Source organism: Dipteris shenzhenensis, chromosome 8 (genome assembly GCF_047967505.1).
Source record: "Dipteris shenzhenensis isolate YYH24624 ecotype China chromosome 8, Dip_SZ_1.0, whole genome shotgun sequence".
In the NCBI taxonomy this organism is placed as follows: domain Eukaryota; kingdom Viridiplantae; phylum Streptophyta; class Polypodiopsida; order Gleicheniales; family Dipteridaceae; genus Dipteris; species Dipteris shenzhenensis.
The window spans coordinates 1,771,377-1,832,324 of NC_141603.1; the positions used below are offsets into that span (position 1 = coordinate 1,771,377).

A 60,948-nucleotide genomic window follows, 5' to 3' on the forward strand; every position below is an offset into this window, starting at 1 on the left:
TGGCCGATGACTTGACCCCCAAGCAAGAACATGCCTTGCTACGTGAGTTTTAAGACTATTTTTTCTGGAAATATATGGACATGAAGGGCGTGCCACCAAAAGTTGTGCAACATACCATCGAGCATACCATCCCTATGATGGATGATATTCGGCCGGTGTGACAACAACCCTATTCAAAAAAACCCAAAGTATGCAATGATCATCCAAGAAGAGATACAAAAGCAGATCAATGTAGGGTTCATTTATGAGATTGAGCATAAAGACTCGGGTATCCCCCATTGTCATAGTTGAAAAAGAATGGTAAAGTTAGAGTATTGAATGCCATGGCTCACAAAGACCAATACCCACTGTGCTTTATGTAGCACGTCTTGGAGACAGTCATAGGCAAAGAGGCTAATGTCTTCTTAAATGGGTTCTCAGGATACAACCAAGTGTCTATAGCACCATAGAGTCAGGATAAAATTTCATTTACCATGGAATAGGGAGTCTCTGCATCCATGGTAATGCTCTTTGGACTCAGTAACACTCCTACAACATTCCAAAGTTTAGTGATCATGGCCTTCAAAGAATACTTGAGGGATTTTCTAGAGGTTTTTCTAGATGAACTAGAATTACTCCCACCCACTAATGTAAAAGGTGTACAAAGGTTCACTAGCCACACGAGCTATTATTGTAGGTTTATCTACAACTATATCGAGATTTCTTGCCCATTGTACAAACTATTGATTGTATTTCATTGGTCAGCAGAATGTGAACTATCCTATGAGACCCTTAAGCTAGTCTTGGCATCAGTGAGCACCTAATTGGGACTTAATCTTCCATGTCCATATTGATGCTTCAAAATTTGTGATAGGGTGCATGTTGGCACATCCCAATGAGTTCAACTTGGACTATCCAATATACTTTGCAAGATGCCAACTAAACAATGCCAAGATGAATTATACTATAACTGAACGTGAAAGACTTGCCATGGTGTATGTAGTCAAAAAGTTTAGGCATTATTTGTTAGAAAACAAGTTTGTCTTCTTCATGGATCACCCGGCTCTCCTTTATCTAGTTAACAGACCATGCATGACTAGACGCGTTTGTGCCACACAATGAGGTGCATGGTTGAGGCCAGTTGTAATGACTAAGAGGACAAACTCACCGTAGCATTGTGGGCATATCAAACGGCATACAAGGTCACAAAAACTGCACACCCTTTAGTTTAGCATTTGGGGTAGAGGCAGTTATGCCGATGGAGTTTATTGTTCCAAGCCTCAAAGTCATAATTAGGGATCGAATATCAGATGAGGCTATCCTAGAAAGGTCAATCAAGCTGGAAAAGCTTGATGAAATGAGATTGAGGGCGGCCTATGGCATAAAATTGAGAAGCTACACCACAAGAACTGGTTCGACCACAACCTCTAAAATAAGGATCCAAAGGAAGGTGACCTTGCATTCTTATATAGCATAAGAAACACCAAGCAGAAGCTAGAATATAGAGGAATACAACCGTATCAGGTTGTAGAAATCATACCCCAAGGGTCATGCAAAATTGCAACCCTTGATGGTATCGAAATGGATGGTTACATTAATGGTAGCAAGCTTAAGCATTACTACAGTCCATTAACGCTTCAAATGGTACAAGCCATCCATCGAGAAAAAGAACTCAGAAAAGAAGTTGCTCGAATGAAGCAACAAGCAATAGAAGAGGCTAGGGTGCATCAAGTCAAAGCAAAAAATTTAGGGCTTGTAACTATTGCAAAGAATCCATGGAAGGGTTAAACCCCATGGAAGATCTTACCATTGCCCCAACAAGGGTGCATATTTTTAGTTGTGCAGGGAAACCATATGCTCAACCGAAGCCTTCATCAATCCTAGTGCCAAACATAACTTGATTTCATATGAGATGTGCACCCAACTCCTAACATTCAAGGTAACTCTTGACCCTATGCATGTCATGGTACGTGCAGTAAATGGAAAAATCTCGCCCACTATAGGCTATATCAAAATTCCTTTATCATTTAATAACCATCGTGTGGCTAGTAGATTCTATGTTATGCTAGTAGGTGCTATGGATGAATAGGTTATCCTTGGAAGGACATGGCATTGGGTAGTTCACTCCTACTGCCAAATTAATTGGTGGGAAAGTACAACAACTCTAATCAATGATGATCGCACCTCAATCATCACAATCGACAATGGGACCTCTAGTCTGGTATTCCCTGTAGTACAAAAGGCCAACAAATAGCCCCAACAGAAGATTTCTCATCATTACCAACCCAAAAGTAACTGTAGCTATAGCGACACAAGGCAATGGAAGTACTGTAGCAGTTGCACTGAGCCCTATAACGCCTCTACACACAAAGGCAAGAACTCCTTGGCCTCAACTTTGAAGGCCATGCAAGGCCAAAGTAAGTATACAGCTTTGTCTCCCCATCCCCATCTTATATCTACGAAGGTTCAAGCTACGTATCCGCAAAAAGCCAATTCTTGAAGACACAAGCCGACAAAAGGGCAATGAAAGCACCACTATAGGTGGATCCCCAAGAAATTACTGGAGGCTCAAGGATTCTACTTGGGCCACAACCTCGTATGGGTGCCTAAGGCTCGCAAATCTCCTATTGATGCCAAGCTCTCAACATCATGTATGGCTAGGGACACAGTAGTACCACAAGATCCTACCTCTAAAATTGAGGTATACACACAAGAACCTATTGTTAAAACCTTGCAAAAAAATACGGCTAAGATACTACCACAAGAAACTCCCTTGTATCCTCACATGATTATGCTATAAGAATTAGTTACATGAGCAGCCATAGGAAACAGACCCACAAGAACCTGTTCTTAAAAAGGAGACAGACCGACAAGAACCTGCCGTCATTTTTGCACAACAGACATCAGAGGAAAGAACCGATCCCTGGACAATCCCCTTGCAAGAACCACAAGGACTCAATGGATTCCTCAAGTTTATGCTAAGCTTCAAGTGGTCCTACTGTCAATTGAGAAAGGTACTCAACTGAAGCAATTTGATACCAATGAACTCACAACACCATTTATGCATGCTTCAAAGACAACTCTCAACGGAAGCAAGAACGAAAGAGGGAGAGAGAGAAACAGAGAGCCACATAAGTTTTGGTGGGTGCAAAACCACCCTAATCTTGTTTTTCATTAATTTATATATGTGTTTGAGTATTGTACATAACTGGGGTAAAGGCACAGTGACCTTTAACCCCCACAACCTCCCACTTAAAGGACAATGTGTCTTTAAGGGAGAACAACCAGTGAGCATACTATCCAATGCCCATCAATACACGACAATACTCAAACCGCTGACTAGGTAGACTCTTCGTCAGTATATCTGCAGGGTTATCATCTGTATGAAACTTGACAAGCTCTATGCGCTTGTCCTCAAGTACCTCCCTGATGAAATGGTACCTGACCTTAACGTGTTTGGTCTTTACATGAAAGACCAGATTCCGTGCTAGCTGAATAGCACTCATGGAATCACTATGCAATGTCAGTACACCTATATGAATCCCCAAATCTCCCACTAGGCGATCAAGCCATATAGCCTCCTTGCAACCCTCTGTGGCTACAACATACTCAGCCTCTATGGTAGACAAAGCAACGCACTTCTGTGCGCGAGACATCCACGACACTGCACCACCTGCAAAGGTGAACACATAACCAGAAGTGGATCTCCTACTATCCACATGCCTTGCATAGTCTGAATCTGTGTACTCAAGTACACGCATGTCTCCTCTACCAAAGCAGATGCACATCTCCTTCGTACCCTTCATGTACCTCATGATGCACTTAACTACCTCCCAATGCCTCTTTCCTGGATCAGCCATATACCGGCTAACAACTCCCACTGCAAATGCAATGTCTGGTCTAGTAGCTATCATAGCATACATAAGACTCCCAACTGCTGATGCATAAAGAACCTTGGCCATCATGGCCCTTTCCTCATCTGATTTGGGACTATCTGTATAACTCAGTTTCACATATAGAGGCAATGGAGTACTCACTACCTTCCCCCCCTCCATATTGAAATGCTGCAATACTTTTGTAACATACTCTTTTTGTGAAAGCCAAAGGAGTTTCCTACTCCGATCACGCGTGATGCACATACCAAGAATATGACCTCCAAGTCCCAAATCCTTCATATCAAAGGCCTCATGCAACTTGGCCTTTAATGCATCTAGCTCATAAGTATTCTTCCTAGCCAATAGCATATCATCCACATATAGTGCCAGGATTATCAGACTATTATCCTTAGCCCTTTTAGTGTAGAGCCAGTGATCAATTTCACTCCTTCTAAAACTCTAGGACCGAATGAAAGCATCAAACTTCTGATACCATTCTCTAGGTGCTTGCTTAAGACCATAGAGACTCTTCTTCAACTTGCAAACTAAATGCTCTTTTCCCTTTTCTTCAAAGCCTTCTGGCTGCACCATGTAAATTTCCTTATGCAAATCCCCATGCAAGAAAGCTGTCTTGACATCCATCTGCATAAGCTCCATATCCTCTGCTGCCACTAGTCCAAGCATGCATCTAAGTGTGGTCATCTTCACAACCGGAGAGAATATCTCATAAAGTCCACACCCTTCTCTTGCTTGAACCCTTTAGCGACCAAATGGGCCTTGTACCTAAGCACATCATCACCTGTGACCTTCATCTTGTAGACCCATTTACATGGCAATGCTTTCTTTCCATGTGGCAAAGAAACCAAGTCCCAAGTCTTATTCTTCATAAGTGAACTCATCTCTGATTGCATAGCATACTCCCACTTGTGTTGATCCTCGCGCATCATAGCCTCTCTATAGCAAGAAGGCTCCCTGCAATCAGTAAGCATCACATAGTCTACCCCTGGAACAAACCTATCAGGTGGTCTAGACACTCTAGATGATCTTCTTAAGGGCATTTCAGCTTGTTGTCCCACCTGCATATCAGCCACATTTGGCTCATCATTTCCACCAATAGATGATCCATCATCTACCCTTGATTGTATACCTATGGGAGTACTTGGTGGTATAATTTCTTGCACATTTGGTGCATGGACAGCTTGCTGCCTATGAACATATGTAGATGGATTCACATCCTGGAAAGTGATTCTCATCATTTCCACATCCCTCATGGGTGCCTTATGCATCCTCTTTTCATTGAAGACTACATCATGGCTGTGCATGATCTTCTTTGCTTATGGATCCGAGAGACGATAGCCCATCTCTCCACTTTCACCATAACCCAGAAAGATGCATTTCCTAGACTTAGGATCTAGCTTCTTTCGAAGCTCTTTTGGCACATGTGCATATGCCTCACACCTAAATATATGCAAATGAGAGTAAGAGGGCTTCTTGCCACTCCATGCCTCTTCAGGAATACCACCATCCAAACTCTTACTAAGTGATCTATTGATCACATGTACTGCAATCTTCATTGCCTCAGCCCAAAAACCACCAGAAAGACTTGCATTGAAAAGCATGCATTGCAACCTTTATTGAATGGTACGGTTCATCTTTTTTGCAACTGGATTTTGCTTTGGAGTACGAGGGGATGTGAGCTCCCTCTTAATCCCATGTGTATCACAGAAATGCTGAAGGTCATGAGAGAGATACTCTCCACCATTGTCAATCCGTAGGCATTTAAGCATTCTACCTGACTGATTCTCAACCAAGGCCAGCCATTTCTGAAATACCTGGAACACATTACTCTTTCGAGATATAGCATACGTCCACACTTTCCTAGTTGCATCATCAATGAATGTCACATAGTATTCAGCCTCGCCTAATGACCATGTAGGCATGGGACCACATACGTCTGAATGCACCAAATCATTCTTTTCAAACTCTTTCTTTCCCCTTCTTTTATGGGTTGATTTAGTTTGCTTCCCATAGAGACAGTGCTCACAAAATTCAAAATCAGAGAAACTCAAATGCGGTACATAACCCAAATGGCATAAGAGTTTCATTCCATTCTGGCTCATGTGCCCCAACCTGCAATGCCACAAAGAAGTGCTTGGCTGCTCGGTTATTGCAGCAACATGATCAAATACCCCTGATACATGTAAGGGATACAAAGTCCCACACTTGGCACCCCTGGCCAAAAGCATAGAGCCCTTCTGAATTTTCCAACTCTGAAAGCAAAAAGTGGTGTGAAAACCAGCATCATCTAGCTGACCCACTGAAATAAGACTCTTGGTCAACTTAGGCACGTGTCTTACATGTTTCAAAATAAATGTAGACCCATTTGCAAAAGAAAACTTTATGTCACCTACTCCCACTACGTCACATGCATAGTCATTTCCAAGATGCACACAACCTGTCTTTCCACTGTCATAAGTGGAGAACCATTCCCTATGGGGAGTAACATGGAATGAAGCACCAGAATCCAAAATCCAATCCTAGGAATATGCATCATCTGAAGTGGTAAGCAACTCTGCAGATAAACTAGACATGAAGAGAACATCATTGTCACTATCATGTGTGACTGCATTGATCTCCTCGATCTTCACTTTTCCTTTGTCCTCCCTTGGACTCTCTTCCTTTTGATTTGCACCCCAATTTGCATTCTTTTTCTTATCCTTTTGCTCTCTTTTCAGCTTGTAGCAATCCTTTTTCATATGGCCCTACTTGCCACAGTGGTAACACTCAATGTTTCATGCCTTGGATTTGCTACGAGACTTCCCTCTTTCTTGGGACTTCCCCTTGAATTGTGATCTGCCCCTTTGCACATTTAAGGCTGCATCCTACTTGCTGCTATCCATAGACTTCCGTCTAATCTCTTCAGCCAACAAGCTACCCATAACATCATCAAATTTTAGTACTCCACAAGGTGTAGATTTACTGACAGTTGTACGAAAGGTATTCCATGAGGATGGCAATGAACATAAGAGAAATATTGCCTTAGTCTCTACATCAAAATTCATCTTCTGAGCCTGGCTGAAAATAATATTGAATTCATTCAAGTGAGAAGCAATGGAGACCCCTTCCTTCATCTGCAGCTCAAACAACCTCTTCATGAGGTAAACTTTATTAGAGGTAGTTTCCTTTTCATAAGTGGCACACAGTTTCTTCCACAAATCTTACGTAGTCTACTCATTTACTACTGTGAAATAAACTGACTCTGCAAGATGAAGTCTAATAGTAGATTTTGCTAATGCATCCAACTCATTCTAATCATCCTCAAACATATTTGCAGGCTTAGCTTCAATCCCTGCCAAGAGTTTAATCTGCTTCTTTTGAATAAGCACATCCCTTATTTGTTCTTTCCATAAAGAAAAGTTTGTCCCATCAAACTTTTTAATGCTAAAAAGCTCCTTTTCAGACATGGAAGAGGATGCCATGATGCAAATGAAGCAAAAATCCCAAATGCTAGTGCCTACAAGAGAGAATCACACCAAATACTAGGTGCACCCAAATGAGTATGCCACAATAGAGTGAAATATTACCAAAACTCATGTCTCAAAGCATCTAACTCATGTGCATATACTATGCATCCATATGAGCAAATATGGCCCACAAGAAAATGCCAACTGCAATGGCAATCCAAAATGCCAATAAGTGCCAAATGACTCAAGCATAAACACCGTCCACTGGTATATGCATTAATAATATCTCATCCAAGAGAGCATAGCACTATTAGTGCATCACCTACAATGTGTTAAAGCTGTCCCTCAGCATAAAATAACATCTATGTGCAAAGCGTCCATAAAAATGGCATCCCACAAGGCAATCTGGGCCTATCAGTGCATCCTATAAGGATCGTAATGCATCCAAATGGCCTATAAATCATTCACAGCAACCCAATGCACACCACGAATGAGTGCACACTGCTCAAACTGCAACCAGAGTGATCTGCATAAGATATGCTCAAGAAATCATAGTCCTACAGTAATGACTGCTACTGAAAATAGAACCTGAGATGCCTCAAAACATGGGCGCCATTGCATAATCGGACTCAGCAAGAAAATCTGCAAATATCTCTCTTCTATCGAAACTCCAAAATCCCAACCGATGAGTGAGAAATGGGAGTCAACACTTATCCACTACCATGTGGCATAAATCTAAGGTTTCAAAACCTTAGAATGAAAAATGCATAACAGAGAGACGAAATCGAATACACAGAGATCTATAACTCTGAAAATCCTCCATCGAATCGTGTAAGAACTGACAGGTAGGGGTTTTTGGGCGTCCGGAACACAATGGGATAGACGGTTTTGGAAACCGTAGTCTCAATCACTGGGTCCAACACACGGATTGAAAAACGTTTTTGGAAACATAGCTGTTTATAGAATCCACTGGAGTGCGAATGATGAGCAACATAGAAGTTTTAGGACCTCTTGAGTCCACCGAAACTGACAGACCTGCAAATGGTTACTCCAAACTTGAGTTCCAACACCCAGGCAGAAAAATGCAGAAACTGACACAGTGAGTCAGAAATCCAATGAAATGATCCCAAATTCAAGAATGAAGGTGTTTCCAAGCTTGTGAAGTGAAGTGGACACGAAAAGTAAGCAATAGTTGCCTCTACAAGTCAATACGGAGTCTCTGTCATTGAACGGAATAGGGAAAAGCTCAAAAAACGACTTTTTCTTTGAAAACACTTAACAGGCTCTCAAAACCACTCCGTGAAACAAAAGTGACTTTTCCAAAGGTTCCTCCAAGGTCTCTACACACTCGGATGCAAGTAAAGTCACCCACAAAGCTTCCCACAGAGCTTCTCCTTCCTCCCATAGAGCTGCTGAGCTTCAAGCATTCACGCACGCTCAGCTAGATCACCCGGGCTCTGATACCAATTGAGAGTGCTCTCAACGAAAGCAAGAACGGAAGAGGGAGAGAGAGAAACAGAGAGCTACACAAGTTTTGGTGGGTGCAGAACCACCCTAATCTTCTTTTTCATTCATTTATATATGTGTTTGAGTATTGTACATAACAGGGGTAAAGCCACAGTGACCTTTAACCCCCACACTTTATTGGTGCTCTGAGCAAGTATGCAGCCTACGGAGATGCTAGGTACTCCGAGTCTTAAAGTCTCGAGTCAATAGTCCATACATTTGGTCTAGGTGAGAATAGGGACTCTCAGGAGTGGGCATCGTAGGTGAAAATAGGGTGTGATCAAGCCCACTTTATCCTTAGGTGAAAGAGAGTCCTCGCCATTGATTGGAAATCCCTCTACTTAACAAAGGTCCAATCCAGTCCAACTAGGTGATCGCGTCTGCTTGCACCCATCTCACCAACTCACAAGCACACAACCAAGGTCACATCATAATACTTCCAATTTTCACCCCACTGCATCATCCAGATCACTTCACATGCACTCACATTCATCTAGGTGAAGTCCAAGAGAGTCAATCAGTCAGTCAAATTTCCAAATAGGGCCTTTCATGCCTGTCATCCATCACCTTTCCAATGAACCTATTCCAGAATTGTATGATGATGCGGCAAGGGAAATCAATCTACTATCTGCCCCCTCTGCTAGATCTATGCCAAGACAGCCATCACCCAAACGAAGGCCAAAGGAGTCGGTCTAGCAAGCACAAGAAGAAGCAACTAGCAGGAGTAAGGGGCAGCAAAGAGACTCAAGACAAGGCTAAGGCTCAATAGCTCAGGGATGAAGAAGCAGCCAAGAAGTAGCAAAATGATCTCCTTTAGTAGTAAGAGGAACTTGCAAGGCTTCGCATAGAATAAACTCAACAGAAGGTAGCAGACAGTGCTGAACAGCTCCACAGAGAAAACAAGCTGAAAAGGCCCATTGGAGCAGGGGAGGAGATAATTGATATGACCCAAGAGCCACAAGATCCCAATCCTCCACCATAGCCATGACAACCAGTACAAATCTTAGGACAGTAGCCTCTCTAGCCCCCGTTCTACCCTAATGTACATCAGCAAGCCATGAAGTTTTGTACCTCCAATGCCTACGCTTTTACCCTCGGGTATAAGAAATCATTGCTAGTAGACAATTAAGTCGGGAAAAATGAGTTGGCCTTTATGGAATCAATAACGGCTTTGACACGGAACGTCTTGCAAAGAAGACATGAATATTCAATACGCAAAATCTTGCAGCTGTCCAGGCCAATACTAAGTTCCAGCACACAGGCAACACTACAAGAAGAGAAAACCAAATGTCTAGTCGTGAAGGCCAGTGGAATACAAGTCGTTGAAATTGGCAAGAAGTTGGGGTAGGAGCTACAATAGATGTAGGATACCTTGGCCACCACAGATTGCTCCTACAATGATACCCTCCAGACGCGGGCTACGAGGCATTATAGTAGTAAGCTACCATGGATTGTGGACAATGCACTTGTCTCTAGGAGGAGAAATAGGTTAGAAGTGGGTGTGTAGCAATAAGCCCAACTAATCAAATGGTTCCATGCAACGGTTTACCAACACCAGCAGTAGAATGTTACTCTACAAACAGATCTGCATGCAGCATGAGCATCGACTCCTCCCCAATCAGAACCAGGTAATCATGAAAAACTACTCGAGGTGTCATCCCATCCTCCACACTCTATTTTACTTCATGGATGGTGGATGGTTCCTTCCACTACTTTTTGTACACCACTTCCGCCGTGTTCTCCCACACAACATCCTTTTTGATAATGCACTCACCTTACACAAATTCAAAGAATTTTTCCACCACACCACTGCAAAAGCCCATCCTATAATTGCCATGGCCTATTTTCACAAAGATATCATCTTAGATGATGATATGGATATCCCAACACTCTTCTACCACCCTATTGTATACAATTTTAAGGCGTGGGCAAGAGTATTGCAAGATTCCTTAGTCTTCACAATGGATACTCCTATGCTTGAGCCCATCAAGCCAACTGCCTTAGAAGACCACCCTTGCAATCCTGATATCCTATGCTGAAGTTTAGAATGGATGCAAAGATTTGTTGGGGTGATGTCGAATACATTTTCCACTGCCTTTTTTAGGCTAGTAGCAAATGGTAACCTCCTATGATGCATCATAGTTTTGATTCAAATCGACATTAGCCAATTTGATGATTCTACAATGGTGTACCCCATCAATGTACAGCCAAAGGATATGTATGCATCTTGGAATCCATTTAGCTCCACCCCCCAACCATCCCTGCCATCACAGCCTGACATCGCACTTGGCATAGACCCCAGCTCCACAATCATAGGCACACACACAAGCACCGGCCCCACTCCACAACCATCCACTTCACAACACTACACCACGGATACGCAGTAGTAGCCAATCGAACAAGGAGGAGCCAAAGACACTCAATGGTACAAGATACTAAATCCCATGTTCTTCACCGATATAGAGGGGCCATATGAGGAGGAAGGCCAACAAGAGATGGATGGGCTCCACCATGAGGAAGAAGACTAGTAACTGCAAGAGAAAACTCCCGACCATGACCTATGGTACAATGCAATTGCTTCCTTTTGCACGGTCAAGGAAGTTGTTGATGCCAAAAAGTGGAGGGCAAGCTTCAAAGCTTCCACCTCACTCACAAAGATATCATTGAAGTATGGGCACTCATGGAGTTGATCTAGCTCAGCTTTCAGAAGTGGTGATGGGAGAATAAGTGACAAACAAGGGGCGGTTACACTAGGCCTAATTATACTCAAGTCCCTTGCACTGGACACAAATGCCAGCCTCCAACCACAATGGAGGATCCCCTTTTTGAAGCATACAACTTTTTTGAGGATGTAATGATGTGTGGGTTTGGAACGGTGTATCGATCCCACCTATATTCCTCTACGCTGCAGATGGAGCTAGCCAGATTTTGAGCAGATGCAGCAGATCCAAAAATTGTCTACAACTTCCCACAATTCAATTTTCCAAAAGTTGTCTCATCCTTGGCTCAAGCAGCTCAGTTGGAATAATTTAATAATACCTTTGCATGGGTCCCTGATCCTGCAGTCATCACCACAATGCACTTCTTCAGGTTGATGATCATACAACATAAATTTAGATTGTTTTTTGACCCATTTGCAAGCTCCCTTGTCTAACTCTACATTGCAACCAATCAGTAACTACTTGACTCCTTGTGGATGCCTTCCAAGCACAATGCCTTCTATTCTTTTATCTTTCTATGAATGACTTTCACAAGTTTTGATGCCTTTTCCTTTTCAGACTTTAGAGTCCTACCTAGTAAACATCCAAAAAACCATCAACATCTCATGCAATGGATTGCTATGAGTAACACCACCACCATGCTATGAATTCTTAAAGTATGCTACCTTGGCTCCATCTCAAGTCCATAGTGTGACTTCTCCATGCCTTATGTATTCCAAATGGATAGAGAGTCCCAATTCTATGCAAACCATGATCCATGCACATAGAGAATGTGCTACAGACATGAGGAACATCATTTTAGTAGCAAAAAATGTAATAAAGCAAGTACGAAAGATTGTGATGGTGATACTATTACCATGTAATGCATAATATGAAACTTCCCCCATGCTTTCACCATTAACTGCATCATAATACAGTCTTTCAAATCCATCCGAAATCTTTCATAATACATCTCATCAAATTGACCCTAGCAAAGCAATTTTTTCAATGCATTGACATTTGGCCACACTTTTTCTCTCTCAGTCTCATTGCTTGAGAATGTAAAGCCTTATTGGTCGTGCACTCACACAAGGCTTTGCAATATTCCCAATCCAAGGTACTTTGAGATGATGATCTTTTTCTTTCTTAAGATAGTGATTGGATAAGAATCTACTTGCCTTTGCTCCACCCATGGACACTTTAGCAAGAAGATTTTGTGTTTCCTTGGACATTTTCTTGTCCACCTAAAGTTCTCCTAAAGTTTCAAATGTCCTCCATGGAAACCCATCTTTGAAAGAAAGTCCTTCGCTTCAGCAATCCAATGAATAGATACTTCTTATGGAATTAGATTCCAAGCATAAACAAGATGCAAATATAACATCTTATCAAGTATGCACAATTCTACATGAAAAGTACACATGTGTACTCTCTCTAGTGGGACATGCAATATAGGATCCCACTTTGGATCCTTCTTCTCATGATTGGGGGCTAGCATTTGGTTATAAGAGAGAATGCCATTCTCCCATTATAATCCCCCCTTTTGCTTCTACTAAGAGAATGTCACATAATATAGGCATGTGAATGTTGCATTTGCCCCTGATAATTGATGGGATTCCTATTCACTATAAAACCCACTTCAATGCCTCATGAAACTTCTTGGAGTCTCAAATGTTGCAAGCCATCATATGTCTTTCTCAAAATTGAATTGAGAAATGTTGCTCAACTTCCTCATCCCCTTCAACAAGGCTAAATCTTTGTTCATAATGCATATGTTCACCCTCTCTCTAGCTTGTGCTCTTTTACCAATTGAGCCCATCCATTTTGATAACAAAAACGAGCTTACCATTGCACTCTATACAATGAATGAGAAAAATAGTTAGGATATATAGGATATAGCAAATGAAATTATGTAAAATGCAAAAATTGCTAGGATATATAGCAAATGAAACTAAGATAATGAAAAATGTAAAATGTAAAAATAGTTAGGATACATAGGATATAGCAAATGAAACTGTAAAAATAGTTAGGATACATAGGATATAGCAAATGAAACTAAGTAAAATGTAATGTCGTGATGGAGTTCCTCTTACTATCTTCTCTCATTCCATAGAATTTGACCATTACTCATTGCATTTTCTCAACATCCAAGTCAATACTGTTGAAATCATTCATCTTAAATTATTGCCCAGCAGATTTATTTTGACTCTTCCAAGTCATTATGCCCCTTACACAATGGTGCCCTCCAAGCATTTCTCTTGCATGTCAATTTGTTTCTTGTTGTGCAAGATTCATAGACCAAGGTGTAGATTGTGGCACTGTATATTTATTATACTTTCCAAGACCACCAAATTTGGAAATTTTAAAAATAGATGTGTAAGCTTCACAACTTATACTAGCACTGTCACAAGTTCCAAGCATATCCTTTGCATCCACGATGCCTTGAAGTCCTTCATCACCTCTTTAGTAACTTTTCACGTAGGAGTTTGTGTCTTGGGTCTTTTAGTATCCCAATGACATCACTTGACTTCAATAAAAAGGTTAGAGTGCATGAATAGTCAATATCATCTCTATCCATTCTTCCCATCCCATCTTCCATGAAGTTCTTGAGAAAGAGCACACGTAAAACTTAGCACAAACAATGTAGCATCAAAGTAAGAATTTTCATTAAAACATTGGAGCCAATCTCGTAGCCACCAATCTTATGGGTGCCAATCTCCCATGTATGGTAATTTTGTTTTCCTTCCATTGAACGTGGCAGTAATATTTTCAAAGTTTTCTTTTGCTTCAGCTAGCTTGCAAAGATGATTCTTGCAAATCCTACCACTCCAAGTCTAATGAATTGTCTTTGTCCTGAAGATCCTTATTCTACCTTTGAAGCTCTTGTATAGAGTTGTGCATTGCAACAATGGTACTATTTCCCAAATGTTCTAATTGTTCTACTTGGGCTCTATGCACCTCACTTGCTTGCATAGCCATTGTTTGAGCATGGTTCAATCGATGATCCTAATTCATGGGGAGTTAAAATGCACATATTGAATGATCAAGCTCTAAATGATATTACATAATTATGAAATCCACCAACTTTAGAAGGGTGCAATTTGCCAAAGGGATATCTCACACCTTGATTGGTTATTAGACTATTGACACTATCGTTATTAAAAGTAACATCTAAAATTGATTGAGCTCAATGCTTGTGAATTGTTGGAGTCACAAGTGTTCCCTTTGAATAGATTTAAAGGGTTGCACATAGTATAAAAGTAGAATTGATACAATTTCTTCCTGAGAGCTTGAGATTTTTTGGAGCTGGGTTGTATGTCCCCCTCACATTGAAAATTCAAGATTTTAATTTGCATTAGTTATGCCCCCTTTGATGTCACACAATTAATGCAAGGAAAATAGTCATTAATCTAAGATAAGCTATGGCCCCCAAGAAATTGAAGTATGCCCCCCCCCCCCCCCCCCCTTCCTAAAATTCTCATTTGTGGGCATATCCTAAATTTTTTTTCATGAGGGAGGATGAACATAGACTGTCAGGCTATTCATGGATGTCGTGTAATGCAATCTAAGCATTGTGGAGATGATGTACTCCTCCCTCCTCTCACTAGCTCTCTTGGAGGTAACCTCTCCCCTCTCTACCCTCTCCCTTCTCTAGCCTTTCCTCCTCTTCAACACTCGTTGGTCACTCCCACCTCTCCTTCCCCACAAAAAACTCTTTTCCTCTCAACTACAGATCGTGTGTGACTTCCCCTTCCCTACAACTACAGATTTTTTTTTTTTTAACTAGCCTAGATGACCACTCTTCTTATATCTAGAACTTCAAATGAAGCCTCTTGGTTGATTTTTTTATCCTCTCATAGGACGTTTGGGTGAAGTTTTGCATAGGATTCATAGGGATGTAGCCATCTAGTCCTTTGATCCCCTATTTGATTCTAGGATCCAAAGCTATAGAGTGCCCTCCATCTCTCCATTCCTTGAGTCCTGCTCTATCTCCTTCCCCTGCCATCCCTCACGATCTCTCCCTACCTCATAGCTATGCTAGTCTCACAAAGTGTACAGAAGGCTTGGGAAGAGGTTTTTGGAGTATGGGCTAGTGATGGGCTTAACAAGAGCCATCTCCACTGAGACTAGTCATGTTGGTTGAGAATCATGATCAAATGTAGCCTTAAGTCTCCTCTATGAACTTGAAAGGAGTTTGCTCTATCTTTCTCTCTTGTTAGCAACAAACATAGCTCTCTTCCTAAGTTTTTAATAGCTAAATTGTTGTAATTTGTTTCGATTTATGTAATAATCTCATGCTTGATGATACATGAGGCTCAGATGCTCATGTTTAGGGCTACGAACCAGCGATGGGATTGTTCAATACACGATTGAGGATCCTGCATAGGGTGCCATCTTCCATGTAAGCGTCGATGTGCAAGGTGAGGGGAGAAGGGCTTGGGGTAGGGGAGAGGGTGATGTGAGGGAGAGGGGGGGATGGGCGAGGGGAGGGAGCACTAGTGTTACGGTAGCTTTAGTTAGTTTACGCATGTTAAATTTAGTTACATTAGTTTTAGCTACTTAGTTGGGGGGCACATAGTAAGCTTAGCTTAATGAAGATTATTACGTTCTAATTAATGTTAATGTTGAAGTTGTAGATCAAATTTTCTTTTTAGCATGCGATTTTTTATCCCATTTTTAAAAATTGATGGATTTGGAATCATGATAATCTAGCACTTAAAGTTATAGATTTTAGAACAAGTGTAGCGAACATGTGATTATAAAATAGTTTGTGGGTGGGGGTTTAAAGAAATTTTAAGCTTGGTGAAAATCTTTCCACAAAAGTGGGACTTTTAATACAAGTTAGTTGGTTATGTGGCACTAGTCTTGCAATGTAGACATGGTTGTAAGTTGTCGCAAGCTTCTACATTTGTAGCTTAGGTAGCCAAATCAGTATTAGAAAATGTAAAAAAGTGCAACCCACTAATTTCTTGGTCAGCATTGGATTTGACCAACCCAAGAAATGGTTGACTTTCTACCAGTTTCATCTGGCTAACTTGTGAAGGGCTATAGCCTTAATGAGCATTGATGTTTGCATACCTCAAATCAACTATCCACTTTGGTCAAGTGATTTGGCCAACTTGCAGTGGGCAAGTATCTATATATAGGGGCCAGCATCAATTTTTTATTGTAGTTCACAGTAGTTCAACCTTCATAGTAGAAGTTTAGTCTTCATTAGCAACCCTTTAGACTCCCTTCCAAGTAGCTTATAATCCCAAGCAAATAAGGTCTTCAAAGTTTAGCCCTTCCCAATCCATGAGCTGTTGTCTATAGTCTCACTTCATTGAGCATCAGCCCCAACCTATATTTGCCTTTGCATTGAGGATCAATCCTAGCTAGATTTGTTGTGCACCTAGTGATTTGACATAACAGTTAACATACATGATGGAGATTTGAGACCAGAAGTCAGAATGTCTCATCACATGGGTCATGTAGCTTTAATTGGAACAAGACACCCTATGGAATACCTGTGCCTCTAAAGAGTGCAAGGATGCAAATCTTAGAGAATAAAGAGATTACATTGATAGGGTGGACAAGGATATTGCCTCAATAGGGGGTGCAAAGGAAAAATATGCTTTGTCATAGAGAAAACTAGAGAAGCCAAGAATTGTGATTATGTTAGCCAAGTCAAAGCAAGAGAGAGGTACCTCCACATTCTCTTTTGAAAGGTATGACACAAGGAACAATCCATTAGTTGGCTCAAATATTTTGAGAGCTTCCAAGCATTCATCAGGTGAGTTGGTCACATGGTGGCATAGTTGGCACATGAACCATGACTCTAATCCAACAGTGCATTGAGATATGTATGGAGGATGTTCTTAGCAACATCCTTGATAGATCATTGCCACATTAGTATGTGACTAATTGAAGGCTCAATTCTTTGCAATTTTCTAGGACCATTCAGGAAATTTGTCCCTAGTAGTCATTGTATTGTAGTAGGATTTTGAAAACAAAGTCAACAAGCTCCTCCACCACTTGAAGTCTATAACACACCTACATATTTTTACTACCACATTTTATATTTTCTAGCTGATGTTTCAATGGATGTTTTTACCACATTTTTTATTTTTTAGCTACTACTGATGTTTATTTATTCCTTGTGCACATACTTTTATTGATCACACATGTAAATGCTTTATGTGAGTTGTTTCTTACAAGATTTACACTTTCGATCTAACATCTTCTATAGATCCAATGCATTGGTATTCATCAGCTCAAACATGACTTTATCCATGGTTCTTACACCATAAGACCTTAGCATCTTAACATGGTAGCGGCAACAAAAGGATTATAAGCCATAGCTCACACTTTCTATGTGTACATCTAGTCACATTATGGTGACAAGATGATGGGAGCTAGTGCATGGAATGGATTCCACTACATGGAGTTATTTCATAACCCATAGGTTGTCCAAGTCCTTAAGATTTGACTATTATTTACAGTATCACCCTCCATCTATCAGCATCTAGTTGTTGGTAATGCTGAGTCCTACGAGGACAAGATGAGATTACATAGGTTTGAACATATGAGTAGGATGCAGTCTCTAGAATCAATACTCTTTGAGAGTGATCATCTATACCTTGGTCACTCACATTAAAAGTACACCATGAGCCATAAATGTTGGTTTCAATTTTGGTAGATTTTGATAAGTCTAGCTCAAGCTATGGCCTCAGCACGCCTAGGATATAATTAAATGTTAGAGACCTAATTGTGCATTAATTATGTGCATGGGTAGAGGGGTCATGGGCCAAATTTTGAAAAAAATATCTATTTAATTAAACTATTAAAGTATTAAATTTATACCATTTGAAGTGCCAGTTGCTTTTCCAACCTCTCTTGCATGCTTGCTATTGAGATTTTTTCTGCTCTCTCATTTTGAAGTTTTTGAATGGTAGGAGGATGAAGCATGCGCACCTCATTTTTAGCTTGCTCTATTGGCTAATTTTTGGGGATTTGAGAAGGATTCTAGGGTTATTACTAAGTTTTGGCTACATAGACTTAATCCTTTGTTATTTTCTATTTATTGAATCATTGTAATTCCATCTTGGATATATTAATATGTGGCTTTTAGTTTTATTTTCTTCTAGGTTTTTAGAGGTTCCAAGCTAAGTTCTCGAATACTTTTGTAGTAAGATTCAACATTATTGGAGTACAAAGATGCAACAAGTGCTTGAGCTCGAGCAACGGATGATCCATGTTTGCACCCATGCATCCTTGCTTGTTTTGTGTTCCATTCTCTTAATTATTTTCAATTTTAAGACTATATATGACGAAGCTTCATCAATGATACAAGATTTTGCAAGTTTCATGGTTATTGATGGTTCATATAGGATGATGATGACTTGCAGTAGTTTTTTTTTTCATCGACCTAGTTGATATTCATCAATGTAGCTATTTGATCAAAGATGTTACAAGACTGATAGTAATAGATGTAGGTTCAATTATTGAAGATGATTGAAGTTTTTGAAATAGATAGACATACATTTTCATGGTTTTGCCTTGTCTGGGTAACCAACAATTTTCTAGCCTTGTCCAATGTGGCTTTTGTTTCACTTTTATATGGCTTTGTTTCACAATTTTATAGCCTTGCCCTATCTTCCATTATGGATATTTTTTGCCTTGCAATCAGATGCTTCCTACGGTCTATTCAACTATTCTCTACAATGTTGTCTTTATCTATGTTCAAGCATTTTAACTAAAGTTATTCTAACTCTGTACACTCCTTAGCTTAAGGTGATATTGTTGGGATTAATCTATAATATATTAAGGAGACTAAATATTAGGACCATTGAAAGCATGAGGGCCCTTGGATTTAACGTAACCAATGTGAGCCGTAAGATTGAAATCAATTAAGGAATTTCTTGATCAACTAACTACCCATACACACCCACCCCTTCCTCTACCTTGGCATCACCATAGCTTCCCTGTGGCTCTTACCTTTCATATCCCTTCCTCCCCTATGAAGAAGAAAATCCACCCATCCCCTTGCCACCGTGATTGCCCTCGCTCCATCTTGCTTGTGCCTCTATACACTCCACATCATCGTCAGTGACATCGGATTACTTCAATGCGTTGGATGCATTTGATTTTTGCGTCGAGTAATGTTTTCATTTCTGGTAAGACAGAGATGTGTACCCTACGTGGTTTTGTGATAATTCTCCTTACTTTCATGTAGCGAGCACCAAGTTTTACTAGTGGTGCTAGCCTCATGCCCAAGCTTCAAGGAAAGGCTTGCCTCAATATTTTGCTCCTAGCACGTAAAGAATGAGTGAGTCGTTTATGAGGGGGATAAATATAGGATGATTTTATAGGATTCACGAGACTAGAGAGAAGACTTTCTACTTTTGAGATAGCATGAATCAAGGAGTACCGCATGATGGCTAGTGCATATGTTAAGGAATTTCTCCGCCTCTTTGATCAGCTTGTAAATTTCCTTAATGCACTACATTGCAGTCCGGAGCTCCTGAAGGGTCTGCGAAACACTGTCGGAGTTAAAGAGTGCAGGACCTGATCTATGAGGCTTTCCACTCAACAACCCCTTGGAAAGGGTGTTGTAGTATAAGGTAAACCATCGTCTGGTGGGACATGAGGAGGAGAGTTTTTTTACGGGAGGACAATCGGGTGTGCCAAAGAATCTCTCCAACTTGGAAGAGAAACAAGAGGAGAGGGCTTGACACTATCGGATGTTGAGTAGCACTATTTTTGGCATTTTTTTGGTTGAAGGGGGACTAGTGGAGGGTGTCATTAAATAATCTAAAGACAAAAATCCATAGCTTGGATTGCTCCTTCATCAACATGCAAGCAAGTTTACAACACCAACAAGATTTCCAGTCTTAAAGCAAAGCTTTTTCTACTAAATTCTTATTTTCATCGTTCAGTGCAGCAGCTTGAGCTTTGGCAGGAAATTTTTGGGTAATTGCTAATGTGTTGGAGATGGTACTACTAGGCCTAGGCTGATCCCATGTCATGTCACTCTACGACTGATTGGGTCTCGAGACCAGCATTGTGATTTGAGAGCATCCCCAATACTACCGCAACTCCTACAACAATGAAGGAATATATTCAAGACAGCCTTGACTTTGACCACTGTTTCCTTGTAGTAGTGGTAGGCTACATCAATCCATTTGGAAGTAATGATCCAAAAATTCAATGACTCCTCCAATGACTCGACAACTAGGTCTATTAATCACTGATAGTCAATTGAACAGGAGGAAAGATCGATTTGAGTGAAACCTTGTGTCATTTTGACAAAATATTTATGCATGATAGCCTGTCATTGCACTAGATGAACACAGGAACTTTTACAATGTATACACTCGAAATGGTGTCTTGCACAAGAAAGTGATTGTAGTCAATGGCTTGCCACGTTTTGCACACTAGTCTTCATTATGGACAATGGTTTTGTGAAGGGGGGGACACATGGTTGCCTTTGGGAGTTTCAAAGAATCCAAGCGACATGGTTGTTGCATGGATCCATCATGGGCATGTGGTGCATGGCACCATATGTGCTCACCCAATCAACTTTGAGTGATTTTGGTGTCTTTGGACATATGGTAGTCTTGGAGTCTCTGTAGATGTTGGCATTGCTATGAGCAGCAAGAGTTAGTGCTTCCCTATGAGAGTCATCTTCTATTTCATCCTAGTCATCTGACTTGTTGCCATGCCTTCTTCATTGGCTGTTAACATTGAGTAAACTATTATCTTGGTCCTCAATTGAGTCGTGTTTCCTATTTCTTGTATTAAGAATCCATGCAAGAAGCAAAAACTCAATAGAGGTGAGCTACAGTTTGAGGTTAAGAAAGAAGTCCTTTGTCCAATTTGTTGTGTCACTTTTCACTAATGTTTATTGGATGTATTAGGAGAGAGGGAGAGATTCCATTTTGGTTATTTTCCAACAAATAAGAGAGAAATTTATGATAGCCAACTAAGAGATGAAACTTAACCCAAGGAAAGGAGTAAGAGAAGGAGAAGACCAAGGGAAATCCTTCCGAAAAGAAAAGACAATGCAAACTAGAAGGGTTCATGGGAGTTGGCCATATGTTGTAGAAAGCAAGGGAGGAGGAGGAAGTAAATTTTGATAAAGATGAAGAACCTACGGATTATGATTGAGAGGAGGAAAGGTACTTAAGAAAGTAAAGTTTATTGGCCATTGGCAAGAACTATAGATTGATGACATCTAAGGATTCAAATACTTCAAGGGAATTTGATTACCGGCCCATGCGATCAAGACAGGTGGACCAAATCAAAATTAGGAGAGAAACATGTTTATACAATTAAGTATAATGGAAAGTAGAATGGATAGAATCAAATTAGGAGAAAAACATGTTTATACGATGAAGTACAATGGGGATCATAAGCTAGAAACTCTACTTGGATGGTTGCAGAGTCTGGACATGTACTTCACATGAGAGGAATCCACCAAAAGGGAGAAACTAAAATTTTCCACTCTCCTACATGAAGGTTTAGTATCCTTATGGCATCAAGCACTCACATCATAAGGTATCATTTTAAAAACTTGCAAAATGGATTTGAAACTCAGATTGAAGAGCACTTTTTATCTCTTAATCCAAAGAGATGTGTTCATGGAATGGGGTGATTTCAAACAAAGGATGGGAGAGTCATTGAGGGAGTATAAAGACAGGTTTTGGAATGATCTGTTGAAAGTACAAAATTATGCCTTGTATACAACTTAGCATGAACAATCCTAAAAATTTCTATTGTGGATTGTCAAAGATCATTCGACTAGAAATCACTTGTTTTGATGTCACATATTAGAATTTCTTTGGCAACAATTAGCTTCATCACTCAGTATAGTACTTGATATAGATCTTCCAAGGAGTGCTACCAAAGCTTTTAGAGTTTCATGAAGTTCTTCACTTGTTCTGATTTGGAGCAAGCCGATAGTTCATTTGTGGGGGTGCTTAGATCTTTTGGATTTTTTGGTTGATGTGGATGTCATTTTGGGACAACCATGGCATTAGAAGATGTAGCCAACTTATGGTCACTTTGACATCATGGACAAGATATCACTACTACAACCAGAGTCACAGAAAGTCTTATTCCTACGGTGAGCCATGTTCAGGTACCAAAGGTTTTTAAGAATGCTATTTGTTCTTACTTGATTTACATAAGGGAATCAGATAAGGAAGGGAATGAAGATGGCTTTACTACAAAGAGGGAAATTTTCCTAGAGGAATATGATGATTACTTTCTAAGGGATTTGTCTTAGACTTTACGACCTAACAGACTCGAGACTTATCCATAGATCTTTCGCTATCTTTCTTGGGTTTGATGCTCATGGGTCTAATGCGCTAGTTTTTGTGAAATCTCAAAAAATTATCATCTACATGATCCACTATGTGTGTTGGAGATCAGATTCAGAGTACGAATGCATGAAGTAATAGCCTCGGGCAAGATTGATAGCATATAGCAAGACTCATGACTAAATAAGCTAAATTGAATGGGTACACCAGTGCTTTGAATAAGGGGATCACAAGAATAAGTGAGCTTTTCCATGGCTACAATTAATAGAGCCCATAAAAGAACTGGTTGGCAAATGATCGATTGGCAAGAATAGCATAGTAGGCAACGCAAGGTATTACAAAGATTGCATATCTGCAAACTCAAGTGATAAATGTAAGCATACAATGGCATTCTAATGCATGTTGTCGACCTTCTACCTTCCCTCGGTGATCACAAGGTTAGTGTATTGCAGTGTGGACATCAAACAAGTTGAGGAAGAAGACACGAAGGGGTGCACTTGATATACTTTGACTAAGTCAGGTAAGCATCAATACTATACCTCGTTACTACATAAGCAAGACTATGGGTATAGTATAATACTACAAAGATGCTTATAGAAATGGCGAGTAGGAGCTATATGGGAGAGGCTATATACATAGCTTTTAGTGGTAATGAAACTATACATTTTAAAACATTATAAGGAGGGCCCCATACAAGTACACACCTATGAAAAACTTTATTTCACTCTTGGTAGAAAATTATTGCTTTGATTTACCAAGATCTCTTTTTTGCTCGATGGTATGAGTCATCCCTCAAATGGGATTGATACATTGAATGGAAGGCATAAACTTGTGGGATGCTAATCAACATGGCCCATCATGAACATATCAATTATAACTTTCACACATTGTGAGATCTTGTGCGGTGATTACACAAGGAGTGAGCACAATTAATTAGTAGAAGACATGGAGCATCTAGAAGCATATGAATCTAATACAAAGACCCCTCATGAAGCACCCCTAGCTAAAGTGCTATAGTGAGATTGTAGTTTGTTTTTGTTGCTGTGACATTGATAACACGTGGAGTTTGGCAATGAAGCCTGTAGTCCCACAATTTAAGGTTTTTGTTCTCACAATTCCTTGTTGTGGATGGATACAGGTGAGTGGAACTCCTTCAACTTCATTATGAATTACAATTGTCTCATCATTTTTTTCAATCTTCATGAAGGGTAAATCTTAATCAGTAATGTATTCTCTGTCCTTGATTTGTTCCATTAATACATGGCCACATCACATAAAAATATTGTTCAAAAGTTGTATAGGTTTTGTCAAAAGTAAGTCTTGCAACACACACACACACACATGCATGCATACGCATGTGCACACACACAACCCCATGCATGAATGCACGCAGGCACGCACAATGTGCCACACATATAGTGACTTTGGTAACTTGTAAACATGGCAATTTTGAACTAAAAAACAATATAGTGTTATTGTAACAAGCAATGAAGAGGAAGGGATTTGTTGAGATCTTATGCCAGGTGAAGAGCACTTTTCAATCAAGAAGGGGACTTGGGGTGCATGGGGCTTTTGGGAGATACTTGGGCTATTTGAAAGATATTTACAAAATTTTCACTTTTTTTGGGGGGGGGACTTACGATGCACCATTGATTGTGAAGAATGCTTTTCATGATTTACTCTAAATGGGGGGCCATTCTTGCTCCACCAATGAGGAGGAGCCTTAGTTTCTGACAAACTTTGAATGTTCTATTGTATTTCTTAATCATGAGATTAGAGCCTTGATTAATTTTTAAGAGCATTCTTCTTCAATATCACTCACCCTCTATTTGGCTTCCTAATAGTATCTCTCCATTCTTCTAGGATTATAAGCTTTACTACATCTATGAAGAAACTACCAAGGCTATTCCACCTAATGTCTGTCACCGAATTCCTCACTTAGTTTGTTAATCTATAGCTCCAATGTATATATTCTAAAGGTCCTTAATCCCAAAAAATTATTCTATATAGAGTCCATTGATCGGCCTCTAATTTTCAATGAAGAAATTTGATTGATTTCTTGGGTGCAAAGGTGGAGATCTCATAGTTAGAACGATAGAGATTGGCCTTTAATGTTTAATGTAGAAACTAAATCAATTTATCATGTGAAAAGATGGAGATCTCACAAGGGTAAAGGTTTAACTTCAAAATTTTGTGCAAAGGGGAGATTTTGAACTGAAGCATCCTGAGGATATCCTTTACCTACTCATAGCATCTTCCAACTAGGCTATGTGAAGCGAGACATGAGGATGCTGCATAAGAGTTATTGTAAAAGGGCTTTCAATTCTTTACCCCTCGTTTACCACCCACCCTCCTTCCCTTTTCCACTTATTAATAAATGTTTGAAATCTTTTCAATTAGGGAGACCTATCAAGGCTACTCATAGACCGATATATAAGTAATTCATGCTTTTGTTTTCCTTATATACATTGCCTATTTGAAATATGCCATTTATTACAACTACATCATGACTTCCTTAGAAAATTCAGCTTCAAAGATGTCCATTCATCCTTTTTGCGAGTCTATTTCTCACAATTTTGCAAGGGATGTTATTTGCACATAAATATGAGAAGTATATGAACCGCTTGTTTGAGAAAAGGATTCTGACACTTACAATGTTACAATAGTACATTGTCATATATTTCTTAGTTATATTAGAAGGATGATGGTTGATCGATTCGACTGGATGGCATGAGACTTCATACATCAAGTCATTGCCATTTACTATAAGCTCATAAACTCATTGCAATATAGTATTAAACAAATCTTTCTTAGAATATGCATCAACATTACTACACTGGTTCACTACCATTATCATACAAAAGTAGCCTTGACATTAAAAAGGTCCTAATGTCAGTGTTGCTACCATAACTTGTGTGCATTACAACACTAAAAAAATAGCATGAATATGAAAAGAATGACCATTATTTCATTTGCATTACTAAATGCCATCACGACTTCCAAATTATGGATGGATATTATAAATCGGCACTACCATAGGTGCAAATGCATTACATCACTAGCATAACATTGTCACATGTGAACTCTATTGCATTTATTTTACTCATTGTATTAGCATTCACATGATAATACTATATCGTTATTACACTTTAATTACTCATGGAATAATTTATGTATGTTACAACACTAATACTTTTCCTTCTTTTTACTATGAGCTTTCTACAAAGTAGTAATTGGTTAAGGTAAGGATAAGAATTGATACATACTCAGAATACGATCTTGTGGAATAGTCTATTAGTGAAATTTTTGCAGATAGTAGTTACTATCTTAAAAAACACACATCCTTTTTAAATAAATTAGATGCCTTGTGCCACGTTGTATCCTTTTAAAGATTGGAAAAAAATCTTTGAGGTGTAGTGTAAACTTCAAACATGTATAGATTACTAAATGACTTTACCATAACAAGATATTATAAATTGCCAATACCATAAGTGTGAATGTATTACTAGCACATCATTTGCATGAAAACTGTATGCATAACATTATGGCATTTAGTGCACATAATTCAAATGGGAACTTTATAACATTATTTCATTTATTTTACTCATTGTATTAGCGTTCACATGACAATATTAGATCATTATTTCATTTTTATTACTCATGGAATAATTTATTTGCATTATAATACTAATAATTTTTCGTGCTTGTACTATAAGCTTTCTATAAAATAGCACTACCATTTGGTTAAGGTAACGATAAGAATCGTTAAGGACGCAGAAAAAGAAAGTGATGGTTGTTTTAGTTGTGAAATTTCTGAAAATTTAAATGTGTAAAATAATGTAGATGCCTCGTGCCATGTTGTATCCTTTTAAACATTAGTGTATCTTAATGAATGCATAAGTGAGGAGTTCGTCTTCAAGTTCTTGAAGCGGGTTGAATTTGCACGTTGGAAAGAAGTATGTGCCCTTCCCTTAGATTGCCAAGGATACTTGGTTTGCCTTCTCGATGATATACCACGAAGGGCGATGCGTCAGCATACAAATGATGGTTTCACTCAGCTCTACTTTGCAGTTTGGTGTGTTAATCATCGTTTACATGACGCAAGATTTGCATAGGTTCCCTCCAGTGCTATCAATTCTTCATGGGTCCCTTGCTGCACTACTCTCCCACCTTGTAGCACAACAATCAGGTCTGCAGCCCTTACTGTTGACAAACGATGAGCTACAACCACCGTAGTGCATTTTCCTTGCATCATTCTATCTAGAGCCTGCTGAACGATCCTCTCGGAGACTGTGTCAAGGGCACTGGTCGCCTCATCCAACAACAGCACTCTTGGATGCTTTATGAACGCTCGAGCTATGGCAATCCTCTGCTTTTGTCCCCCAGACAGTTGTGCCCCTTTCTCTCCAACTTGTGTGTCATAACCCTGGGGCAGACCAGAGATAAATTCATGAGCCGAGGCTGCTTTTGCAGCATCTACTACTTCAGTTTCCGATGCATCATCTTTTCCGTACAGAATATTCTCTCTAATTGAAGTTGCGAACAAAACAGGTTCTTGTTGGACTAGACCAATTTGTCTCCGTAACCAATGCAATTGGATACATCGGAGGTCAATGCCATCTAGTAAGACACGACCACTCGTAGGATCATAAAATCTCTCGATGAGAGAAATGATGGTACTTTTTCCTGAACCACTTGGCCCTACTAAGGCTACAGTTCTGTTAGCGTTTATTTTCAAGCTTACATCTGACAAAACCATTGCAGTTGGTCGAGAGGAATAAGAAAAGGTGACATTTTCCAATTCGATGCTTCCAGTTAGTCGCTCAAGTTTTCTTCCGATTGGATCTTCAGGGTCAATTTTAGTCTTATAATTTATAATCTTGAAAAGGTTTGATGCAGCAATAAGGCCTCTGGATATATCAGGAAAAACTTCCAGAGCTTCAGCCAGAAAATATCCTGTCCATGCCAGAACTTGGAAGACCTTCAAAGGTTTTATATAGGGTATATGATATCGTTCCACAAGGACTGAAATATACCAGACACCAAATATATTGGCTGTAAACAATGCGAATTGTGAAAGGCCAAAGCTAGCACCAGCCTTTTGTGCATTGATGATAGTTTCTTTCAAAGGCTCATCCATTCCCTTTTTGAACTCCTTCAAGACATGCCCTTCAGCACAAAATGCGGCCACAGTGCGGATATTTGATATACCTTCACCAGCTATGCTGCTTGCTTTGTGATGGAGCTTGCTAAGGTCTCCTACAAATCCACCTTTGCAAAACTTTTTCTGGACAATCATTCAAGAACAATCAGGATTTCCATAAGACTAGTAGGCTAAATAATTTATAGCGATGCTATTACTTCACATGAATCTAATTTTTTTTTACAAAAGTTGATAAAATGAAAATTAATTAAAGAGCCTTAATAAGTGATTGAGCTTATCTAGATCTCCTACCAATTTACCTTTTAGAAAACTTTTTCTAGACAACCATTCAAGAGGAATCAAGATTTCCTATAACTAGTAGCCGAGTAAAAGATTTTCATTTTATTCATGCCATTGCTCGAAAGGTCGGTTGCAAGTTATTATCTTTTAAGGTTTTGTGAGAGTTTTCAGATCCCTATAAAAAAGAGCGTAGCTATAAATTGAAGAATCATGGATGACTATTAAGGCCCATTTAATGTAAGGCTTAGCGATAAAGCCTGTTTGCATGGGTTGGAACGATTGTGTGTGTGTGTGTCTGTGTGTGTGTGTGTGTGTGTGTGTGTGTGTGAGAGAGAGAGAGAGAGATTGTGTGTGTGTGTGTGTGTGTGTGTGTGTGAGAGAGAGAGAGAGAGAGCTTTTATAGTTCATGGATACGAAACATGGTCCCTCTACTAATCACATGAGAGAGAGAGAGAGAGAGAGAGAGCTTTTATAGTTCATGGATACGAAACATGGTCCCTCTACTAATCACATTCTGAAAGGAGCCTACAGGGAAACAGGCTATCCCGGAATCGAACCTGTGTCTTTGATGTGAAAACAGAGGAACAAGTTGGTCAATTGAAGAATAACTAGTATTATGACGATGTATCTCTGATTTAACATTCCCTGATGATATAGTTTACATAGCCACTGTTCTCTGGGTATGTGTGTAATGATCTTTCTTGATTCATGAGTAGAGAAGAGGCTATTTGGAGAGGGGTGAAAAGTGCTCCCAATGAAGCTAGGCTTCTTCCCTAATGCGGCCATATCTAGGTTTTATCCATGTCTAGATGAACTTATTCAGCATTTGCTTAGGTAGCCTCAAGCACCCTGATTGAGTGAATCTATGTTGGAGGGGAGGCATGGTGTTAATCTGAATCCTAGGACATCAAATCATGTTTTGACTTGTGCATATAACAGCTAGAACTTCCCTCTTGGCATTCGTGGGGTGACGAGTAAAGTGCTACTTAGAGAAGCTGAGCTATATGAAGCCACCAAATCCCAACACTCCTAACAGAGACATCAAGGTCTCAACTACTTCCTCCAATAGCGGAGGTTGATGAAACCGGCCTCTAATCACTCAGAGGGCAGTGGAACTAAACCTTTATTTACAGCTCACAAAGCATATATCACAACCATTAACCATTGCATGATCACCATTTGGCATTTACCCATTTGTTCATAAACAAAACCACTGAAAAAGGGATGGAGGCTAGAATGTCCCTGCTTAACAAACATAGACAAGTGCACCCGATTGGCCCCAAACACTGTGGCGCCCCTTTCGGTATTTCTTTATATTTCATAGTGAAATGATTACAAGTTGCATCTGGGAGACCTTCCCTGCAACTGAGCACGCAGCCCCAATTCACTAAGCCTTCGGAAGGCTTTCAAGCATAGAACACCATCACATAAGTGCACTTAACCCATAGGCTCAATCCAAAGGCATTCTCTTTTCCAAGTGCAATTCCATTAGCTGTCCAAATGCAATCACACTACACCCCAGCTGCACTCTCTCTGAGTGGTTTCCAGATGGCATTCACAAAGCTTTTCAAAGCTCCAAAATAAAATCAGCAAAGTACCCAACCAAAGAATGACTCATGTAGCATTGCCTGGGCACCTGTGAACCAAGAAAGAGACGGCACATGAGGCCAACCAATAGCTTATGGAAAAAAGAAATTGCAACAGCAAAATCACAACTCGCCAAGCTCTGAAAACTCGAACCAAGTCCTCAATCGCCAAGAAGACATAGTAGCCAATGCCCAATTGCATTCTCAGCCAAAGAGGAGTGCAAAGGCATGAAGAAAGAGCATTTACAAGAGCCGACCAGCAAGAATTCCACTGAAAAATGCGAAAAGAAGCACTTCTGTCACGAAGAAGTGGGAGTTCTTGGGCTCAAAAGAAGCGTGCTTCAGAGAGGAATGCATTGAGAAGTTCTGAAGAAGTTTCATCGCCAGAAAGTCCTCCAAAACTGAGAAAAACCAGTCAACCAGCGCGTGGGACTACTCAAAATTCAACAGAAAGCTGTAGCTTTGCAAGAGGAGAGGCCCAAGAGGCTGTAGAAGCAAAAAGGTCCAAAAAAATCCACTTTTGCAAATTCGACCAGCAAAAGAAGTGCTCAACTCTGCCCGTTCTACCAAACGCACGGAGGGAAAATCATATCACTGCGAAGGGAAGGCAGAGGGGAAGCCATCGGGCCAAATGGAAGTCGAGGAATCCAAACGGGTGAGGAGTTATGAAGAAAAATGGAATTCATCTGAAGGAGGCTGAAAAACCAATCCAAAATCTCAACAAAGGGAGAAGATGAGAGAGAAAACCACACATCTGAAGTTTAGAAGGCCCAGGAAGGTCCAGGTGTTATGTACACTTTCTAACAACTCCCAGCTGTTCTCTGATTCACTAGCTAATCCAAAATCACCGGCGCTGGCATCCCAAAAATCCACCCAGCCTATCTCATGGATCACATGTACAAAAGATACGTAACTTTATTTCCTTCATGCTTATCCACAAGCCCTCAGTTCCCTAGATGGTTCCCTCCTGCCACATGTCATCATTTTAGACCTTTAGCTTGGTACACCATTTACCCCTCTCTTAGGGCACAATTAAAACATTTGCCCCTTGGCATTTTTACACATTTAGGTGCAACTAGGCCTTAGCACTCAGAACCACCTAGTCAATGCCAATACACCCTCACCTAGGACCTTGGCAGTTACTTCCCTTGACCATTTTATTTACGCACATAAAATATTACAAAAGTCGGTCATCTAAGAGAAAATGCCCACCGATCTTTCCAAGGTCATGTTATCTCGGCTAGAGCATAACATTCCTTCCCTCTTTAAGCATTAGCGTCCTCGATGATGAAATCTGGGAACACTCTCCGTAACTGGTATACGGATTCCTAGGTAGCTTCCGATAGAGGTAGACCATGCCATGCAACCAACACCGTGGGTATCTTCCGATTGCGCACTTGCATTGTTCCTCGGTCCAGGATTCTTGTTGGTTTGCATCTTGCATTATCCTCTATCTCCTGAAACAAAACAACACCTTCGATTAGTGAGTCACCAGTATGCAAAATTTTCTTTAAACGAGAAACATGAAACACTGGGTGCACCTTACACCCCGGTGGTAATTCTAATTTATAGGCTACCTTGCCTATTCTTTTTAGAATTAACCATGGCCCACAATATCGAGGTGATAACTTAGCACACTCTCCTGCAGTCAAAGACTTAGTACGAAGAAACTCTGAGAAAAACTTTTTCTCCTTCCTTAAATTCTCTAACGGATTGGTTTTTATCCACATACGCCTTAGCTCTATCCATAGCTTGGCGGATGTTAGCTCTCGCAAGTGCTAGCATCTCCCGCATCTGAACCACAAAGTTCACGGCATTAGACACTTTCTGAGGTACTCCAACTATAGTTGGATTCGCTGGTCTATAACCATAGTTCAGCTCAAACGGACTGAACCCTGTAGAGGAATGTTTTCTATCATTGTAGGCAAACTCCAACAATGGCAACCACTTGTCCCATGTATGTTGCCTCAATGACACATATGCTCTAAGCATATCCTCTAAAATTTGGTTGATTCTTTCCATCTGACCATCCGTTTCTGGATGATCCCCACTACTCATTCCCAACTCAGTCCTTAGTGTCTCAAATACCGCAATCCAAAAATGACTGGTAAATTTGACATCTCTGTCTGACACTATGGATTTGGGTAATCCATGCAGACGAAATATATGTCTAATAAACAAATCCGCCACTTGCGGGGCACTAACAGATTCTCTAGTTGGAATGAAGTAAGCCATCTTGGTGAGACGATCAACCACCACAAGGATAGAATCATATCCACCTTGTGTCGTAGGCAGCCCTACAATAAAGTCCATGGAAATGCTCTCCCACTTACTTAGTGGTATCCCCAAGGGCTGTAAAAGTCCGGGTGGCTTCACCCGTTCGGCCTTACTTACCTGACATGAAAAACAATGTGTCACATATTCATGAATATGCTTTTTCATCTTTGGCCAAAAGAAATCTCGCTTCACGAGATCATATGTCTTCTCAACTCCTGGATGTCCCGCACATGGGCTATCATGGCACTGTCGAATGACTCTCTGCCTGAGATCATTCTGATTAGGTACTACTATCTTGCCATTTCTTTTCAGCATACCATCCCTTATGGCATATCTTGCATAAGTTTGGCCTTTTCTGGATACCAGGTTATCCTTTTCCCCGGGTTTTAACACATGAGTCTTAGGCCATAGGCTCTGGACGAACTCGTCCACCTTTTGAGTTTCTCTAATCTCGGCCATTAGAGCACTCTCTAATACCGTGAAACTCATGTTATGCATAATGCGTGACAACGCATTAGCGACTTTATTATCTTTTCCTCTTCGGTACCGAATCGTCAAATTAAACTCCTGCATGAGTTCTGCCCACCTAGCTTGGCGGCCTCTCAAGTCAGGTTGTTTACAAAAATGTTTCAGAGTATCATGATCAACATCCACATAAACTCTGATCCATACAAATAATGTCGCCATGTTTTCAAAGCATGGACAACAGCATACAACTCCAATTCATGAGTTGGCTAATTTCTTTGAGAGGGAGAAAGCTTCTTGCTTTTAAAGGCTACTGGTCTTCCCTCTTGGAGGAGAACTGCTCCAACCGCAATGCCACTTGCATCGGTTTTCAGGAACAACGGTTTCTAGGGATCAACTATTTTTAACACCGGTCCTGTGACCACAGCTTATTTTATGGTATTAAAACTTTCTTGTTGATTCTATCCCCATATAAAAGGTACTTTATCTGAGGTCAGATTAGTCAATGGCGATACTATTTCGGAATATCCTTTGATATGCCTTCGATAAAATTGGACAAATCCCAAGAATGATCGCAAAGCGGTCAAACTCTGAGGGATTGGCCAAGTCAGTATCGCAGCCACTTTCTTTGGATCCATTTCTACCCCCTCTGGAGTAATTATGAATCCTAAGCATTCAAGTCTAACCATACACAGTATAGTTTTCTTCTTATTCACATAAAGACTGGCTTTCTCAAAGTACTAAACACTATTCTTAAGTGTTCATGATGCTCAGTAATACTTTTACTGAATACCAGAATATAGTCAATAAAATGTACTACAAACTTTCCGATATACGGACGTAGTAAATCGTTCATAAGCATGACGAATGTAGCTAGAGCATTGGTAAGTCCAAAGGGCATTACCAAAAACTCATAATGACCAAACCTGCTTCTAAAAGCGGTTTTATGCACATCCTCGGCTCTAATACGGATCTTATGGTAGCCACACTTAAGATCTATCTTACTGAAAATTACGGCCCCATGTAATGCATCTAGGAAATCATCGATCTGAGCCATCGGATACATGTGCTTAATAGTGATATTATTCAATGCTCTGTAATCTATACAGAGGCGAAAAGTATCATCTTTCTTCCTCTTTAATATCACTGGCGAAGCAAAAGGTGAAAAACTAGGTTGAATCTGCCCTAGCTTGAGGTATTCTTCCAGTTGTCTTCGCACCTCAGCTTCTTCTGTAAAGCTTAATCTATAGGGAGGTCTATTTACAGGTTCTGCCCCCGGGATAAGCTCAATTTTATGTTGAACATTCCGCTCTGGAGGTAACCCATAAGGTAACTCATCCCTAAAACAATCAGAGAACTTCTCCGATATCTCTTTAGCCAACTCGGCCATTTCCCCATCTTGGGTAGCCTCAGTGCTAGTCGACGCATCATCAATCGACTCTACCGATGCTATACACAGACACAAAAATTCTTTCGGAGTCTTCCGAATTTCCATGGCTGAGATCAATGGTCCTCGAGGTAAATCCTTTTCACCTCGCAAAACATATTCTACCCCGTTCATCTTGAAGTGGTAAATATGCTTTTTCCAATCAATGGCTGGATTTTTCCAAAAATGCCAAGCCATGCCTAGGGCTATATCTACGTGAGCAAGCCTGGTCAGTTCAAAGTCCAGCTTCTCAACATAGTCCTGAATTCGAAGTTCCAACTGGGTAACCCTCTGGTCCCATAGTTCAGTTGAACTTCCGTCCGCCATCCTGACCGTATAAGCATAGTCAGACGGACTAGTTTTCAACTTGAGCCTCTTAATAAGCCTCGAGTTGATTACATTGTGCGTTGACGCTGAGTCAAACAACACAATCACATCATGATTGGCTACTTGCCCTTTCATTTTAATCAACTCGGTGTCATCGAAAACCGTATACCCTGTTATTGCGGGCTTTGAAAGGATGTTATCAGGTGCACTGCTTACTTAGTAACAGACACACTTAACAACACAAGTACTAACCTCTGAGAAGGTCCCGACAATTGCATCTGCATATGTTCCACATTGGGACTCTCCTGCATTTTCGCGTCGCATTCAGATATTATCATATTGGCCGTGCGACGGTCTTTGTTTAGTGGACAATCTTTCCACTGATGTCGCTGAAGGCAGTCGAAGCACAATCCTTCTTTTCTAGCTTTTTCTTTTTGCTCAGGGGTCAACGAGGACTTTGACCAAGCCCGGGCTGCCATTGGAGTTACTTTCCTTTTCACCCCAACGGTGGTACTTGTCTTTGCTGGATCAACTGGCTTCACCTGCTTGGTTTGGCCACTTGGCTGCGAGACACTTGTCTTTGAAGTCCATTTCCTCCGAAATCCCCCTTTTCTCGGGTACTCATGCTGAGTCCCAGCCTGCACAAACCCACTAGGTCTGCCTCTGTCATCCTCATAATTCAGGGCTACTGCAATAGATTCATCTAATGTAGTCACATATTTAGCCCGAACTTCCATTTTAATCTTGTCGTTCAGTCCGTAGATATAGTCTTTCAACTGAACCGACATAGAGAGAGGGTCTGTTATCTTCATAACACATTCCCTGAACTTGTCAGTGTACTCTGCCACCGACAAATTGGAGACTATTCCTCACTGCTTATGGAGCTGCTCAGCTGCTTAGAGGATCTGGCTCGAAGCGCTTCGGATTGTGGCATGGCTTCAAAGCACGCAGAGAGATTTCATGTGGGGTATGGCAGCTTGGCTTATAGAGGGGGGCCACGCTTTCTCCATAGACACGGTCTCGCCAGCTTACCGGATACAAGGTCGGAGCATTCACAGCATTGAGCTTCACTTGGCTACTCCCCCCCCTTCTCACCATCCCCCTCAGTCGAGAGAGGATAGTGTCTGGGAGACGGTGGCCAACATCACGGCCTGGAACATCTGGGTGGCCCGTTGCAGCTGGGTCATGGGCCAGCACCATGTTCCTCTGACGGCTACGCTGGTTGCCATTTGGCAAGATATCATTTATACGCTGCGATCCATTTGGGAGCGCGGCGTTCTAGGTTCTCAAGCTACCGACGATAGGCGGGCACGTTTCTGCAAGGCTTGGCCTGCATGTGTATTTTATGGTCTCATACCGCGAGGGATTCGCTGGCTGTATAGTCCACCACCGTGGTTGTTAGCCCCTGTTACAGAGAATCCATAGGCAGTGAGCTGGGATCTCTGGCAACAGGCGGGTTTTCTTTCAGCCCGTTTTTTCTTTTTTTGCCACGATTGGCACCTCTCCGGTTTTGCCAATTTGTATGGTTGGATTTTAAGCATTAATAGAAGTTCCTTTTCTCTCTAAAAAAAGCAGCAGAGGTTTGCACCCACATCAGACTGGAAGCAACCCTTACATCTTGGATCAGACGTTGGTGCATACCTACATCTTGTAGGACAGCACACGTCTGCAAGAGGGTGCTGTCCAAGGAACACGCACTACAAAAGGTCACTGAAGCTTATGGAAGAGCATGAAACCAAAGGAGTGAAAGAACAGAAGTAGGAGCAGAGTTTGTGCTCACCATCAAGCATCAAGGGCACCATCAAGCATCAAGGGCAGCGGACTGCTGCATGTTTTGGGATCTCTGGTGAAGCCTTCTGTAAGAGAGTTAGACTCTAATAGAACTCACAAGCACCAAACTCAGCAGATAGGCAACAGTAGAACAGTCCAAAAATGCCTCAGAATAAATTGCACAAATCTTGTGGACACATAAAGTTGAAGTTTTGAATTATGGCATTCCCTTCTCCTTTCTAAGATTCTTCCTTTGCACACACTTTATCTGTTTACTATTACGGCTGTGTGGAGAAACTAGCCAAGGTGTCTAGGTTTTTTAACATAGCAAACGATGGGAAAGGATTGCTCCTTCCTCTGCCCCTTGTTTCCCTTTTCTTAAAACTTGGAGTTTTCGTTTTCTTTAAACCTTCTACCCCACCAATCTTTAGTGACTCTCAAACCTTATAAACTGTGGGATGCCAACACTATTCTTCCCCAAAACCATCATGACTCTCACACCTTATAAACTGTGGGAGCAACAGAAACAGGATTTGCATTTGGCATTTAGTAGATGAAAACAGAGTGTGAAATCTGTAGATTTTCACCTTAAGTGATCCTCCAATCATAGCCACAGGAAAGGTAACAACAGTCACAGCGGCCATCTGCCATTGCAGTTTGAAGGCAATGATAATCGCTAGAGCAATAGAGGTGGTATACTGTATGAGAGATGAAACACGGTCACCAATTGCCACCTTTAGAAGAGATGAGTTTGAGACTAGCCTTGTTGTGATCACATCACTTCCGTTCTTTTCCTCATCAAACCATTCTATTTCGTTCTTCAGAATCACTGTCATTAAAACATTGACATGCATGAGTCTCTTTCAGATCCCACCTGTGTATATTCACTAACAAACCATTGCAGACCCTTATTACCTTTGAATGCATTCTGTAGCACTTTATTGCCAACAACTTCCCCGGTCTTTCCATAGAAATAGTGCTGTATAGTGCTGGTCAAAATTGCAAGTATACCAAAGCCTACAAATACAGTTGCCCATTGGTTGACAACTCTCATTATGTGATTCTTATCCTTGGAATAATAAACTGAAACCACTTCTATCAAGAAAGAAGCAAATAATGGGTTAAGGGATCCAGAAATAGCAGCTGCAAAGGTCCCAAAACACACAGATGACCAGTCCTGAGCAGTGAGCTTGCAGAGTTTGATAACCGTGGACCCTTCAAGCATTGTCTGCAAATTCAGACAAATTTTCCATTTGCTTCTTTCTGAAGTAGGCATAGCTGCGCTGACCTCTAGAGGTCCGTCAACAGTATGTGGCACTTGAGTTCCAGATGGTAACTTTTCCTTTGCTTGTGCACCTGGGAGTGGTTGATCTGCAGAAGTTGCAAGTGGCAATTCACAAGTGCAACTTAAAATAGAACAAAATCTGTTAACATCCAGCAAGCCTGTATGCTCCACAATCAACACAAAACTAACTTATATTGATGTAAATGGAACTTGGGGTTCTCACATGAGCCTAGCAAACCTTTTTAGTGGTCTTAACAGCCTACCGATAGGACAAAAGTTGCTCACACGTAACCCTAAACTGTATAAATCAATAGTGAGGTGTGAACCTGTCATTCAAGTTCAAAGGTTTTGCAGACGTCTGTACAGATATTAAATTCCTGTAATGACCGAATCCATTCTGCACAAGTTCCTCATGAGATCCCATCTCAGAAATTTCTCCATTGTTAAAAACAGCAATCTGGTGAGCCTTCTGTATAGTTGAAAGCCTGTGAGCTACAACTACAGTCGTGCGATCAACTGAAACACGTTCAAGAGCCTCTTGGACAAGCTGTTCAGATTCTGTATCTAAAGCACTCGTTGCCTCGTCCAGTAGTAAAACAGAGGGTTTTCTTAATATTGCTCTTGCAATGGCTACTCTTTGCTTTTCTCCTCCAGAAAGTTGGACACCTCTTTCGCCAACCTGTTAACCATGTGCATTCACAGGTTAGGAAGTGTTTGTGTGTAATACGAGCATGCATCATGACTTAGACTGAGAGTTTTCTAGCAAGTAGCAAGGAACAAGTCACAATAATGAGAGCTAGATAAATGCAATTCATTAACATCCAAAGTAAGGACGAAATTGAGCAATGGGTCAGAGTTGGCTGTTTCGGCAGGCTATGGGGTGAGAGTTGGCTGTTTCGGCAGACTTATTCTAGTCTTACAAAGGTATATACATATATACAGAGTTGTTTCGGCAGGCTAGTGCAGACTGTGTGCTGCTTGCTCTGCACCCGCGGTTGATGTGTGGTTGGTGCTCTGTTCTGAGCAGCTGTTCATGCGTAATTGGCGGCTGTGGCTGCGGGATGTGGGCAACCCGTAGACTGATACTGATTGCATGTCGACTGACTGCCTGTTGATGGTAGTCTGATGACTGACGACGACCCGCTGATGGCGATAACAGCTGAAGTTGTACGTTGTGAGTGGGCAGAGTCTGGTGGCGGCTGATGCACTTGTTGTTAGTCCCATGTGTTTTGATCGTGGTAGCCATGTACCCACGCTGATGTGACCAGAATGCACCAGTTAAAAGGATTTGGCTATGGGGGGGTGTTGGTAGGCATTGGTGGCCTTCACCCCTCGATGACATGTGGATTAAATGGGGGCTGAATAGTCCCATATCCATAAGTATAAATTTGTGTGCCTTGTGTAAATGTGAGGGCCATTTGCACAAAACAGCCCTCCCCCCCCCTTACCCAGCAATTTTTGAATGCTCTGGCCTGTGGATGGCCATAGGCCAGGGCATGGGACCCCCTACACTATGGCCAGGGCATGGGACCCCCTACACCCGGTGAATTTCGTGTGGTGGGGTTGTGTGTGTTATTGACATGTGGACTGTTAGAATGAAGGGACTGCTTAACAGTAACCCTTGTGCAGTGAAATGATCTCAAATCCTCACTGCTCTCTCTCAAGATAGATGCACTCACTCACAGAAATTCCACACAAAATGTACATCATAGAAAGGAGAAGAAGAACTCAGAGTATATTCATCTTCCACACAAAACATACATCATAGAAAGGAGAAGAAGAACTCATAGTATCTTCATCCACAAGTGTGGGAAAACTACCTAGGAACGAACTAAACACATCCAGCTAGCAGGTGCTGGGGAAAATAGCAATCAAGTATGATTGCTCATGATTGAGAAGTATAGAAGACAAAAGTCTGGTCACACTCCTTTAGTCTGTGGGGCCTTGAGGGGCTTAGTGGCTGTTAGGAAGTGTGTCGGAATAGGTGCCTATTTATAGGCAGAGAGGAGGGCTGGAACCTTGCAAAAGATGGCCGGCCCTGCAAAACACCCAGTTGGTGTTTGCAGTCATAGACGGGTCGATGGTCCAAGTCCAACCCCAAATGGCCAACCACTATGATCCTATACCACTCTACAAAGTCTAAGATGCCATTGTCCCCAGGGTCTCCGTCTCCTCGCTTTGACTTCATTTGAGCTATTCCACTCAAGTCGATATCGAAAAAAATAGAGTATGGCTCATTGTGATTCTACTGAAGGTAGAAGATTCTGAAAGAGACTCTTATCCTGGAGACTGCCCAAACTAGTGCATGGGGTCCGTGGCATGTGGTTCTGGTCAAGCCCCTTTTGCCATGCCTCCGGGATGGTCTCCTCGATCTCTTGCATCTTGCTGCTGGCCCCTCCCAGGTGGGCAAGAGCGTCCAGCTTCTCCTTGAGCTGCTGGGGGAGCCGACTCCATACCCAATCTCATCGGACTGCTGTCCCACCCATTGTGCGTGTGCTGCCCTAGCATACGACCCTGCCGGTCTTGGATCTATGGGTGCCAAATCAGGGGTTACGGATCTTTGCTCTGGGAGGTGGCTCATATGAGTTTGCTTGAGAGATGCCCGCCACACTCTCACCAATCTTTGTATGACTGGCAAACCCTTCCCTATGAAGGGTCCGCCATGAAGATCCATCATTGATACTACTATCATTGTTCTCTTGTGTGCAAGGCGTGCTCCTTAGGAGCCCCTGCCGAAACAAGAGCTTCCAAGGTTCAAAGCTTGGAGCTATACTCTTGACAATAAATTTCTCCAACATGGCTTTGCCTTGGATCAATGATACCCAAGCCTCCCTCTGCCTTGGGGTAGAACCATTGTCTTCGTGGTGACCCTAGCTCAGGTATTTCATGTACCGTCTGAACATGCATAAAGGAAATTGTGCATAAGTGCCTTAGCTGCCCCATGCATCCCTTGTCAAAGCACCAACACGAGACGATGAACTAGCATACTGCCAAAAAGACCTGGTTCACCACCAAAGCTCTCTATGTGACAAAGAGAGCTTAGCCGAGCTCCAATAGAGGAGCTTGGGTTGAATACTCTCTAGCATCTGGGAAATTTGCTGCTCTTCTAAAATATCCAATCCCACTTGATAACCCAAGTATCTCGTCGTCTATCCCCGAGGAATCCAACGGAAATTAAGATCGTCGCCCTAAAAACCGTCTTATTCCAGTTGATCTTTACTCTCCAAGCCACACAATGCACCTTTAGGGAGAGCTGAACCCTCTCTAGATTCTCAAGTTAGCCCTCTATGAACAAGGCTATATCATATGCTAACTCTGAGCCTAGGCCAGCCTCCTAAGAGCAAAGGCAATACCCTCGCGTCCGTACCATGAAAAGACAAAAAGGGGGCGTGGGGCCAACCTTGTCGCACTGAGCGGGAGATGAGAAAGCCTACCTTCTGTATGTCCCACTGAGCGGGAGATGAGAAAGCCTCCCTTTTGTATGTCCCTATGAGAACTTGGCTTCAGCTGCTTGCGTAAAGGGCAGAAATCCCCCATACCCATTGGTCCGAGAAGTGAATCCTCCACACGGTGCCCTCCAAGAAAGTCTAGTCGACAAAGTCGTATGCCTTCTCAAATACCAGTAGGAGGATAGCGAGAAGTTGGGCCTCCTCACATGACCAATCCATGATCTCCCAAAGGTGAAGATGTTGTTTGAGATGCTCCTCTCTAGAACAAAACCTATCTAGCTATCGTGGATCTTGTCGGGAAGATGTGGACGGAGCCTCAAGCTCAAAACCTTGGCTAAGATCTTGTAGATGGTGTGATCGAGCACCACTGGTGGATGTCAACTCAAGCCTCAGTCCCCCTCCTTCTGGGATCAAGCATATCTGACGTCGAGCAAGCGACTGGGGGAGTAGCTCAGAGCTGAAGGTCTCTTGGAAATTTGAGCATAGGCTCCCAAAAGCAATGAAGGAGAATTGGGGACAAACCATCCTCCCCTTGGCATTTTCGCACAAGAAGGGCCTTGAGGATTTCCAAGAGCTCCTCATCCAGGAAGGGCCAGCTAACTATGGGAAACCATCGAGGAGATGTGGGCCCAGACCTTCGCCGGGGCTACCAACACCTCCAAGGTCTCCTCCTCTGCATGAAAGAAGGAGTGATAGGAGTATTCCATGTGCTGATTCTCCATCCCTGTAAATTCTAGCTTTTCGCTCATGTATCTGTCCGCTAGACAGTAAAAGGCCGTTCACATTACGTGAGTCCCTTGATGGAGGCTAGGTCCCTCCTGAATGCCCCTCGCTCTCTTGAAGGGCCTGCCTGCGGTACAATACTAAGGATTGGAGATGTGTGCTACTCAACTGAATGGCATCAATGGCATAACCAGCCCAACCATCCTGCTGGGGTGGGGGGACCTCCACCTGCCAGTTTCCTCATGGAACAATGCATTTGGAATCCTCACCCCTTTCTAGGGGAGCACCTGCTGTGGCTATTTCAAATGTAATATACAATCAGAGAGCGGTCCGATATCGTTGTGAGGAGTGGAGATGGAGAGCGAACAAAACCCTGGAGTTAAGTTACAGAGAAGTTGCAACAAATGAAGTACAAGAGGGTTGTCAACATGGCAAAACCATAAAAGCCTAGGATGAGTGAAAACTCACTCAACAAACAACTCAATCACTAATTGGGGTTGGGGGGAAAACCTTAGAAGGAAAAAGTGCCCCTAACCCTCCGAACTACTTACATATACCTTAAATATTGTAATATTTCCAACACCTCCCTGCAGTGAATGTCATGGTGTACAGGGAGTGATCTTAATCACCAAATGGAAGTAAGCCCAAAGCTTTGTGGAAAGCCTCAAACTTTTCTCGGAATAGAGCCTTGGAGAAAAGATATGCAACGTTTTGATGTGTAGGACAATAGATCAAACTGATCTCTCTGTGACATTATGATAATGGATCTCAGTGTGTTTTGTGCATGCATGAAACACAAGATTCCTTGCCACCGCAATAGCACTTTTGATTGTTAGTATGGGAGTGGGGAGTGGATGGTTGCAAACCATGCCACCTCAATAGCTCAAGATTCCATAGCTCTAGAATGCCTGTAGAAGGTGACAGCTGATTGAAAAACAAACTGGACAGAGAAGGTTTTCACTATGATATTGCAGTTCTTTGTGCCAAAAGTTGTTCTGGAGGGGAGGGGAGGTGAGGGAGAGCAAGGGGCAGACTGCTTCTATACCAAATGTGAGGTGTGGAGATGGAGAGAGCAAAAAAATGTTGAGCTATGTTGAAGAGGTTGTACGAATGAAGTACAAGATGGATATCAACAGGATGAAACCCTAAAACCTTGGGTAAACCCTAGTGTGAGTTAAAACTCACTTAACTACTAATTCAACTAGTAACTGTGGTCAGGGATCCGACTGATAGTTATGATCGGCGCATCATGCAATAATGTTCTAATGTCTATTAATTACAAACTAGTCATTTCTCTCGTCATGACAATCACTGGCTCTAGGCCCACCTTGAGGGCCTAAGACAAGAAAGAGGTCGTCAAATCTGCACACTGGTTTAGAGGCCAATGCAACACTTGGTTGAGCTTCTCGCTCCTCTCTAAGTTGTCGTTGCCACCCACATCTGCAACCATACTTATCACTAGGAAAAGCAATCTTAAAGGTGGCACAGTGATAATGTACTAGCCAAAGTTCCTGATGTGTCCATCCCAACACTCCTCATCTCCGTTATCTAGACTTTCAATATGAGGTCGAAGAGAACTGAAGTCCACTGCTCCTTTCTTGTGGCCATAAAGTTGAAACGTCAGAACGGCTAGGTGGGCTTATGCTCCAACGGTGCCACCCTTATGGGCTGCAAGATGCTCAGGGGGTCACTCAGCATATGCAAATATAGCATGTGGGCTCAACAATAGGGGTTCTCAACATTTTTTAACAAAAATATACTTATAGAAGGGGTTTTTTAATTGGGCTATAGAAAAGGTTGTAAGCTTGTATAGAAAAAGGGGTCATTTTAAATCCTTACAATTTACAAATAAGGGTTTTAATAATGCATGTGACATATAGGGCTTTCAAGTAGTGCCCCCCCGCCCCCCCCTTACCTCCCCCGTACCAAGGCCAGAACTCACAGTGGGAGTTGGGTGCGAGAACTTATGTGGGAGTGCTGGCCTAGGCGAGGCTTGTGCCATAGAAGTTTAAAGAATGGGTCCGAGTTTGCAAAAGAAGCCATACCACGACCTAGTAAGGAAGAACTTGAAGAAGCTTGGGTAAGGCTCATTGAGAGGAGGGAAAGCAAGGGGAAGGAGAAGGAACCTGACCCTGTGGGGTGGGCTTAGGAGGTGTAAGGCTGAGAAGGAGGACGAGCGACAAGGGTGATCACAACCGGTAGAGAAGCTAAATGTAGTAGAGAGGATGAAGAGCTAGGCTAGTTTGCTGGTGGCGAGGGGAGTGGGGAAGCTGTAGCAGTCAATGGAGGGGATTGAGGAGAGCTGGAAGGTCGGGGAGTGGGGGTAGTTGGGTGGGTGAAGAACGAAGCAGGGATTGGAGTGGTGGTGAGGGTGGTGACCTGGAGGGTAGGACAAAGGAGGGAGGGATATCTTGCACAAGATCTGAAATTGCCTGAACCTATGTCAGTGCAACGTGTCCTGTATCTTCTCTGGTGGAATCAATAACTCCCCCCTCTTTGGAGAGACCGGCCGCTTGGCATGAGGCACCTCCGATTGCCCTCTTTGCGGAGAGACCTCTAGATAAGGTCCCATCTTCACCTGCTACTGCTTGTGGGCTTGAGAGGAGGGACGGCTCATGAAGCGTGGGACGGCCCTAGCTAGGTGACTCATCTGTTTGCAACGTAGGCATTGCCTTGGTAGACTTGAATCCTCGACCTACTATCTAAAGACACCTCCACTGTCTCTAGAAGTACCTCCTCTGGTAGCATATCCGGGTCGTCTACAATCAATCGCATCTTCAGGACTTTGTTGTCTGAGAGTACTGAGGTTGCATTAGTCAATGTCTCGTGCACAGTGCTGAAACATGACCCGATAGAAGACAAAAAGGTTTGGGATGCCTGGGAAGTGTGGCATAATGGGATATCCTGGTACATGATGTGTCATCTCCATATCATCCATTGTGAAGACATGGTACCAAGGCATGATGAAAACGAATGAGATCCAAGGTCAACTTTTAGCTTTGCTCCACCAAGTCCTGAGTGGTATCCAAGGAGCTGAACTAGAGTAGAAAGACCCCCCTCCCATAGATGGTGACATCCTGGATGCGGTCACCTTTTAGGGCTAAACTCTCATGGACCCAATCTCGAACCTATTGTCACGTGGGGATAAGGCCAACAATGCTCTCCACCAGTTTTCAACGATGAAGGGAGAGAACATCTTTCTATACTTGTTGTTTGTCCTCTAGGGAGAGGGAGACCTGGATGGCTGCCCCCTCTTGGCCAGACCTAAAGGTCACCTTCTAACTCCTTACCCCTTTGTTAAATGAAACTACTGCCTGCTAGCAAGAGAAAGAAGAGGGAAAAGAAAAAAGGAAATAAAAAAATAAAACAGTAAAAAAAATTGTCACCGGCTTGCAGAAGTTCGTGCATTGAGCAGGCACGGCAGGATGACGGCAAAGGCCCTTGTCTGGCTGCCAGAAAACCATCTATGGCAGTACGGCCAGGGGTAGAAGGAGAGGAAGGGGGAAAGGGTCCCTTGTGACAAGGGCGGTATAGGAAGACGACCAGCCCTAAAATGGACTGGGAATCAGTTTAAATTGGGGTGGGAGGGGAGGGAAAAAGAATAGTAAAGGGGGCGAGCAGGAAGAGAGGGGAGCAGGAGGGGAAGAGAGGCAGGAAGGGGGGGAATGGGCTAGCAGGGAGGAGGCAGAGCAGGCAGTAAGAGCTCTCATCTTGCAATATGTGAAGCTGGTATATGTCCAGCAGTTGGCCCAGTTTGTGGGTGACCCAGCAGAAAAGTGCCATATGAGGAGCTATGTAGGCCTCTATAGGCTGCTGGTCGGCCAGTCTGGTGAGCCACATAAACAGGAATCGGCAGAACCCACAGTTTAGTCAGCAAATTAGGGCTAAGTTGGCACTTTCTGGTCCGCTATAGACCGGTACTGTCAGCCAAAATGGAGGGCTCTATGCTCAAGGGGGGCATTTCCTAGTTCATTCTGCAGGGCCTTAGGCATCAGCTGAGGTAGGTCCAGAGCTTCAAGCATGCATACCAACACACTTTTGGAGAGCATCTCAGCATTATATTGGACAGTGAGGAGCTACTGAAGCCTGTTACAGCGGTGCCATGTCAGCAGGTACAGTGCCATTTCGGGTGCCTACTCAGCCAGTGTATGCTACAAGTGTGAGTACAGTTGTATGGTTTGTACTTGGTTTCCACATTTCTGTTGACTGAACATCTGAGTGTTCTATCTCATTGTAAAGTGTCTTCTATCTGTATGTGTGCATATATATTGAAATGAGATTGCGGATGAGGTATGGTGGCAAAGTAAAACACCGAATCTTGATTTAATTATTTTGAATGTGTCACATAGATTGTGAAGCTTTGTGAGAAGCACAAGCAAAACAGTTTTAAGTTCATATCACTTCTCCCATAGGTGAATGGCTGACTGTACCATGATGAAGGTTAGCAGTAAAGAGTAAAGATATTCCTTGAGCTATTATATAAACTCTCCATTGTAAAGGAAGACATTTTCCTCAATCCAGCATCAATATTAACAAAAATATTCAAAGAAAACTCCTTCAAGAAGGGAGGATTGATGCATGCTCTGCTAAGGAAGGAGATTTACTCTCTAGCTCAGGGCCCCAATGACTTGCATCAAGCACCACCTATGAACACAACTCATCTACTGCAGAAACTTTGCCAAAGGAAGGGGAGCAGCCAGAGCAGCAGCACAACAGCAGGAGGAGCTAAAAAATGCAACGAAAATGCTGGAAGTGGACAATTGTTTATATTATAAGCTGTAGAGTTCGTCTCCAGTGTATTGTATCCTCCCAATATCAGAACTTTAAAGAAGATAGGCTCTTATGGCCATTTGGAGCTAACCAACTCTGCACTTTCTATCTCATCTCCTCAGGCTGTGCTCCTATAAACTGCAGGCTTTGCTTTGTAACATCAACATCACACATTTAGGCTTAGAAGGCAAGAATCGAAGTAGAGAACTACACATCAATGTCCTGTGCTAGATATAGCATAGTCCAAACATTTTCTATTCCAATAAAGATGACTATTCTGTAGTGGTTAAACAAGAGGGTCAATTTCATTAATCTGTCGATATGTATGCATGGGATTACAAGGTATATGAAATGTCTGCTTTTATGGAACTCGTTAGAAGTTAAAAGTACTGAAGGAATAAATGTCACAAATAGTTTTTCCCTAGGTTATTTTAGTCTGAGTAATTATAACCACCTATTGGAATTGATACCAAGTTTTTTTGAAGTATTACTATCTGTCGTGCAGCAATTGAATAAACCTCCCAACTTCTCTCAACCTCAAGTGTAACCTACAAAAAGTTTCTACTACCCTAAATGTCGTGCAGGTCATGTCTGTCAGGATTCTTAGTTTGACCCTTTATATTTCGTTTGGGTGAAATCATGTATTGGCAAGTTACTTCTGGAGGCATCATCATACTAGCCTTTTTTTTTTTCAAAACAAAAGTTTGAAGTGAAAGGTGAGACTCGTTGTATGCAAAAAGCCATAATCATTCATTTTTTGTATATATTGAACTTAAATTATCAATAACAATCCTTTTCATACATTAGCATATGTGCACATCACCTGGGTATCATAGCCTTGTGGAAGATGGCTAATAAAAGTATGAACATTTGATATTTTTGCTGCAGCTTCTATCTCTTCATTACTGGTGTCAGGCCTGCCATAAAGAATGTTGTCTCGAATACTAGCTGCGAACAAAACAGGCTCTTGACTAACCAAGCTTATTTGCATCCTGTACCATCTTATTTGTAATCTCTTGATATCTTTACCATCAAACAGAATTTCCCCTATACATGCAAAAGAGGGTAGAATGTTTCAATGAAGGTCTGAACATAAAAATGCATCAACGTTGTGAAATAAATCAGGAACAGCTATCTATACCTGATGTGGGGTCATAGAAGCGCTCAATAAGTGATATAACTGTGCTCTTCCCTGAGCCACTTGCCCCAACAAGTGCCATTGTTGTACCAGCCGGGATCTTTAAAGAGAGGCCCTTGAAAATTGGAATGCTCGGTCGTGATGGATAATGGAAGTAGACTTTATGAAACTCGATGTCTCCACTGATAGGTGTGATAGTGTGGCCTTGCAGATCTGATGAGTATATTATAGGCCTTCGATCAATGATATCCAATATTCTTTTTGCTGCAACTTTTCCACGAGCAAAGACTTGTAACTCTGGTGCAGCTTGTCCAAATGACCTAAATCAAGAGTCAGATTATAAGCTGAATTATTTCGAACCAGCAAGGTGAGGGAGAAAAAGTTGCCACTTTGATGGGAGAAAAATTTGCCACTTTGATATAAGATGTCTGTTGGTAATCTTTGGTAGGATCTCTCAAGACGAGGAATACTAATATGACTTCAATGTCTGAAGTTCCTTCCTTTTCAAATTTGATTTTGAAAAGAGGGAAGAGAGATCACATTTCATTATGTATTTAGAATGTTTGGTTATTAAATAAAGAGACCACAAAACGGAAAGAAATGTATTGGGTTCTTCAAACTCCAACCTTGGATTCTAGGGTAAAAATTAGCTTTGTTTCATCTTCTTGTGTGCCCTATTTCCAAATTAATACCAATTTCTCTTCCTCCCCTTCAAGGGCATGGTTTATTATTCTAGTTTTGTCCAGTCCCTCATAGATTGGAGTCTCTCCAATGTTATCAGTTTCTTGCACTTCATATTCTCATACTGGTCTTGGCATTGCTATGCGGACACTATCACTAGTGTAATTCTTGAAGTACTTTGGGACTTCATGAAGATCATCCTTTGATAGTTTTGAACAAGCTGTACATGGGCTATGGTTGCTGAGTGATGTAGTAGCATTAATTAGCTTTTTAGAATCTTGTGGACTTTCTTTTTCTAGAGTCTCATTATCAAGCTTCATCCACACATGTGGCTTAAACTTTTGAAACTTTTTACATTGGGAACTATGGGGTAACTTTTCCACTGGGAAAGTATTCATCGCAAATGGTTCATTTGTTGTGCATGGAGTTTCAAGTCCATCGAGGGACCATTCAAGAGGAGGTGGCTCAGATTTAGGGAGAGTGGGCTTGGTAAGATACAAATCTACAATCCTGGTTTGGACTCATTCAAACTCATTGAATTGGTTAGCCTCACCTAGAAATATGTAAGTATACCATGAGGTTCAAATGGATGGGTTTTTTATTGGAATAATTAGGCAAATTTACAGAAATCTATTTACATGTGGGTTTCTTTTTTGGAATTTTGGAAAAACAGTAAGTAGAAAAAGCAGTATTGTTCTCCATGCAAACTTTACAGACGGGGTTCTTTTAAAATACCCCTTGAACGCAAATCGTAACTTCGGTTCTTAATAGTGCACCCCCTGGCTCAAAACAGGCATCCACCAAGGTATGACCTGCACATCAAAAACCAAGTCATCCCATTTGTATCTCACCAGAGACCTATACTAGGATGGACTTTAGAGTGATGTGGCTAAGTTCTTATAGAATGCATGCCATGTCTTAAACCAATGTGGGATAAGAAATCGCTAGCTATTTTATTTCAGCCACCACCCTCTTTAGGTAGTTGTAAGCAATGGGCCTCACAATGAGATCGCCTTCTACAAGAAAGAAGATGGGACAACCATTTAGGCTCCTCTTTTATCCTCACCTAGACACGATTATCAATTCTCCAAATGTCCTAGCAATTCATCATTAAAGTGCGTAAGCGCAATGGGTTTCCATCCCCATATGACATATCACCCTTAGATAGGTGGACATTTTGAGAGGGTGACTTAACTGGTGGGAAACGTACTCATGACACTTTCGCAACCACACTAAAGGTCTTGTGAATTCAATATGGACCTCCAAAGTTTTTTCAGATAGCACCACGCAGGGATGAGCTGGTTTCAGCTCCTTGACAATCCTCATATTTCTTGACTTACAGGTCTGCATTTTAAGGTCAATATTTCTTTTGGCACTGTAGTTGGATGTAATAGGGGCAAAATACGCTCAGTTATTATGGGTCAAATTTATTAGACTCAGGGTCCCTAGCTTTCTTCCCCAACTCTCTTCCCTGCTAAAAGTATCATCTCCAAATGCCTTGGTTACTTCAGATTTAATAAGATGAGGATAAAGAAAAATAGACATGATCAACAATTTTATCTCTTTTTCCTCAACCTCATGCAACTCTAAGCAGTAAATTTTGCAGTTGTGTGTTGCGTGGCGGCAATCTTACTACTGTGTTTGGGCCCTGAGACTAATATTGTATATTGAGCATGATATTCAGACCAAGGGACTCGCAAAGCTTTGAGGAAGACCTATTTCAAGCTCTTGCAAATGTAAACGCATCCTATTAGAGACAGAACCCTCCCAGCAGAATTCGAAAGAAAAAGTTGATGCCAAAATATCGCAGAAGTTGGGAAAATGGGATCGCAGGCCCAAATAGCCTCTAAGCACCAAATAAGTAAGCAATTTCAGAAAGGTGTCAAGTAAGTATGGGGATCAAAGGTTAGTATGAACTGCTTATCCTGTGCTCTCCCTGTAGTATATTTCTTAAACTGTGACCACCCCAACTATTTGATGGTGCCAATTGCATGGATATTTGTGTTGGAACTCAAATGCCAAGTGTCCACGAGTTCGGGTGGGCCCCATTATCGTAGAAAGAGGGTTGGTTTGGGTCCTTGTTTGTCAAATGGAATTACAATGGATGGGAACATTCTCAATTGGGAGCAGACCCTTTTGAGAAGGGGGATAGAAACCGGAAATGTCTCCATGGGCTGCAAAGATATATTTGCATCAGTTATATTTCATTTTTCATTTCATCTCTAAGCCTTCACAAATGTCAATAGATGTTACACAAACAACTGCAATCATTAAAGTAATGCTAGTGTCTGAAATGTGGATACTCAGAAATGCCATAGAAAATGAAATCAAATGTAAACTCCAGGGATGGGGGATCATTAGGCTAGTTAACGAAGACATTTTAGAACAACGTTCTAGCATACCTTTATAGCAAGGTTCCACTCTACATTCCTATGATTAAGGAAACTGTGCTCCATAGGTGGTGCAACAACTCTAATGGGAGCAAATTGGGAGCAAATTTGCTGAAGATGTAGCTTGTCAATGGTCAGAATTTTTAAGGTTTTCTAGGGTGCTATACTCCTAACATCTAAGAAAGCTGAATATCACTCCTGCATTTCGTCAAGCACTCGTTGTTTTCATGATTTATCCTTGCTCCTTTGCAGTTGACATTCGAATGTGGAAGGAAGAGCTTGAACATCAAGGCTATTTGTTTGGGGAAGTTGTTAGAATACATCCTTGATTCCCACCTAGAGAAAGAAAGAAAGAAAGTCTATTAACGTCCACTGGAGACCAAAAGATCTATGGGACAGCAAGAAACCCTCTAGTACATCTGTTTTAGGGAGGGCACATGGCAGCTCCCAAGGAGTGAGTTGAGTTTGTGTAAGCTCCTCTGCTATCCATACTTTGGTGCCCTTCAGCTTGTAAGATTGTCGAAGAAGCTTGATCCGCATATCTTTTGACTTCAGTGTAAGGATTGCATGACCTCTATAGTGCAAAATAGAAGCTGGCCTGGAGTTGTCATCATCCTACTCATCATCATTCACCCATTCAATGTTGGGCAAGCTTGATTTGATCTTTGTCAATATTTCACTATATGTATCCTCCTCTTTGTACCAATCTTCTGGGAGCCCCCCTATTCTAATCTTCAGCGCATTATCACATCTAGCTTCATGTTCTTTAATCTCTGCTTGGATATCGGACGGACTTGCTTTGTTGTCCACTTCCACAAACACTTCCTTCCTAGCAGTTTGTACTTTAGTGTGAACAAGATCTTTGACTGTAGAGACTAGCTGCGGGGTAGGGGGGGAATCCTTACAAGATTTTACAGCCTCATCAATTACTGCCTGCTTACCAGGCCCTTCCAAGATGTGAAGTCGGGCCTTTACTTCTACCAGCTCCAATCGTAGCTCTCTCACTACCTGCTGCAAATAAAAAATCTGATCCTGTTGCCCAAGGATGGCCCGTTTTGAGCCTTCTTGTTGGTAATTCCGTGCGTATGGAAAGGGTGTCATGGCTGCAACTGTAGAGTACCGAGTCCTGATGGATGTTGAAGCAGTTGAGGGGGATTTGGAGGACAGGGTAGGCCAATCCATAGTTGGCTGTATGATGAACCCCCTGGCTTAACCTAACCCCCGGGTTGGGTTGGGGGTTTAGCCCAACTCGGGGTTAGGGAGGACTAGAACTAGACTAGGATTAGACTAGGTACGGACGGGAGATATTGAAAGATGGAGAGTGTTGACGGGGAGAGGTAAGGCTGTATAGCTGTACGGAGGTACAGAAGAGGCTATACGGGAGATACGGCTGTACGGGAGGTAGGGGAGAGGCTGTACGAGAGGTACGGAGGCTATACGGGAGGTGTTGTACGAAAGATACGGGGAGGCTGTACGGAAGGAACGGTATGGGAGAGGCTGTACGGGAAGGTACGAAAGGTACGACGGGAGAGCTACGGGCTACGTATAGAAGGTACGGGGAGGCTACGTACGGAAGCTACATATGAGAGAGAGAGAGAGAGAGAGAGAGGAAGCTGCTGGTAGGAATCAGCTTGGAAACTGCTTGGGAATCGACGGGTATGCACCCTTCTTGAATCGCAAGTCACTATAGGAGGATCTCCTTGGGTTGAATCTACTGCAATGAGAGGCCGTTGTGTAGCACACTGGGAACACTTTGGCACCACCCTACCCATGCATACCCTCTTTTGGAGACAAATTTAGAGATCCTACCGTAAGAGAGATGTTTCCATATTCTTTTGGCTCTTCCTGCATGATGGTGACCTCCTAGTCAATACTTGGAGATAGACCTTTGGAGCTGACCTCACATGTCTGAGATGCCCACATCCATGGAATGCATTCAGCATTGCATTTGGGGTGCACAGAGGCCTAGAGGATCTGGCAGGGCATTGCACACGTGTTTGGCAGGATGTGGAGAGATACTTGCCACATCACTAAGGGGTTGGTGGCGTGGCTGAGTGAGCTTGGTCCACAAATTTTCTACGAGGGAGCAGATTCAAACTCATTGTCAGGGGAGGACCCCAGCTCGCCACTCTAGATGCAGTGCTGATTTTTCTTACACTGACATTAGGTCTCCTCAATAGACTGGACTTGGGAGATCATTGCCAGTGTGACAACATTGCATATCTGGAGATCCAGATGCAAAGAGGCCTTAGGCCTATGCCTCTCAATCACTCTTAGTGATCTGGGAGGATATATGCAACCTCATGGCCATTTGGAGTAGTATTCAGAGCTTATCACACACAACCACTGTCACGAGCATCCACAAGCCCGTCGCCATGCCAGTTGGTGCCAACGCAAGCAGCTAGGTCAATTGCCACGCAGGCATCCGTACAGCCAAGCTGGCAGCCTTGTGCAATCAGCAATCAGCACATAGTCAACAGACAATCAACGCCACATCATCGCAAGTCAAAAAACATAGAATTGACTTTTTGGTCAAAAGTCAGCGCATTGATTTTTGTTCAACGTTGACTTTTTTATCGACGTGGTCAACGCCGATGACCAGTCGACTAAGGTCAACAGTTGGCGTTGACCAGGTCAGCCCTCATTCTTTATCCCACAGTTGGGCACTTCAGCCCTCAGAATAGCAATAGCAAGGCCTCCCTGGAGCATACCAGCATGGTAGTCTCAACCTCTTCAAGGATCTAGTGAGGATTCACCTCCTCTAGGTAGTCTAGTCTTTCCAGTATTGCAGTGAGGGTTTCAGCCCCTTCATACAGTTGTATTCAGCCCTTTGGGCATTCATTATTTAGTTGTATCTATTTCCTCTTCGGAGGTCCACTACATTCTGTCCCTCTAATTCTCTCACTCACATCCACAACATCACTGTGTATTGAGTGCATCGTCTTGTAGTTGCAGTTAGTATTAAGCAGGAGAGAGAGTGAAGATAGTCTATCTCCCGCTGCATTGGTATGAGAGCCTTAGTTTTCTTTCTAGAAATAGGGAGGGTCAGTTTATAGGGGCTGTTGGAAAAGAGCAAGCTGAGCAAAATGGAGACAAGAAGATGGACACAAATGAAGAACTGTCTCTGAGAATGAAGAGAAATGAGGGCCATATGTAGGCTACCTCTACATCCATACTGACATCATAGATGACCTCATACCAAAGGCCACCAAGCTCCTAGAATCTCTCCCCTATCCTCTAGAAGCATATAGCTCCACCTAACACACCTAACTGCCCCTCTAGCACACACATAGGATCACAAGTGTGCCTATGGAGAGGCAGGACATTGACAAACCCCCCCTCAAGGGACTGCCTCAAGCTATGTCAAGGATACAGCTAGCACAAGGTGTCACATGCCATCTCATGGTGGTCATGGATCTATGAATGGCTAGGATCTCAAGCTAGCAAGGGTTCCCATGGTTGTAAGGTATACAGAGTGGGGAACACAACCCCCCCTTATGGTTATCTCCCCTGCATGTACAAACACAAGTCTGCAGGAGGTACCAAGGGGACAACACATACTCACATGGTCTACATAGGTGACCAGAGGTGAGGACAAAGAACTCACAGTTTATTACAATCATTTTGGAGGACTGTTCAGGCAGAGTACCTTGACAACTAGGGGAGATATAAGTGGAGCTCAAAAAACATACTCATCATCTCCTGGATGATGTGGGCTTGACAAGAAGCCTCTTCTTGTAGCAAAGCAAAATATCCATGTCAAGGCAAGGTCTTACCACATGGGCAGCTTTACTAGCAAGCCAAGCTAATATGATGAGAGTTTTGAGAAGCTGAAGATCATGGTTTAGAGTGCTGTCGTCTCCAAAGATCGAGTCCTTTCCATCTTCCCTCTTGGCATATGACAGTCCTAATCTCGACTTCCCTTCCGTAAGTATACCCACTCCCAAATTCGTATCAGGACCAGAGAAGCCACCCATCACCGGTGCTAGCGGCGGTCCTATCAACAACCCGTCTGCCCCAAACTGAGGGCCTCCTCTAGCATAATCGAATAACGCAGCTCCGCTGCCTCCCACTTTTTTTCAACATCATTGGGTCCGATCCGTCGTCGGCAGCCTAGTAGAAAAGGAATGCCTCAAATGTGTCATAGTAGTCGTCTGTACTTCTGTAACCCTCTGGATTAAAGGCTCCAAACCTGACTCCCTTCTCGCATTTCAATTCTCGACCGGCTAAGAAAGTGTCTGCTAGGAGAGCATCGGGAAATGGAACAGCGATGTCGAGGTAGGGAGAAGCTTGAGGGAGTTGGTCTTGTGGTTGCTGCTGCTGCTTTTTACCGAAGAGGCCTCCGAAAAGGCAAGGAGGAGGAGGAGGAAGAGGAGGGGGGAGACGCCATAGCTGAGGGTCGCGAGGTCTGATGAGCAAAAGACGATGCAAAGAGTGAGAGTGAGCAACGGGAGAGAGGAGAAGATGATGATGAGGTGGTGGGATCAGGCTCAAGGAGGCTGGTACTGCTCTGATACCATGTTGGAAAAGAGCAAGCTGAGCAAAATGGAGACAGGGGCAGCTCTATTGTTTTATGGTCCAGACAAGATCCGGCAAGGACACCATGAGCACCAGTGAGTAGTCCAACATAGGGAGGGATGAGGGTTCAGTGCCCCAATCACCACCCCCGCCATAGAATCTTGCAGACACTTCCATGTCTGCCATGAAAGCCATGTTGCAGGTTGCAGGCTATGATGCAGATGTAGCAACAACAGTCTGAGGCTCTCTTCACCTGCATGGCCTAGCTTCAGGAGATGCGGGAAGATCGTGAGCAAGCCGCTAGAGAGCAGGAGGCAAAAGAAGAACGCGATCAGGAGGTTCGAGAAGCAAAAAAAGAACGCGATCAGGAAGCTCGAGAAGCCGAAAGGGAAGCTCGAGAAGCAAAAGACAAATGCAATATAGAGACTCGGGAAGCCAAGGAGCTCCGAGAATGTGCCGCTTAGAAGAGAAGGAAGAACGGGACCGGCAACTTCTCATTTCTCTACTCCGACTAGCAGGGGGAGAAATGGAGAGACTTCCACCTCTAGCCAAGCGTTCCTTTCCGGGGAAACAGAACTTCACATAATACGATGGTAAGCAGAGACCCTTAGTGTTGACTTTGTGGCTCAATCAGTTTGAAAGCTATTTTTCAGGCGAGGCAGTCACCTAGTGGCTCAACTGGCAGAAGGACCACTATGATGCATACAAGGAGACACCTTTCTACAACCAGACGGAATTCGTGAAAGTTCTTTGATCACGGTTCCTGCCACCGCAATACCTGGATAGGCTCCAAAGTCAATTCTACGAGCTACGCCAGGGAGACACCGAGACGGTGAATCATTATGCCAATAAATTCACTCAAGTGTTCATACAGTTGCATCTAGAGGACAGTCTGAAGCTGAGCAAATTTCTCCATGGGCTGCGTACAGACATCCAGTGGTATGTCAGAAGTTTCAGGCCACGGGATTATGAGTGTGCATACGCGCTTGCCCAGTATTTTTAGCTCATGCACAAGGGTCAAGGATCAAAGCAAGTCAACAGTAAGAAGTCGCAGGATTCCACACTAGGTGATGGTGGGAATGGGTGGCAGAAGAAGAGTGGGATGGCGAAGGACAGCAATGGCAATGGTGGGTACTTGGATAAAGTAACCAGAGCACTCTATGCCAAAGAGAACCGATGCTTCCGTTGTCATGTGCCGAGCCATATTAAGGAAGATTGCCCGCATTACCAGAAGGTTGTAACAGCAAGAGCCGCATCCAGCGGCTTTCAAGTGAGAGTGGGACCATGGTTTATTTTTCACACATAGTGCCATAAAGCCTTCATGGCACTTCCGCTCTTTGGACAGCCTCACCTTTTATCTACTTGATTTATTAGAGGTTTTCATAGGAATTTTATTGTGTTGTACTTGGTCTTACTAAATAGAAGTTCTCTTTTTTTGGGGGGAAAGAAGAAGACAGCAGTGGGAAAGCAGAGAATGAGAGAGTTTCATCATACTCAGTTTGATAGAACCTGAGCAGTGAAATGAATTCATGGCTGTTTTACCAGAGGCAAGTTTTGGCATACTTGAATGTGACCCCTTTTAGGCAAGTCACGATTTACTGACTTGATATGGAAAACACCATATGAGGATAGGTGCTGGTCTCTTCGTAAGCATTGTGTGTCGTAGGCAGTAACCTTTAGACCATCATGTTCATTTCAGATGCCAGCTTTGTAACTCAAGTTTGGCATGGATCACTCGAACTTTAGAGCTCGCGTCAAGTGTTCGATGGTAAGACGGCCAGCCAGATTGAGACTTTAAGCCAAACACAACTTCATTTCTTGAATAACTATATGCATGCCTGCAAACTGGTGGAAAGAGGTATTATCCATTCAATGTGCAATTGGGTAGCAGAACCTTGTGTAAGCAGCATTTGGCAAGCACTCCAGTCTTGTTGACAAGCTTTCAGAATATAGGCTAGATTAACAGACTGCTCCAGAAATCCAGAGCATAAAATAATGCACGCCAAGAGCTAAGAAGATTGGGTCTATATGACCAGGTGTGAAGTACTTTGGTAATTGTCTCCATTTCCCCTTACATAGGCCTGCTGCCTGAAGGAACTGACAAACCTCACTAGATCCACCAGGGTTGACTAGAGTAACCTTTTCAAAATACTGCCCTTAAGTAGCCCTGCTTTTGACCATTGGGCTAACAAGAGGCCAACCTAGTAGTCTGTCAACCATACCAGTTCATCCAGCCACCTTGACTAGGCTGATCAGGCTGTGTCATGTACATGGATGAGATCCCTGACTTTAGAATAAGGGGATCGCTGTGGTAGTCCAAGGCTTCAGTACGTACAATTTGTTCATAACAGCAAGCAGCAATTGGCTCTAAGATTGCAGAGACCATGGGTGTTCTAGGTGAGGGCTATCTTGATCTGCTGCAACAAAGAGCTGGTTACAGGTCTGATCGATCTTCTAGCTGAGACAGACGATCGCTTTTTGAATTTGAGAACTTCCTAGGTACAGCTGCTCAGTCGATTTTTGCCATTTGAATACATCGTCTCTTCCAAGGCACTCTATGAATCCATTAAATTTTCATTCAAAGCTATAGGGGAATGGAACGGTATGAGACTCAACTTACATTCCAGCAAGAACCACAGAAAATACTGCTGCAATGATCCTTCCACCATCATATTGTTTCTTTTTTGTAAGGACTCCACCAAACCATACTGCTATTGCCCACGAAAGGTTTATTACTCCGAGGATTGCACCTAACCCAACACCTTTTGTCAATCCAGCCATGTTGCCAAATCTCATTGCTTGTTGCAAATCTTTAGTAAAAGCAAATACCGCTCTGCCTTCCCCTGAGGAGGAATAAACAGTACGCACTTGGGATATGGCCTGAATAGAAGAGGGCCTCATTTAGAATATATTGATTTACAAAATATCAAGGTCCTTTTGGATAATTCAATGGCACGGTAAAAAAATTCTTGTTTTAAATTTTTATATACTATGTAGACAAAATGAGAAAAGTAGCACAATCGTATGTGACTAAATAATTTAAAATAAAGATTTTGAGACACAAAAGATTCAGCAATGAAACAGCCAACATGTCATGAACATAGAAGAGTCATACCCTTGGACTAAAAGGAAGCTCCAAAAAAGGAGTTTATGTTCATCCATGATTTTTACGTTATCAAAATACAATGTCTTTCCATACATGTTTGCCTTCCAAAAGGGCTGACAAGATACTGAAAATTATAAATAACGTAACATAGAAAGAGATAGAGTGCAGTGTGCTGAGAACTCATTTCTACATGAGTCAGTCATATTGGAAGGTAATAAGGGAAAAGTCTATCAATAAATTTCGAGTCACTTGAGATATTTACTATTGAGATAAAAAAGGGGGAAAAACTAAACATTACTATGGATATTGCTTTAGAGCCACTAGATATATATCCCTTCAATATAAAAACACTTGTTGTGGATGCTCTCTTTGTGTGCTTTAAATCATAAGGTGCATTTCAGATTTTTGAAATAAGGACATAACATGGTTTGAAAACCTTTTTTGCCTTTATTCCCAATCAAAACTTTTCCATTGTATGAGCTTTGTTGCTATCTATAAACCTTTGAAAACTTTAAAGACGTGATACTTTTGTGAATATCCCTCACCAATTCCCATGACCCCTCCCTTCCTCCTTGCCCATTTTAAGTAACCAAAGGTACAATGAGTATTCATACATAATCTAGGAAAACCATTATTCTAGGCATTGTATACGAAAAAAAAAGGGAGTCTAGTAATTTCGAAGAGATGTAACACATAAAATCATTGGAACTCACTAACCTCTTTGGCAATGAGAGTAGATTGAGATATCGTTTCAAAGTACTTTAGCAAAACTTCTTTATACACGTATCCATATAATGCACCAATAGTCGTGAGTATTGGAATAAGTGTAATCACTGACAACGTGATTGGCCAACAAACAATAAAAGCAAGCACAAGCCCACCTCCACATGTTCCCATGTAGTGTAAGAAGATGCCAACCTACATCCCATAGTTATGGTAAATTAAAGTTTATCAAAGAGGTTATCTAACTGCAAATGTTGAAATTTGTGCAACCTTGCTCTTGAAAGGGTTCATTTTATCAAGCATCACTTAAAGGGGGACTTAGTACGATTCAATGTCCAAAAATGATAACTTCTTTATGTGACAAGTAGCATTAAAAGATGGAACTAAAAGAATTTATGAAAGAGTTTCGAGGCTGGAGGAGTGGTGTTTTGAGATTTTCCATATGTGTTTTATTATTTAAGAATTTTAGCCTTGGTTTTTCTTGTAGTAAAGAATGACATAGCATGTTCATTTTACAGTAGATGCCACAAATTATTCTACCCGTTCCCCGATGGCATCTTGAACATGCTGAGGATCCGTGACGATGCTGGTGAGTAGGTCTGCTGTTGTGGCCTCCGTGTCGAAAAATGCCATGTCCTGCGACAGCACCGCCTCTAGATATCGACAACGCATCCGAGTCGACTGCCGCTCGCCCGTGTGCATCCAGCAGGACACCTCTGACACGTTACAAATTCCAATTGTTAACGATGTTCAAGATTCAAGGCTTTTCAAGCTAGAAGAGCAGCATTATATGACGAGAATTGCGAGAAATCGCGCTTGCAGATACGTATATTTCTGGTGCTTGGTCATGCCAGTTCCCATCGCCGGAGCTCTATCGCGCAGTTTTTTGGCACACGTATACGTTTCACGGCAGCTCGTCATAAGTTTTCGAGTGATACAGCTGGCGTTTGAAGACTAATATCTCCAAGATTGAGATTCCCAAGCCAGCATGTGCAAATTCAGCCAACCGTATCACTCGAAAGCTGTGATGAGCTTGAGGTTTTCAAACACGGAACATAGTCAAACATTTCTAACGAGCTGCAGTGTATATTTGGTTTAACGGGATTGAAATGAATGGAAGGCTTGAGCGTTGTTGGTTTTATGCAGAAATTGTATCCCCGAAAGAATCAACTCTAAGGAGTCCAAAAGACTTTATTGAGTTGCTCTCACGAATCGGTAGATTCAAAATAGGATGTTCAGGCTCCGAATGCATTCCCGCTCCAAAAGCAAGAGGATATGCTTACCGAGCCACGAAAGCCAGAAGCTCGCGAACGCAATTATCAAGAGATAAACACACAACTGCGAGACAAAGACAAGCATATGAGTATCTGAGCGTATCAGCCGAGAATTGCGTTCATTGTCCTGTCAGTAGTACGGCGCAACTGTAGAGGATAAAAAAGGAAAGCCAACGTACTAAATTACCTTCGACAATTGATGAGACACCTCCTGAGGTTCGTTTTGATAAGTCCCAAGAACATTGATAACACGTCCAAATAAGAGCCAATTGAAAGGCACAACCATCCCGTGTAGGAGTGCGCTCAACGTACCCAGTGTGATGAGGACGTAGTCCAACTGTTCAGCACAGCAATATAATTTCCAATACGGCACCACCTTATTGGATCCCTCTTTTGAGTCCGTTGAAGTACTCGAACCCTTCAGAAGGCGCAGGTTGTCTTTCGTTTCCGAGAACGAAACCGAAGAGACGTCAGCTAATGGTGATGGTGTTGACAATGCGGGATCTGCTGTCGATTCTTTTGGCATGGTCATCGTAGGTCGACGATATCTTGGCATGACTGCGGATTCGATTATAACTTTCTACTCGACTATTATGGAGGAAACTCACCGTAATCTCCGTATATGTGGTCGGACGCTGGGTTTAGTTTGACGTAGGAAAAATGATTCAGGCTGAAGTTTCTGTTTGTCGACTGTGTTGTTGAAGGGCGCACGTTCTGGATAGTGTATGAAAAGACGAGTTGGGGTGATAGAGAATACTAGGACTGCTGACTTTA

At 42.2% G+C, this 60,948-nt stretch overlaps 1 protein-coding gene across 1 annotated transcript; it reads right to left on the bottom strand.

Annotated features, from left to right (window-relative positions):
• Positions 1-26,832: 26,832 nt before the first annotated feature.
• On the bottom strand, positions 26,833-60,706 carry LOC147898943 (ABC transporter B family member 19-like). The gene is made up of 11 exons (XM_087378149.1): positions 60,362-60,706; positions 60,184-60,238; positions 59,441-59,616; positions 58,895-59,095; positions 57,692-57,951; positions 47,486-47,802; positions 47,168-47,391; positions 37,729-38,081; positions 37,033-37,523; positions 36,705-36,946; positions 26,833-28,110 (listed from the first exon to the last, which is right to left on the bottom strand). The coding sequence occupies exons 1-11, from the start codon at positions 60,704-60,706 to the stop codon at positions 26,908-26,910; spliced, it is 3,867 nt and encodes a 1,288-aa protein (XP_087234275.1). The 3' UTR covers positions 26,833-26,907.
• Between the last annotated feature and the right edge of the window lie 242 nt (positions 60,707-60,948).

Bases quoted from the DNA above. Each gene is read 5' to 3' on its own strand.
- LOC147898943 (XM_087378149.1), bottom strand. From the start codon at position 60,706: ATGACCATGCCAAAAGAATCGACAGCAGATCCCGCATTGTCAACACCA. The intron at 60,239-60,361 runs GTAATTTAGTAC...TTTGTCTCGCAG, and splicing joins TGTCTCATCAATTGTCGAAG to TTGTGTGTTTATCTCTTGAT. The intron at 38,082-47,167 runs GTGATGTGCACA...CATGGTTAACAG, and splicing joins CACAAGGCTATGATACCCAG to GTTGGCGAAAGAGGTGTCCA.